This window comes from Adiantum capillus-veneris, chromosome 17 (genome assembly GCF_014529385.1).
Source record: "Adiantum capillus-veneris isolate H3 chromosome 17, ASM1452938v2, whole genome shotgun sequence".
Lineage (NCBI taxonomy): Eukaryota > Viridiplantae > Streptophyta > Polypodiopsida > Polypodiales > Pteridaceae > Adiantum > Adiantum capillus-veneris.
The window spans coordinates 86,027,510-86,099,598 of record NC_140947.1 but is presented as its reverse complement, the minus strand read 5'-3'; the positions used below and the strand labels follow the sequence as shown (position 1 = coordinate 86,099,598).

The window sequence follows — 72,089 nt, the reverse complement described above, 5'->3', positions numbered from 1 at the left end:
GGTAAATCAAATTTCTGCTGAAACTGAAACTTCACATACGATGACTTTCTCTCACAATTTAAAGATTGTTTCATGCATGATCTGCCACTTGGAATTCCACCTTCACGCCCCGAAGATCACAAGATAGATATTATACCGGGCAGTGAACCCCCTTGTAGAGCACCTTATTGTGTAAATCCAACCGCACACAGGGAGATACAAACTCAAATCACTAATTTACTTGACCGAAGCCTAATCAGACCTAGTAGTTCACCATAGGAGCTCCAGTACTTCTTGTCAAGAAGAAAAATGGAACCTTTCGTATGTGTATTGACTACAGGGCTTTAAACAAGATCACCATTAAGAATAGGTTTCCTATTCCTAGAGTGGATGATCTGCTAGACAAATTGAAAGGAGAAAATATCTTTAGCGAAAGACCTTAAATCAGGGTATCATCAAGCCAAAATGTTTGAGCATGATGTCTACAAAACTGTTTACAGAAAACAAACGGGATACTATGAATTTCTTGTCATACCGTTTGGTTTGACAAATGCACCAACCACATTCACACACATGATGAATAGAATTTTCATTGACCATCAAGATTTTGTGATTGTATTGTTTAATGACATTCTGGTATTTAGTAAATCTAAAAAAGAGCATAAAGAGCACTTAACACGTGTGTTTGATCAGCTTGCACAAAATCACTTGTACTTGAATCCTGAAAAGAGTTCATTTTTCCAATCTGAAATTGAATATTTGGGACACATTGTAGCGGGTAAGGGAATACATGTAGACCCCAAGACAATTGAATCCATTCAGTCATGGCCTAGACCCAAAAACTTGCATGAGCTACATTCTTTCATCGGTCTTTGTAGCTATTACAGGAAATTTATTCGTAACTTTGCTTACAAGTCACATTATTTGACTCTCCTATTGAAAAAAAACACACCTTATGAATGGACTGATTTACAAGAAATCTCATTTAATGCACTTAATCATGCTTGGACTAATGCACCTGTATTACAACTGCCTGATTTTGAAAGACTATTCTTTGTCGTAGTCATTGATGCTAGTGGAAAAGGTATCGATGCAGTCCTTATGCAAGATAACCATCCACTTGCTTTTGAAAGTCGTAAATTCAAACCTTTTGAAACAAAGTTCAGTACTTATGGTAAAGAATTGACTGTTGTGGTACATGCATTGAAAATCTGGAAACACTATGTGATGGGTACTGACTTGATCATTAAAATTGATCAACAAAGTAGCAAATACTTACTTTCTCAACACTTAATAAATGATAGACATATTAAGTGGGCCGCTTTTATTCAAAGTTTTCAGCTCAATGTTCAATACCAACCTACTAAAGAAAACGTTCTAGCTGATGCTTTGAGTAGAAGACCCTCACTTAATAATCTATCAACTATTACGGGAACTTCATTTGACACTATGTATGACACTTATGCACATGGTGATGACTTCAAAACAACATGGTTGCATATGCTTGACAATTTTGTGCACATATTTCTCGAATACACTATTCAAGAAAACTTCCTTTATTTCAAACAACCTTTCCATACATTAATTATTGAAGAATTGCACAAACTACCCTATGCTGGACATAGAGGATTTTCTACAACTTTTCAAAATTTATGTCATGATTTCTATTGGCCTACTATGAGAATTGATGTTAAACAATATGTTTCAACTTGTTTGATTTGCCAAAAGATCAAAGCAGCAACAGGTAAGAAATTGGGACTTTTACACCCTCTCCCCATTCCTAAAAGACCATGGGAATACATTTCAATGGATTTTGTTACTGGTTTCCCACTCATAGTGCACAAGCATGATATGTTATGGACTGTTATTGACCGTTTTTCTAAACAGACGTATTTCATTCCTTGTAAGAAAACACTCACAACACATCAAACTGCACTTTTGTTTCTTAAGACTATTTTCCTAGATCATGGTTTGCCTAAAGTCATTATTTTTTATCGGATTCAAAATTTTGTAGTGCCTTTTGGACTATTGTGTTTGAAAATCTTGGCACGACACTTGACTTCACTTCTGCATTTCATCCTGAATCTAACGGTCAAACCGAAGTCACACAATCGCACTATCATTGATTTGTTAAAGGCTTATGTTTCTTCTCAACCTAAGAAATGGGATTATTACCTGCATATTCCACACTTTGCATATAACAAGACCACTCACACTGCCACAGGTAAATCTCCATTTGAAATTGTGTATGGTCATTCTCTGTCTACTCCTGCTTCATGTCTTTCCAATATTGTGCCTACCGCTGATGATTTCATTGATGACTTTCATGATGTTTATGGAAGTGTGCATTCTGCAATTAAACACTCACAAGAGCTTTACACTAAACATGCTAACAAACACCGCAAGGCCCACCAGTTTAAGGAAGATGATTATGTTTTACTTCGCATTGAAAAACGAAGGATCAAAAGTGTTGATACAAATGTCTTTGTTAAGCTTGCTCCTCGTTTTTCTGGACTTTTTAAAATTTCAGCTATCATTAATGATGTTTCTTTCCGTTTGGACCTACCTGCACATTGGCACATTCACAATGCATTTCACATTAGTCTTTTAAGACCATTCAAAGGACCCCTACCTACACATCACATTTATGAAGACCCTTTCTATTGAGCAACTGAGGATAGTTGCTATTCCTGGTGAGAGGGATATTACGAGATTGGGTACCCTCGTGTTGTAGTGGTTAGCTGCAATTGGTGTTAAGAAATATGTCGTAGCTAAGTAGATAATTGAGTAGATTACTTAATGGAGAGAGATAATTTCCACACACAAGAGATTATAGAGTAGAGAGAGAGAGTGAGTACACACGATATACGTGGTTCACCCAATGTAGGCTACGTCCACGGGAAAGCAACCACTCAATGGCTTTAGTACTTCAAAACAAGAAGTAGGTTACAAAGGGATTATACCCTTTTGGAGCTCCCGCCTTGCTTCACTCTCACCACCTCACAACCACCTTGTTGCATCAACTTCACACGAAATGTGTGTAAAAATGGCCTCCTTTTATAGGCCAAAAGGGTTGCCCTCTCTCATGAGAGGCAGCCATGTGTAGACACCCTTGTGTAGATAAGTCCAAATCGGACCCTCCAAATAGGCTCGAGACTGGGCGTGAAAATTTTGGCTTCCAGCGAGTGATTTTATTCTTCGGCGAGTTATTTCTCTTCACGCACGATGGCTTCTCCTCATAATGGGGGCCTTACAAATGTGCATTTTTACCACAGAAAATTACAAGGGTTAAATCAGGCTCCATACTTAACAATCTCCCACTTGGAGACTAATATCCAAACCAAACCTGTGACTGCTTTCCATCCTAGCTTTCTATCCTTGAATGCCAATTGAAGATGAGAAAAAGCTCAACTTCTCCTTGTTGACCACCTGTGTAAACATGTTTGTAGGATTTTCACTTGTATGCACCTTTCCTAGCTTTAGTTGTCCCTCTTCCAAAAGAGTGCGTATGAAGTGATATCTCACCTCAATGTGCTTCGTCCTTGAATGAAAGGTTGAGTTCTTCACAAGATGGATAGCGCTTTGGCTATCACTGTACATGACACAATTGTCTTGTTTGAATCCAAGCTCTTCTAAAAATATGTGAAGCCACAGAATTTTTTTGCTTGCCTCCGTCATTGCTACATACTCTGCTTTCGTGGTAGAAAGTGAGACCACTTTCTGTAGCCTCACAACCCAACTTATTGTTGTGCCTCCAACCGTGAAGACATAGCTAGTAGTGCTCCTTCGAGTATCTTTGTCACTTGCCATATCTGCATCAGCATACCCTTCTAGAAAAATATCAGGTCCTCCAAAATACAAAGCATTTGTTGTTGTCCCTTTTAGATACCTAAGTATCCACTTCACAGCTTGCCAATGCTCTTTACCTGGGTTGTCCATGAACGTACTCACAACTCCCTCTGCATGTGCAATATCTGGCCTTGTCCAGACCATAGCATACATTATAGAACCTATCGCTGCAGCATATGGAACTTTAGACATATAGGCTATCTCCTCTTGTGTCTTTGAACACATCTCCTTGGTTAGTTTAAAGTGACCAGCCAAAGGTGTAGAAATTGTTTTTGCATTTTGCATTGCAAACCTTTCTAGTACCTTCTTGATGTAATCCTCTTGAGATAGCTTTATTGTCTTCTTCGTCCCATCCCTTGATATTTTCATACCAAGTATCCTCTTTGCAGCAACTAAATCTTTCATTGAAAATGATTTAGACAGCTCCGCTTTTAGGTCTTTGATGTCCTGCATGTTAGCACTTGCAATCAGCATGTCATCAACATATAACATTAGGATGATGAACTTACCATCTCCCAAATACTTCATGTAGACGTAGTGATCCAAGTTGCATCTTGTGAATCCATGATCCAACATCCATCGATCAAACTTCAAGTACCATTGTCTTGATGCTTGCTTTAAACCATACAAGCTCTTCTTTAATCTGCAAACCATTTTCTCTTTACCTTTTACTTCATACCCTTTTGGTTGCAGCATGTAAATTTCCTCCTCTAAATCACCGTGAGGGAATGCCATATTTACATCCATTTGCTCAAGATTTAGATCATAAGCAGCCACAAGGCTTAAGACGAGCCTAATTGAGTTCATTTTACAAAAGGAGAAAATATTTCATTGAAGTCAATACCTTTCGTTTGAGAAAACCCTTTTACCACAAGCCTAGACTTGTACCTTTTCTTCCCACCTTCTTCTTCCTTCAGCTTGTACACCCATTTGTTTTGAAGTGCCCGCTTACCTTTAGGCAACTCAACCAACTCCCATGTTTGGTTGCGATGTAGCGAGTCCATCTCCACTTGCATGCTCTTTGTCCATTCTTGTTTGGATTCATGATGTATAGCTTCTTCGTATGATTCTAGCTCTCTAGAATCTGAGATCAAGAGATGGTTGAAGGAAGGAACAAACCTTTATGGAGGTCTACTTGTGTTGGAATTAGGGTTGCAGAGAAACACACACAGCTTGGAGAAGACGAAGGAAACTCAAGGCACATAATAGAGAGTGTGTTACTTAGTGTGCAATAGAAAGATAGATAGCCCTAGAGCGATGGGCGTATATACAATGCTCTTGGGAAAAAAACTCCTAAAGAGGGAAAAAATGCCCCGGTGGTCCTAGTGTGTTCACACACATCACTACCACATGTATATGGTAACAAATCCCCCCTGGAGTGATGCGGTGAACGAGAGTTGGCACATGAGTAAAGGGAAGTGCCATGCCCTAAGGACAGGATCAGTCCACAAAGGGGAGTAAGCCCAAAGCTTTGTGGAAATCTTCAAGCTTCTCACGAGACAATGCCTTTGTGAAAAGATCTGCAAGGTTGTCCTGTGTTGGCACATAAGCCAAGCTGATCTCTCTTGTTGAGAGCCTCTCCCTGACATACTGGTAATGCACCTCAATGTGCTTTGTGCGAGCATGCAAAACTGGGTTCCTCGCAACTGCCAATGCGCTCTGACTGTCAGTGTAGATAGTGTTGGCAGTGTCCTGTCCATCACCCAAATCAGCCATAAGGCGTCTGAGCCATACACACTCAACCGTAGCTGTGAAGACTGCCCTGTACTCAGCCTCACAACTCGAAGTGGCCACAATAGGTTGCTTCTTGCTCAGCCATGATATACATGAACTGCCAAGCATGAAACAAAAACCACTTGTGAACACTCGCGTGTCAAAACAACCAGCCCAATCTGAGTCCGAAAAAGCATGTAAGTCTGGCGGCAATGATCCCCCCTTGGGATAAAACAAGCCAAGATGTAAAGTGCCACTAAGGTAGCGGAAAATCCTCTTGACAGCCTGCCAATGCTTAGACCCTGGACTATGCATAAATCTACTGACTTGTGAGACTGCAAAGTGAATATCCGGCCTCGTGTTGCATACATAAATGAGGCACCCAACAGCAGTTTGATAAAGAGTGACATCAGCAGGATTGCCAGCATCATGTAGACTCAACTTCAAACCTGTTTCCATGGGAGTGGCAATAGGTTTGCAATCCTCAAGTCCAAACTTACATAGCAATGTCTCTATGTAACTTTTCTGACACAAGGCAATACCACCATCACACTGCTTAAACTATATACCCAAGTAATGATGCAACAGCCCCAAATCTTTCATCTGGAAAGTATCATTCAAATCAGCCTTAAATTCAGCAATATGTCTCTCATTTGGTCCAGTGATCAGCAAATCATCAACATAAAGAACCACAATGAGAAGTACATCACCCTCACGCTTTACATACAATGTGCTTTCTGTTGGACTGTTACAAAAGCCTTGTTTGACCAAATGAGTGTCAGCTTTCTCATACCAAGCACGAGGAGATTGCTTCAACCCATACAAAGCCTTGTTACATTTGCACACTTTGTCCTCTTGTCCTTTTATGACAAAACCGTGAGGCTGCGTTACATAAACTTCCTCAAATATGTCACCATTCAAGAAAGCAGTAACAATGTCTGATTGATGTACATCCCAACCAAAATGAGCTGCCAATGCACATAGAAATCGCACAGTAGTCATACGACAAGTGGGAGCAAAAGTCTCTTCATAATCTATGCCTTTTTGCTGTGCATAACCTTTTGCAACAACTCGAGCCTTATGGCGATCGATCTCACCATTCGGCTTGCGTTTCAACTTGTAAACCCACTTCGTACCAATGGCCTTTTTGCCACGAGGCAAATCACATAAATTCCATGTGTCATTTTCTATGAGTGCATCATATTCTGATTGCATGGCAGCCATCCAATTTTCTGAATTCTGTGCTTCATCATAAGACAGAGGCTCCTCAACATCATGTAAGCTAGACACAGCCAAAGCATAACAATCTGATGCATAAGATGCATGGTGAGAGCCTGAACGAGTACGACTAGACAGAGGTGCATCCAATTTCCTGTCACGCAAAGTGTGCACCAACCATTTTGGCATACCTCTAGCCTGCTCATTTTCAGCCCTTTCCTCATCAAGTACATCATGTACATCTGCATCAGTAATAGGCTGATCTAAAACATTTTCAGAAACCCCCATAGGCTGTACATTTGCCTCATTGGAACTTACGTTCGTATTTCCACCACTGAAAAGAGGCAACAAAGTGTCATAAATGTCCTGTGAGCTTACATTATTGTCTCTAGTACATGACAGCAAGGGCTGAACATAATCTTCCACAAACACTACATCCCGAGAAACAAGAATACGTTTTGTTTGCGGATGATACAACCTGTAACCTTTGCTTTCAGCACTATAACCAACAAAAATACATTTGACAGCCTTATCATCCAATTTTCTGCGCTGCACTTGTGGCACCAAAGCATATGCCAAACAGCCAAAAACACGCATGTGCTCAATAGAAGGCTTTCTATCATGCCATGCTTCATATGGAGTAATAGACTGCAAAGCTTTCGTAGGACACCTGTTAAGTACATAAGTGTCACACATAATGGCCTCAAGCCAAAAAGAATGCGGCAAAGCTTGAATTTTGACCATACATCGTGCCATTTCTATCAGTGACCTGTTTTTCCTCTCAGCAACACCATTTTGCTGAGGTGTATAAGGCACTGTACATTGGTGTTTTATCCCACGACTAGCCAGAAATGCATTAAATTCATGAGACATATACTCCCCCCCTCGATCGGAACGGAGGGTGCCCATAGTACATTTCGAGACATTTTCAGCCATAGCCAGAAATTGTTTAAAGCACATAAAAACTTCGGACTTTGCTTTAAGTGGAAATACCCATGCATGCCAGGAGTAATCATCAATGGAAGTCACGAAGTACAGGTAATTGCCCAAGGACGGAGTTTGAATGGGCCCACAAACATCACTATGCACAAGCTGCAACCTGCATGTGGCCCGAACTGAACCATCCTTTGGAAATTTAGAACGCTGCATCTTACCCAAAATACGGCCTTCACTAACATGTTTGAGAGGTGCTTCAAGAGGCGGCAAAGAAGCAACCATATCAGATTTTTGCAAACGCAGCAAACTAGCAAAATTCAGATGACCAAAACGTGCATGCCAAAGTTTTGCATCTGAAATAGCCCTTGAATCTGCAACAGCATTTGCAAAATTTTGTCCACACTTGTCATACAAAGTGAGCTTATACAGCCCACGGCACAAAAGCCCAGATGCAACAATTTCATCACCAAAACTGAGATCATGAACTGTACATCTATCATCCACAAATTTGACTACAAGTCCAAGTCTAGCAAGTGTTGATACAGACAAGAGATTCTTCTTGATCCTAGGTACATAAAGTGCATCAACAAGTGTGAAGGAACTGCCATTAGCAGCAGTGAGCACAATCTTTCCAACTCCCTGAACTGGATAAGAGGCGTTGTTGGCACAAGTGACTGAATTCCCATGAGGGACAGACTCGAGAGAGGTAAACAATTCACGATGTGAGGTAATGTGCTTTGTAGCACCACTGTCAAATACCACACATGTGAATCTGCAGCAATTGACAAGCATGCATCATGGACAACAGGATTGTCAGTGCACTCTGCGCTAAAAGCCCATTCTGTATCAACATCAGCAACACAGTCTCCTTTCACAGAAGACTCAAGAATGGCTGCATTTGTAGTGGAACCAGCATTTGCAATGGAACCACACTCTTTCTTCTTAGCCTCTTTGGCCTTCAACTTAGGACACGACTTGATCAAGTGATCATTGGCTTTACAATAATGGCAATGCATCTTCCTTTTTCCCTTATCACCAGAATTTCCAGACGAATTTCTGCCAGCAAAAGCATTAGGAACATAATTTTTGCCACTCGCAGCAGAACCATAAGAAGTGGCTGCATTGCTGTTACCACCCTTTCTCTGAGAAGCAATAAAAGCCTATTCAACTGCACGCTGTCTAGTCCTGTTTTTTCTGGAAAGTGACTCTTGCAACAGCAATGTGCATAATGCATCAAACTTGACAACTTCTGGATTTCCTTGGGTCATAAGTCTCCAAGTACTAGCAAAAGTCTGGTAAGAATCTGGTAAGGCATCAAGAAAAATCTGCACAAGTGAACTGTCGGAAATGACTTCACCTGCAGAAATAAGCTGCTCATTGATATCCTTGACACTAGCAAGGAAAGTGTCCATATCAGCTTCCTCATGCATAATCTTCGACTCCAGCTCTTTACGCAGCAAAGCAATTTTAGCCTCATTGCGACTTGCATAAAGACCTGCTAGAATATCCCAAGCCTGTTTTGCAGATTTTGCTGAATGGATGTGAGGAACAATGGTGTGCTTCACAGACAACGCAATCAATGCATGAGCCTGCGCATCCTTAACATCCCAACAAGCTTGTTCTGTCGTAGGCAAAACAACTCTAACAGCTGCAATCCTTGTAGCAAGACCTGCAACATCCTCAACATCGCCTACATCCTCAGAACCAGGAGGTACATCAATGCCCTGCATAATGTTCCAGACACCCTTTGACACAAGAACATGTTGCATCATATAAGCCCACATAGGGTAGTTGTCCCCATCCAACCTGTCCTCAACAAACATCTTGAACACATCTGTGTTGTTGTTGTCAGCCATGGTAAATGCTGCACCTGATGTGAAAACTGCCCGAAAATAGGAGAAACGGAGCGGGAACAACCTGTGCTATATAGCACAAACCGTAGAAGACTATAAGGCACCTGTTATGCAGAAAACGGCACTGACAGAAATTCTGCACAAAATGACGAAATAGCCTGTGCAGTACTGCCTGTAGTGGAAACGGAGACTGAAATGAGCCCAAATCAAAATTCTAAGTGGACCTAGCTATATGAGCTATCCCAAATTATTTGTCGACCTGTGAATGCTTACCAAAGCTCACTGAAATTGGAGAAAGTGAGCAGGCGTGTGCTGGAGCAGCTGGCGACTAAGCCCGGGAGGACGTGACCTGCTCTGATACCAATTGTTGGAATTAGGGTTGCAGAGAAACACACACAGCTTGGAGAAGATGAAGGAAGCTCAAGGCACACAATAGAGAGTGTGTTACTTAGTGTGCAATAGAAAGATAGATAGCCCTAGAGTGATGGGCGTATATACAATGCTCGAGGGAAAAAACCTCCTAAAGAGGGAAAAAATGCCCCGGCGGTCCTAGTGTGTTCACACACATCACTACCACATGTATATGGTAACAACTTGCTCTTGTAGATCTTCGGGGAATAGGTTGAGGCTCCTCATTTTGTTGACATTGTTGCACATTGTCACCGTTTGTAGTCCTTGAGTCTTTACCGTCCTCAAGCTCCATGTACTCATCACCTGTTTCTTTTGTTTTTTTTCTTTTTAAATAATCTTTGTACATATTTAGTTCGTTAAAAATTACATCCCTACTCCTAAATATTTTACCATCTTCAGGATTCCATAAGCGATATCCAAAGTCACCTCTCCATAGCCAATGAAGAAACACTTTTTGGACTTTGCATCTAGCTTTGGTCTTAGGCTTCTATGTATGTGCATGAAAGCCTCGCACCCAAACACTTTGAGAAATGAATAGTTCACCGGTTTACCTATCCATGCCTCCTCTGGAACTCCCCCATCCAATGCCGTTGAGGGTGACCGGTTGATTAAGTACACAGACGTACTTATTGCTTCCGTCCAAAGCTCAAGCGGTAGGCCTGCATGTAGCCGCATGCTTCGTGCTTGCTCCATGATTTTCTTGTTCATCCTTTCCGAAATCCCATTTTGTTGAGGTGTTCTTGGGGTTGTCCTTTGCCTCCAAATACCATTGCTAGCACAAAAGCTTTCAAAAGCTTGGCTACAATATTCGCCTCCATTGTCGGATCTGAGGCACTTAACCTTGGTACTTGCTTCATTCTCCACAAAGGCTTTCCACCTTTGAAATATGGAAAACACATCGGACTTACTCTTCATGACATAAACCCATGTTTTTATAGTCGCATCGTCTATGAATGTTACATAGTATAATGAGCCACCAAGTGATGGTGTACTTGCAGGACCCCAAATGTCAGGATGAACCAATTCAAGTTTTTTATTTTTTCTTTCCTTTCTAGATTTTTGAAATTTTACCCTCTTTTGTTTACCATAAACACAATCTTCACAGAACTCTAAGTCCACTTCATTCAAACCTGGTAGAAGCTTCTTTGTTTGAAGGATTTGCATTCCTTTGGCACTCATATGCCCCAGCCGGTAGTGCCACACCGCACTATCGACTTCTGTAGTTGTTGCACAAGCTGAAGGTTGTGTGCTAGCAGTACACAAGTAAAGTGTACCAACCTTTTCTCCCTTGGCAACCACCAAAGATCCCTTTGAGATCTTCCACCGTTTGTCGAATGCAATGTTGTGACCTTCATCGTCCAATTGTCCTGTGGAGATCAAATTTTTGTGAAGACAAGGAACATACCTAACATCTTTAAGCTTCCATTCATTTTCATTAGCAGTTTTGACACAAATTGTACCTTTGCCGACAATTTCATAAGCTTAATCATCTCCCAAGTATACATACCCAAAATTACCTTTGGTGTAATCTTGGAAATGTTGCTTGTGTGGTGTTGCATGGAATGAAGCCCCGGAATCTACTATCCACGAATTAGACACATTGTCTAATGAGAGAATTAGAGCATCTTGCTCTACTTTACCTGCCAAATTGGCCTCCGATGTTGGCTTGTTGTCTTGAGACTCAGTCTCCTTCTTCTTCTTAGACCAGCAATCCTTCTTGACGTGGCCCTTCTTGCCGCAGTTCCAACATTCAAGAAATGACTTTGTGTGTGACCTTCTCCATCTTGAGCGATCATGACCCTTTTGGTTTTTGAACCTCTCCTTAGGCCTTCCTCTTGTTTCCACTGACAGTGCAGCACTTGATGATTCTGCTGTGCTTCTCCTTTGTATTTCCTCGCTTAGGAGAACACCCACAACATCATCAAACTTAAGAGTATTTGTGCTAGAAATAGAATTACTTACGACTATCACAAGGTTGTCCCAACTATCCGGTAGAGATGATAGTATAAGGAGAGCTCGCACTTCATCATCGAAATTGATTTTCACCGATCGAAGTTGACTTATGTTTGTGTTAAAGTCATTTAGGTGTTCTGCAATTGAACCATTCTCTGCCATCTTTAGATTAAACAAGCACTTCATGAGAAATACCTTATTGAATGCCGATGGTTTCTCGTAGAAGTCGTCACGTGACTTCTTCAAGTCCTCCGTGGTCTTCATCTCCGAAACGTTGAAGGTCACCGTTGACGCCAAGCTTAACCGGATTGTTCCCAGTGCCTTTCGATCAAGGAAAATCCATGCTTCATTTGCCATCGTTGCGGGCTTCTTTGCAAGACCGCCTAGTGGCAAATAGAGGTCCTTCTGGTAGAGATAGTTTTCAATCTGTATCTTCCAATGTTGGTAGTTTTTTCCGTTGAACTTCTCAATCTTGAGCTTCCCTTCCTCCGCCATTACTCCCACTCAATTCAAGGAATCCTTTCCTTGAGATAATTTAGCTACGAGCAAACCTTGCTCTGATACCAGTTGTTAGGAAATATGATGTAGCTAAGTAGATAATTGAGTAGATTTCTTAATGGAGAGAGATAATTTTCACACACAAGAGATTATAGAGTAGAGAGAGAGAGAGAGAGTACACACGATATACGTGGTCACCTAATGTGGGCTACGTCCACGGGAAAGCGGCCACTCAATGGCTTTAGTACTTCAAAACAAGAAGGAGGTTACAAAGGGATTATACCCTTCTAGAGATCCCGCCTTGCTTCACTCTCACCACCTCACACCCACCTTGTTGCATCAACTTCACACTATGAAATGTGTATAGAAATGGTCTCCTTTTTTAAGCCAAAAGGGTTGCCCTCTCTCATGAGAGGCAGCCATGTGTAGCCGCCCTTGTGTAGATAAGTCCAAATCGGACCCTCCAATCCGCCCATGTGTGGCCGCCCTTATGTAGAAAAGTCCGCTTTTGAATTCGGCCACCGGCCACCAGCCAACCGGCCAACCGACCGATCGTTTTTCGACCACTTTTCGGTCGCCGTCCGGCCATAATATTCCGACGAAAAGGAATATTGGACGTAAAAATTTTGGTTTTCGACGAGTTATTTTCCTTCATGCACGATGGCTTCTCCTCATAATGGGGGCCTTATAAATGTGCGTTTTTACCACAAAAAATTACAAGGGTTAAATCAGGCTCCATACTTAACAACTGGGATAGCTGACATAATGGTTGATTATGTGTTGTCTATTTTATTTTTCTAGAGTGGAATGCGGGGAGTTGACGAAGAGATGCAGGCAATAACCCTCTCAGCCGTTTTGTACTTACGCAGTATTTTATATTTTCATTTCAATAAGCCACTATGGCTTTATAAATAATTTTAGTGAGAACTTCCCCTTATGGGACATGCAAGAACTAATGAGATTCACTCATTTACAAAAGTGAAGTGGTTGTAAAAGAGGGGCCTCAAACTTTGGCAGCTTGAACTCACAAATAATATATTAAATACCAAACTCCACAAGAATAGGTGTCGTGGAGTTTGGACTATATTTAGACGTTTCTCTTGCAGACTCTCTTCTCTACATTCTTATGCTATGCTTAATTTGTTGTGTACTCTCTAATCAAGTCTCTATCTCTTACAATTCTCTTACACCCTCTTACAATCTTGTCTATGTCAATTCCATGCTATGTGTGTGTGTGTGTGGCTATGTGTGTGTGTGTGTGTGTGCACGCGCGTGCTTGAAAATTGGGAAAAGAGGTTGACAGGTTGATGGTGATGCTTGTGAACATGTGTTGAATTGTTTTAAGCAACCGGTCTCCCCCTTTCTCTCCGACACGGGAGATCTTCAAGGTATCAAGCTGGAGATAATCAAATGGATGGGAGATTTTACCCATGATTGGATGTGTGATATGTTCAACCTTGGACTTCAACATGGTATGCCTTATGATTGGAGTACTAATTGGGTTAAGCCTTTGCATAAAGGAGGGGATGTAAAGAATGTAAACAACTACCGAACTATAATGATTGGGTCTCTTGTGGCAAAGTTGTTTCGGTGCATAATGGAGATGAAATTGAGTGACTGAGCTGAAGAGAATAATAAGCATACAAAAGGACAAACGGGTTTTCGTCGATGCCATAGCACCATTGATCATCTTGTCACTCTTCGTGTTTTCATGGAGGAAAGTCGGTTGAAAGGCAAGCGATTGTATTGTTGTTTTGTGGACTTTAAGAAAGTCTTTGATATGATTCCACATAACAATTTGTGGAGAAGGATGGAAGAACTACAAGTGCCAAGTGAGTTTATACTTGCAGTTTCTCAAATCTATGGGAAGGTGATGTGAATTACGCATGGGAAGAGGAATTTTAGAAATTTTTGTAAGCACTATTGGGGTTAAACAAGGATGTCCGTTGTTACCAACTCTCGTTGGTCTATGCATCGATCAATTGGAACAAATGGTACTTGACTTTATGCAAGAAGAAGGCATTGAAGAGGTCACTATTTGCAATGCGGTAATCATGCTTTTGTTGTATGCAGATGATGTAGTGCTTCTAGCACACACTTTAGAAGATGCACAAAAGCTTATGGTTGTCCTTGAGAACTTTTTCTTGCATAGTGGGCTGATTGTGAATGAATCCAAAACAAAGGTTATGATTGTGAAAACCAACCATAAGGAGAAGCCATGTATTGTGTACAACAATGAGACACTTGAAGTTGTTGAGAGCTTTAAGTACATTGGCCTTGAGGTTCCGTCCAATCACAAGTGGCATGAATGTGCTATGCGTCATTTGGAAGAGGGAAAGAGAGCATATTATGCATTTGAGAACATGTGTAATACAGGAAACATCAAGTGTTGTGTTCTCAAGAAGTACCTTTTTGATGCATTGGTGACACCGGTTCTTCTTTATGGAGTTGAAGTGTGAAGCGGGAGTATCTCAAAGTCTACTTGGAAAGAGTTTGAGAATGTTCAAAAAAGTTTTCTTACAAACTTTCTCCAAGTTAAGACACAAACACCATATATGCTCCTACTTCTTGAGTCGGGATCTCTTCCAAGTGAGGTTATGGGCATGGAAAGGGTTGTGGAGTACATGATAAAGATGCGTCAAAAACCCTCACATCGACTTCCTACAATTGCAAGAAAAGCAAGCAAAAAAGTGCAAAAGACACATAAAAGCAAGATCTTGAGCATGGGATGGATACAAGACATAAAGAAGTGGTTTGGGAGATGGGATGCATTACACTTGCTACATGATGCTTCAATTAACGAGAGAGAGAGAGAGAGAGAGAGAGAGAGAGAGAGAGAGAGAGAGAGAGAGAGAGAGAGAGAGAGATAACCTGATGAGAGAACGCATGAGATAGAGATAGAGATGGGCACTGCAACCAGAAAAGTCAGAGGGGAGAGAGAGAGAGAGAGAGAGAGAGAGAGAGAGAGAGAGAGAGAGAGAGAGAGAGAGATAACCTGATGAGAGAACGCATGAGATAGAGATAGAGATGGGCACTGCGACCAGAAAAGTCAGAGGGGAGAGAGAGAGAGAGAGAGAGAGAGAGAGAGAGAGAGAGAGAGAGAGAGAGAGAGAGAGAGAGAGAGAGAGAGAGAGAGAGAGAGAGAGATAACCTGATGAGAGAACGCATGAGATAGAGATAGAGATGGGCACGGCGACCAGAAAAGTCAGAGGGGAGAGAGAGAGAGAGAGAGAGAGAGAGAGAGAGAGAGAGAGAGAGAGAGAGAGAGAGAGATAACCTGATGAGAGAACGCATGAGATAGAGATAGAGATGGGCACTGCGACCAGAAAAGTCAGAGGGGAGAGAGAGAGAGAGAGAGAGAGAGAGAGAGGAGATAGACCACCCTCTCCCAAATTCAAAAGAGACAGATTGGACCATCTAATCTATTTTTGAGCACATTTAGAGGAGAATATTGACATATTGGTAACTCTCTATATATATTCATATATCTAGCAGATTCCTGTTGCCCATACAGATGAGGAGTCTAACATCTTCCTTGCATGCATGGGCTTGCACCTGCACCTAGTTCGCCTCCTCACCCTTCCATTCATGATTGCTTGGGTGCTAATTCCCAACTTGACTTCTTGTGAACCAGACAAGGTCCATTCCCCTCGTCCTCCCTCCCTCCTCGTACCCTCCAGGAGGCATCTTCAAAGGATTCCTTCTTATATAACAATATAAACAGATGGTACCCCCCTCAAATTTAACCGCCTTATAATCTTGTGCTCTTCATAATTGGTTGCTTATGATATTGTGCTCTAAGGGTTCTCTAGCCCACCATTGTTTTTCCAATAAGGCTCAAAATAAATATTGTTAAAAAAACTAGGTAAACCTTTAAAAGTGAGAAAAGAATGTTCTGCCAAAATTTTGAGTTTTTTTTCACCTTTAAAGTTTATTTTTTTGAAGGTAAATGTCAAATTTTGAAGTTGAGAGTACACTAGACCTAGGTATTTTTTGAGCTCTAGTTGCCAAGCCAAATTGAAAATATCGTTCGCATCACAACAAAGTCAATTTGGGGTCGGTTAATTCTTGCATGCAACAGAGGTCCCCATGAGTGGTTTTTTGAAATCTTCAAATCAATCGATACTTAGTGAGTTAAGACAACCAAAAAAACCCTTGAAAAAACAAAACCCACAGATTTGTTTATGTGGACCTTTTCCAATCTTTGCATTGAACCCTAGATCCACAATTTTTTCTGTTGTAAGCTATAATTGTTGTATGTATGGAGAGCAATAGGTATCAGATTGATGTTTATGAACCTTACAATGTCGAAAGCTTGTGTTAATGTATCTTGGAATAGTATTTAGAATTGTAGGCGGCCTTCTATCTAAGATTTTAGGCTATGGTCACGACTTAATTCCCACTTACATTACCTGACCATCGTGGACAACAGATAGCTTTTCCTAAAAAGGCATAGTTTTCAAACTATGCCAGTCCCTTGCGAATCAACTTTCTTTTTTCTTTCTCCTATTTGTGCCTTGCTCTCCCTCTCACTACTTTCTACTACACGTGATGCTCTGAGCCTCTGTACCTATCATAGTTAGCACTTGTCGAGGCTTACTCATAAACTAAGTTGACCATGCCCTTATCAACTACGTCTTTTTGGGCTTTGCATTGTAAGAGAATTGCTAAGTAGTAAAGTACCTCATCTTTTTGTCTTTGTTGGCTCAGACTATTGCTTGCTCGGAAATATTCCCTCGGGGGTCGGGATTCCTACAATGTTTGGTGGCACAATTGGTATTAAGAGAGAGTTATATGCGTCCTCACAATCCTGCCTAGAATGGATTTTCTAAGAGAATGAATCACACAATTCAAGAGAAAGCTTGTGGTATGCTCTCCAATGCAAACTTGTCAAATTTTTTGTGTTCTAAAGGTCTTAAAGATACAATTTGTACGATCAATAGATCACCTAGAAAGCTAAAAAATGCTCTTCTTTGTTATGAAGAAAGTGGTTAGATGGGATACCATGTGTGGGTTCTTGCATCTCATAATATTATCCATAGCAATGATTTTGTACTCAATGAGAACAAAATCCTCAAACTCCCTCCTAACAAAGTTGAGATGAGCAAGGTGACTTTCCAAGATATTGTACACTAGTTTTAAGAAAATTCAAAAGGTTGTTCATGCACCATATGGTGAAGAAAGTGTGCAAAGTGATGCTCCTTGTAGCTCTAATATGCACAAAGCTACAAGGCAGAAGGTTTTTCATGTGCCACAATGTAAATAAAGTGTGCAAATTAATGTCCTTGTAGGTCTTACATGCATAGTAGTGGTAGTTTACCAAGTAAGTAGTATTGTGATGATAGTGGGTAACTAGTTTAGAATGTAGAACCTGTTGTATTGAGAAGGTCAAATCAAGTTTCTAGGCCACATGATGGCTTGTGCCGAGCTTGGACTACATTAGGTTGAATAATTATGGAGAGTACTTCCATATGATGAGGCTATATTTGACAAATGGCAAGCTAAGTAGGATTGTGCTATGAAATTCAAAATGGATTCTTTGCAAAAGAATCACACTTGGGACTTAGTACCTTGGCCAAAAGAAAATAATGTTCTACGGTGTAGATGGATCTACATGTTGGAGATCACACCTAGTGATGGGAAGCCTAAGTATAAGGATAGATTGGCTGCCAAAGGTTTCAAGCAAAATCAAGGTATAGATTTTGACAAGGTTTGTCGTGGATAGTTCTTACTTTGGTTTCTAGAGAGGACATGCAGGTTGTCCAAATACATTGTACATTGGTGTTCTTAAAAGTGATCTCCATGAGGAAAGTTATAGGCAACAACTAGAAAGTTAAAGAGAGATTTGTGTGTAAGCTTAATAGAGATCCTTATGGTTGGAAGGAGGAATATAAGGGAATGATAATACAAGTATGATGCATTCATGAAGTCAAAAGTTCAACATTTTGGATAGTTTTGTTGATACTTATGAAGAATGCAAACCTTATGTTTCTTGCATCATATTATGCTTTGAGGTCTTCTTGTTCTGGAAAATCCTTGCAACACTATGTTGAAGAACTAATGTATAGAGAGACCAATAAAATTGGCTTAACAACACAAGAACTATCATGAGCTTCTAGATCCAGGATTACGAACTTCATGCATATGCATGAAAATTCCCTTGCACTCACTAAATTTATGGTCAAAATTTGTGCAAAGGTGAATCACACTAAATAACCTTTTGAAACTAACAACTCAGCTAATGTGCATTGCAAGGAGGTTTTTGTCTATACCTATATTTGTCAATTCTTGAGAGGATTATTGATGCACCTTTACCATGCATACTAGGTGCATACCTTAGCTGGTGGAATAGCTCCCTACATCCAAGCACAATAAGCAAATTATACTATAGAAATTATATGAACTAATGAAACGTAGAGAAAGTGTGTACAACTCTAGCTACATGAGGACAAAGTCTTTGAAAGTGTACATAAAGGCAAGCCAAGAAAACCCAACTCACTTGTGCTGCTCATGAAACCCTCTACAATTTAGTGTCAAATTAAAGAGCACCATCACATGCACCTCCTCACTTGACAGATACTAGCATAGTGAGAAACATGCAAGTAGTTATATACCTAAGGGTAGAATGTATACAAAATGCTTGAGCACATTAAAGAAAGCTACAGTCTCAACGGGTCTCATGCTTGCAAGGCATGGATTATAGCAACTTATTGCTACAATTTTGGTTCTTCATCCCATAGAAAAGGTATTTAGAATCAATCCAAATGCCACATGCCAAAAGGTTGCAAAACTAACTTATAAAGGACAATATGGCATATGAGGCACAAATGTAAATGTGTCTCCACATGTGTCAAGGGTGCATAAAACTCTTGCCTAGATTTCTTGACAATCCATCATCTAGCCTAAAGAAAAAATGGAGATGGAACATTGCTACATGAAGAGCACAACTTCACCCATGGAGACCATGATAAAAGTGCATATTTTAATAGACTCAACTATAGAAAGATCTAGCGCAACCAATAATGACCGTCTGATTTCCCATATTTAGTCAGTTCAAACTCAACAAAAGAGTTATCAAAAATTTTCTTTAGTACATGAATCCAAAACCTATATGTGTCAAAGGTGCATACATGCTTGCCTAGGTTCCTTGACAATGTAGCATCTGGCCTAAAGAAAAAAATGATGCTTGAACATTGCTACATAAATGGCACAAGTTCACCCATGTAGACCATGAAAAAAGTATGTACTTTACTAGAGACTCCGCTATAAGAAAGATATAGCACAACCAATAATGACCATTGGTGGCTTTTCCATATTCCATCAGCTTAAATTGAACAAAAGAGTAGTCAACAACTTTCTTTGGTACATGAATCCAAAAGATAATAATTCTTTCAATCAAACTTCCAATATCGTAGTTCTAGACGATAACCCTATCTTATACATATCTCCCTTGCATAACCTTTGCCCAATTTGAACATTGTTCTATTGGATCATCACAAAAGATGGTGGACCATAAATAATACTTGCTTAGCTTTGAGAGTTCAAAAGTATTTACAAGATTCATGTTAAAAATTTCCATTTTGGAGGAAGTTTGCTTCCCAAGACTCTTCTTTGACCATTCTAGAACAAACTATAGCAATCACACAAAGTTATGAGCTTGTCACCAATTTAGAGATTATGAATTTCTTGATGGGCAATCTACATTGAAGTGAAAAACAAACTTCAAGACTATGAAATTGTAATCTTTTGAATGAAGCTATCCTCAACATGGGTTTGCATGAGGAAAGACAAGCTTAATAGAAAGACACTACAAGCAATATATATAACAAAGGATATAAGTAACCAGTAAGTGTTGCACTCAAAGATAGAATATAGGACTATGAATGCCTCTCTACATCTCCCAACTATAAGGAAAACTCAAGAAATGGAACCCCCTAACTTTCTACATCACATTTTTAGCAACAAGAAGAATGTGGGTAGACTTGTCAACATTGCTACAAACTTAACTTTGAAGACATAACAAATAAATCAAATAGTACATCGACGCAAAACCTAATTTGATTAGATCATGCAACCGCAGCAAGATATTATGCCAATCAAGTGTGCACCTTGCATTCCCTGTTATGATAAAATGGTAACATATTGGGAATTTTTTTGATTATTGTTCTTCTTGTGACTACATCCAAAAATTGTGGAGGTAAGCACAGCCATGGACTCTTATAAAAATCCTTGATGATTAGATAATCACCTTTATAGATAACCATCAACAGATCACAAAGAGGTGCCTAAGCATCTGAAGAAAGTGCAAACCAATTAACATCAAAACAAGTTGTAAGAAGTCCATGAAAGTGTCTCTTTGGTTTCCATAAGCATCAATGCTATGTACAATATTGTTGAGACCAGTTTGCAATGATGTGGAGAGTTCCTCAACTCCTATAGCCTTAAAAAAGATAATCAAACTAGCATTGACAACAAGTAATATGAATATTGAGTTTCAACATCTCCATCCAACACTAGTAGAAACAATAAATGTCACATTAGAGCACTACAATTGCAATTTTGATAAACCAAACCCACACCTACAATCTTTTTGCACATAAAAATGCAAGAAACATACCACTCAAAACATGAGGTGGAGTTGAGATCATGTCCACGTTCCTTGTTCAAGGTGCCACGCTTGGTAAGGGGTGCCTGTCATAGGCTAGTGCATTTATGACAAACAATACCCACACGTACAATCTTTTTGCACTAAAAAATGCAAGAAACATACAACTCAGAAGCTGAGGTGAAGTCTAGATCATGGCCACCCTTCTTGTTCAAGGTGCCAAGCTTGCCTACGGATGCTCATCATAGGGCTAGGACCAATTATACTTTGCACTGCAAGAAATAACAAACAAGGGCATGGGTAATGCACACATCCCATTCATCAGCTCGCTACCTTCCTTTTTCAAGGTGCCAAGCTTAGTCAGGGATGCCCATCATAGGCTAGGACCAATAATACTTTGCACTGCAACAAGTAGTAAACAAGGGGATGGGCATCTCATTCACCAACTTGCCATCTTCTATTTTGATCGAATTGTCTACCTGATTACCAAGGTCCACATCCCACTTGGGTGATGTCGTTGTTTTGAGATTGCAATGTCTTTAGCAAGATGGAAATAGGACCATGAAGGACACCCGCATTTAAGAGACCACTTGGCCATTTCCTATTTTTTTGATTGTACTGGCCTTGTTAGCAAGATCCACATCTAACTTGAGAGAGAGAGAGAGAGAGAGAGAGAGAAAGAGATCGCTCCCTTTGACAACATTTAAATAACTTTGTGAGGAACAATCCTCAAAAAGAGGGATTCTCAGGGTTCTTGTTGAGGTACGTTAGGATTCGAACTCAGACGCGCCCCGTGAAGACACGCAACTGCAGAAGCTGCGTATCATGGCTGCATGCAGAATTTTACTCTGTGGAGACGTTCGTGGCCAGTTCGATCAGCTCTTCAAACGCGTGACCTCGGTAAGAGAGAGAGAGAGAGAGAGAGAGAGAGAGAGAGAGAGAGAGAGAGCTCATTATAAGAAAAAAAAAGAGACAGAGAGCTCATTCCACAAGATGCTGCACTGTGGAGGGAGAGAGGTGCTTGTGAACAGCTACAACGCAAGGCTGTTAAAGGCATCCCTAGGGCCTAGAGCTATGTGGCTTCAAGAAATAGACATTTCCAACATTATGAAGAGACTATGCCCCAAGATATAGACATTTCCAACACTATGAAGAGACTTTGCGATTCGAAAGCTGCAGCGGAGAGAAGATTGATGTTATGTTTGGAACTTACAAGGCCCTCCTTGTAGTTAGGGAGACGAATATGGGGCTGGTCCTCGAGAAATGCAACAAGAGAATTAAGCCATATTACAAAGGGGACAACCATTTGGTAGAAGCTTATATTCTAGACCGACCCTTCTTGCTTGGAGAGGGGTTACAGGGCACTTCCTACTCTTGAGGGATGGTAAGGGCTTTTCAATGTCACTGGCACACCTACTAATGGTAGCTTCGGTTGCATGTTGTTTAGAGCAGTTCTTGACAGCACTCATATGCCGACTTGATTCTGCATCCACTCTACCAGAGTGTATGCTTTCATTGGACAGTTGGGACCCTATTTGAGTGGGTGGAAGTTGGGGAGACTGTCATAAAAGTGATAATGTGGCATTCCACTAAAGAGGAGCAGAAGTAACACCCAAAAGCTAATGACATGGCCTGTTGTACGGAATCTTGGATTTCACGCCGCAAATCACAGAATGCTGACGAGGCAAGTCTACTCGCAAGTTCTAGGTGCTTTTCAGCGCCATCCTTTGTATTTGATGCTTTTTAGGGCTTGGGGCTTTTAAATGAATGCCTCGGGGGAGCTCTTTGGCAAATCTAGGGTGTGCAGATTGCAGAGCATGCTCTTCCTGGCAGTTACCTTTGCCAAAGCAATATAAAAGAAATACCGAAAGGGGCATCGGGGTTTTGGGGCAAGCGCATGTTAGAGTGGAACTCTGGCATCCCGTGTCTACCGTGTGGATTTTGTGTGTGTGTGTGTTCTGTTGTGTTTGAAGTGCTAAAGTCTGTTCCAGTTTTATTCTTTACATTTGTCACATGGTGCCCGTCAGTTATAGTGGTATCATAGCTTTAGTCGTTTGTTGTGTTGACAATGAAACGTTCTACCAAAACAGGCAAAGCTGGCGTTTCTTGATTCCACCGAGTACTTGCAATTTTTCCTCTAGAACTTTGCGACATCGTCTTGAAGGATCCTCAACAAAATCTACCTATTCTGTAGAGCTTCCAACAGTTCTTGAACTACATGTTGCCGCCACTGATGCCTCAGGATTTCCCTCCTCTAGCACCAAACAATACAAGAGCTTCGTCTCGATAGCCCACAAAAGCTTCTATTCCTCTTGGGGGAGTTTTCCGACCTTCTGATTTTTCATCACCTGTGCCGCCTGCTTTGCCACCACCTCCCCATCGCCAGGTGTGTTTCACAGTTGGAGCCTATATGCCTACCCCTATTATCCACCTCTAATATCTGCAGTGTCTTAGCATAAAGACTTCAAGGATGATGGATCTACGGTAAAATTTTTCACTTTTTAGGGAGTGAAAGATTGGAAGAAAGCAATGCAGTTCCTTCAATAGTTGGACAATATCTATTTACTGGCGAATTACACAGAAGAATCCAAAATCTCTCGATTAGCTAGTTTTCTCAAGCACAATGCTATGCAGTGGTGGAGTTTTCTATGCACAAAGCCTCATGCTCCAAGAGCTTGGCAAGCTTTCAAGAATATTTTTACTAGAAGCTACATGACCTCCTTATTTGAACTTTGAAGTACACCTTCTGGGAGAATGGGATAACTTGAAAATGCTGACCAAGGAAACCACGGACGATTACAATTGGAAGTTTTTGGACAACTGCCTCCTGGTCTCTTTCTTCAAACTAACCTTGGAGGACCAATGTGAGCGATATACCATCGGATTACCATCACCACTTCAAGAATAGCGTTTGTCCAAGCAAGTCTCTACCATACAAGATCTCATGGACCATGTTGCAGTTGGTTATAAACTGATGAAGGGAATACTTGAATTTACAATCGAGAACTAACCAACACCTACACAAAATCCTCGAGCACGACGGTCAAATTTTTGGGATTCTCTTGACACTTCGACTCTGCTTGCACGACCTTGCGTGACTACTCGCCAACGGGATACTTTTCAATAGGAAGGTAGGTGCTTCGAATGTTTCTAGAAAGGACACACGTCCTACTTCTTACGTCTGTCCTCACAAAGAAGATAAACCTCCCAAGCAACCTCTCGCCAAGAAAGCCAAAACCTCAGTGGGACTTGTTCCAGACATTTACACAATCTCTACACCCGATGTTTCCAAGGAATTGTGTAGAGCTTATGGAAAGATTTGTGGCCACAATGCACTTATCTTCTTTGATCTTCGAACCACAAAAAATTTCATTCATCCAAAATTTCTCAAGCTCATGGACTTTGAGTACGACCAGTTTGTTGGAGGCATTGAGGCAGAGCTGGCTATAGGAGATACCACTAAAGTTGTCGTGCTTATCGGTGCCCTTCTTATCACCATTCAAGCATATCATGGCAAGGTTGACTTTCACATAATGAAGTTGAGGCACTGTGATGCTCTTTTGGGAATGGCTGGACATGATAAAAACGATGCTACATTCAGTTCCGGAGCAAAACTATCACTGTGAAACTAGGACAGGGCAACCGTTTTTCGAGTCCAACTTGCAGAAACCAACCCCGAATGATTTTTGTTTGCTTTGTATTTAGACACTTTTTGAAACACTGTTTGAGAATACTATTTGCAAATTGTTTGGAATAGATTATATTTGTTTTTAACTTGTCTTGGTGCCGATTGAATTTACTTGATTCTGGTTGCAATGCGGTTTTAACGCTATTTGATAACCTCTGAACGACGTAGACTAGAGTTTGGGGAGCGTTTAGCTGTACCTCTGAAGGACGTAGGCTACGTTCTAGAGAGTGTTTAGTTGTATTAGAAACCTTTGCGCGATGCAGGCTGCAGTTTGGCGAGCGTTTAGTTGTTAGAGAAAAAAATGTCCAAACAGTTGCCATCCTCTCAATTAGTGCAAAGGTCTCGTCATAGAGTTTAGAGGTTTGAAGTACAACTAAATGATATCCAGACCGTAGCGTCTCCTGGTTAGAGTACAATTAAACGATCCTCAGACCATAGCATTGTGAGAGTGCGCGTGTGCGGAAGCGTGAGAGGAGAGGAGAGGAGAGAGAGAGACAGTAGATAGAACACCAAAACGTTGATGTAGGGAAGAGGGGGCGATCAACCCCCCATGACTACCATGAGCAGAAGACCCAGTACACAATGACCAGATGATGGAAGTGGGTAACACCTTGCCCCCATAAATAGGTGCCCAGGGGAGGTAGGGCAATGCCTGGAAAAATCCCCCAAGACCCAACAAGAAAAGAAATATCTATGAGGGCCCCAAGACAAGGTGGGCGGCCGGTCCCAAACTCGGGCGGCCGGACCAGGTACAACCTAGACTATGGGTGGCCAGCCCGGAGACATACTAGCCGTACAAGTATGCCCTAGACCTATGTGAAGCAGCAGAGTAGTGTAAGTCTAACACCCCCTCTCAACACCTGATGCTGAACAAACTGCGAGAAGCTGAACATGTGAGGCAAATGATGAAGATGTCTGTTGCCATGTTTGCAGCGGTCTGGGGTGTCCCAACCTCCGAGAGATCTTCACGGTGAGATGTCGTCACGAGCAGTGTAGCAAACTGTTGTACTCCGCTGATGCAGTGTGAAGGTACTGCATGAAGGTCCCGAACCGAGTGTAAAAACAACTCCTTGTCGTAAAAGAAGTGCCAATAGACTTGCAAGTGTCCTGCCCAATAAGATCTGTGGTGTCTGTACTCAAACTGTCTGGAGAAAATGGGGAAGCCCAAGAATCGTCATGAGAATAACCGGAAGCCTGTCAATGCATGAACCTGTAACCCAGTGTGGCCAAGTGGCTAAGCTATGTAAAACTCCAGGAAGGCCAGATGTAGCAATCTGCTCCGTAAACTCCTCCGAATCAAGGAAAGCCAGACTAAACAGTCTGCACTGTAGAAGCTACTGTAAGCTGCAGCAGTCATTGGGAGACCGCACGGACCACCACCGGATGGTGTCGTGTCAGTCGGTAGGGTAATCCAAGATGAGGGGAAAGCCAGACTCAACAATCTGCACTGTGAAGGGCCTCTGAGAAGAGGTGTGGTCAGACCAAGATGTCTTGTCACAAGACGGGCACCACGTGCCAATAGAAAAGAATTGACTGAACAGAGTTTTAGCACTTCAATAACAACTGAACTGAGAGAGAGAGAGACGACACGCGACATGGAGTGGCGGAATTCCACCCCAGAGAGTACTGGCCCCAAACCTTGGCACCCCTTTCGGTATTTTAGCACATATTTAAAGGCCCTTGGCCTATGAAAAGCAGTTTACATGAAAAACCTTCAAACTCAAAAACTTCTGGTCCAAAAGCAATGCCAAAAAGTTGCCAGCGTAAATCACGGAATTTCGTAGAGCAGTCACCGCAAAACTCGGAAACCTGTCACTTTGGGTCCCATCAGACGGGGTCCCCATAAGTTGGTAGGACTTCTTCTTCTGTTACTTGTTCTTCTTAGGGTTTAGGCCCATCAGCCGACATCTGCAAGTTGGCTCCCTTCTTCAGGGCTTTGACACATCAGCAGTTTGTGACATCTCCCCTTCTTGAAAGAGAGTAATCGTCCGCGATTACAACATATCTGCAAAACAACTCAGTTAGCTCAAAAATTTCCGAGGGTCATTCCGAGGGACAATCAGTTTGCTCTTTTTGTTAAGGAGTTAGCTTTTCCTTCCGGCTCTTTTGATAAAGGAGTTAGCTTCTCCTTTCGTCCAGATCGGAACTCTTGATATTCCGGCGTAGTAAAATTAGCCATCACACCCTGACTGTACTGATCTTCCACAGGTGTCTTGATGCACTAAAATTACATACCTAGGCAATCTCATCCAATTAGGAATATTCAGTAGTTGGCACATGACAATGCAACACAAATGCTTACATATGCATGTTACAAGACACAACAAACGCCGCCGCTGAGCACTCCCCCGAGACAAACGGTCTGCGGTATGAAGCTACTCAACGACTACCTCGTCACTCCCCCCGCAAATAACCTAAAAAGGTCCGGGCCAAGAGCTCAGAGGACTGTACAACCAAACGCTCCCCAGACCGCAGTTTGTGTCGCTTTGAGGTTCAAGCATACAACCAAGCGCTCCCCAAGCATCACCCCGCGTCGTTCCGAGGTTTTCTAGCATACAACAGAACGCTCCCAGCTCCTGAGGCATCGGCCTGCGTTGTTCCGAGGTTCAAACAATACCAAAATAGTATTTCTCACGTCTCCACCCGGGAGTAAAATCACCAATCATTGAAAACAATATTAAAACTAGAGTCAAACAATTCAAATCGGCACCAAGACAGGTTCAAAACAGATACCATCCATTTCAAACAGGATCACGAAACAAGTTCTCAAACAGATTCTCAAACAAAATTCAAAAGTATCTAACTAGAAAACAGCTAGAGAGGTCATTTAGGGCTTTGTTCGGACAACCGAACTTTGAGGACAATTGGCTTGCCCTTCTGCATCACAGTGATGGTTCGGTTCCGAACGTGGAGAATTGCATCATTCTTGTCGTGCCAAGGCATGCCCAAGAGAACGTCACAATTGCCCAACTTCATAATGTGAAAATCGGCTTTTTCATGATAATCTTGTATAGTCACTGGAAGTGCACCAATGAGCGGTACCACTTTCTGAGTTTGCCCCGTGGCTAGCTTGGCACGACAAGAATGATGCCCAACTTCATAATGTGAAAATCGGCTTTTTCACGATAATCTTGTATAGTCACTGGAAGTGCACCAATGAGCGGTACCACTTTCTGAGTTTGCCCCGTGGCTAGCTCAGCTTCAATTTCTCCACCCTCTGCATCATAATCAAAGTGCATGTGCTTCAAGAATTCTGGATGGATGAAGTTCTCCATAGCTCCGGGGTCAAAGAAAATAAGGGCTTTCAAGCTGACTTTTCCACAAGCTCTGCATAATTCATTAAAACTCTCGAGATGTATACCATAAATATCGAGTACTAGTCCAATAGCAGGTCTAGCCTTCTTGGCCGGAGGTGGCCCCGGGGGTCTGTCTGACGTGGGAGCAGAAGGTTGCACTGAGGACGTTGAGGCTCGCTCAGGACATGTATTGAACGTATACCCTGTTTGGAAACATTCGAGGCATCGGCCTTCTTGTAACAAGGCGTCTCGTTGACGTGTCAGACAAGGCCGTTGAGGTTGGTTTTCACGGGATTCCCGAGAATCTGTTCGTTGTTGCCGGGAGTTCTGGTTAGTGGCCGGAGGTTCTTTTGTGGTAAACTCCAACTTTCCTTTCATGAGCTTGTAGCCGACCGCGGCATGGTCCATAAGCTCTTACATGGTAGAGACTTGCTTGGAGAGACAATATTCCTGCAATGGTGATGGTAGTCCAATGGTGTACCGCTCGCATTGGTTCTCCAAGGAAATGAACTTAAAAGGACATCGGAAGGTACACGTTGAGAAACCTTTGGTTATAGTCGTCCATGGTTTCGGTGGCAAGCATTTTCAAGTTGCCCCACTCTGCTAAAATCCGGACTTCAAACATCGGGGTCACGTTAACTACGTGCAAAACTGTCTTGAAAGCTTGCCAGGTCCTTGGAGCATGCGGTTGTGTCGCGATTGAACTCCACCATTGTATAGCATTATCTTTAAGAAATCCCGCTACTCGAGAAATCTTGGATTCTTCTGTATAGTTCCCCAAAGCATAGATGTTGTTGAATTGTTGTAGGAACTGCAATGCTTTCTTGCGATCTTTCACCCCGAAAAAAGTGAAAAATTTGACTGTCGTGCCGCCATCTTTGAAATCTTTGGGTTGGTTAGGCGCATATCCCGGGTATGGATAATAAGGGTATCCATATGGGCTCCAACCATTGTAGCTTGGTGGTGGTGGTGGTGGAGGTGGGGGCAATGGCGGTTGCACTCAATCAGGGTCAGATGGTTGCATCATATTCCTGAAGACCCCCCCGATCGGAACAAATGGCTGAGAAGGTTGCCGGTTGGAAGCTCTCGTACTTTTTGGTGCCGGAGGAGGAGGTACCACCTGGGGCATCAGAGGGGGTAACATGTAGTTTAAAAATTGTTGAAAACTTTGCAGCATCGGAAGATTCTGCTGAGGATGCCGCGAAAGAATGTCGTGAAGCTCGTTGAGCAGAAACTGCAAATATTCTGCCGAATCTATGAATTCAATGTCTTGGGTTCTTTATGGCTTATGCCCTGTAAGACAGAGCGATGAAGACGGGAGCCCGATGCGCGATGAAGTAAGGGTGGGGGTGGCTAATAGGACCGGAGTCAGAGCACGAAGCTAAAATTTCCAATGAACTTTTGAAAGTGCAATCTTGCTCTGTCTGTTCCTTGGTAGGACCGGTATGCTTTCAGAAAAGCACACGCCTGATGCTTTGATACCACTGTCACAAGACGGGCACCACATGCCAATAGAAAAGAACAGATTGAGCAGACTTTTAGCACTTCAATAACAACTGAACTGAGAGAGAGAGACGACACGCGACACGGAGTGGCGGAATTCCACCCCAAAGAGTATTGGCCCCAAACCTTGGCGTCCCTTTCGGTATTTCTTTATATTACTTGAACTCAGTACAATGCCGGTACTTGCGCTTTGCACCTTCTCACTGAAGCGTGCCAGAGAATGAGCCCTTAGTACATATTTAAAGGCCCTTGGCCTATGAAAAGCAGTTTACATGAAAAGCCTTCAAACTCAAAAACTTCTGGTCCAAAAGCAATGCCAAAAAGCTGCCAGCGTAATTCACGGAATTCCGTACAGCAGTCACCGCAAAATACGGAAATCCGTACAGGCTGCCACGTCATCATGTCAATGCAATTTTTGGAAATCTGCCACATCATCAGTTTGCTACGCAGGTCCTGCTTTATTTTAATCCTTTATGTCACTTGGGGCCCCATCAGACAGGGTCCCCATAAGTTGGCAGGACTTCTTCTTTTGTTACTTGTTCTTCTTAGGGTTTAGGCCCCTCGGCCGACATCTGCAAGTTGGCTCCCTTCTTTAGGGCTTTGACACGTCAGCAGTTTGTGACATGTCTGCACCGTAGTCATCCTGTATGAAGAAGGGAAGCCAGACTGAGAAGTCTGCGCTGTGAAGATCCTCTGAGAAGAGGAAAGGCCATACTAATGTGTCTGCGCCATCTTGCCTGTACTCTTGCCTCCAATCCTCCGGTGTCAACCAAAACAGAATCCGTGCCAACAACGCAACCAAACCGCAACTCGTGTGGCTCTCAATGTGAATGAGCTGGGAGTGGCCTACTACCCAGGTCGGGGGATAAGTCTACTGTAAGGTTACCGAGAGTGAGTGCAAGCAACTCTGAAGGTAGCAATCGAAATGATCAAGAGTGTAGAAGAGCAACTGCACTACCATCCAAGCCAAGCTCCGGGTGACTTTAGATGTTAGTCGTGTGATGATGCCTGATCTCCCACATCTCACGGGTAAACTCTCCAAGAGAGTCTAAAGCACTGAAGTCCCACTCCAGTCTGTAGATCCAAGCAATGAACCTGTCCAAGAAGAGATCCAAAAGCCTCTCCCTAAGTCCATGTAGATGCTCCTGTGTAAGCAAGTGATTAGACTTGTCGACGTCAAGTGGTAAGTGTCTGTCCACCCAAGATGGTGGTGTCTTCTATGGGAATGTCAGAATCCCATATGCCATGAGCATGGCCATATCTCGTGTGAACTCCTCTGATGAGTGCTTAGGTATGTGTCACAAGACGAGCACCACGTGCCAATAGAAAAGGACAGACTGAACAGACTTTTAGCACTTCAATAAAAACAGGAGTGAGAGAGAGAGAGGCGACACGCGACACGGAGTGGCGGAATTCCACCCCAGAGAGTATGGCCCCAAACCTTGGCGCCCCTTTCGGTATTTCTTTATATTGCATCAACACAGTACAAGCCGGTACTCCAGACTCTGCACCTTCTCCAGGAAGCATGCCAGAGAATGAGCCCTAACCTCATATTTAAAGGCCCTAGGCCCCAAAAGCAGTTTACAGTGAAAAGCCTTCAAACTCAAAAGCTTCTGGTCCAAAAGCAACGCCAAAAAGCTACCTGCGCGTTTTGCGGAATTCCGTACATTTGCCACGTCAGCAGTCAACGCAAAACGTGGAGCGTCCGTACAACTGCCACGTCATCAGTTTTTGCGTGAGTTTGTGTGTGGGTCCTGCTTTATTTTACTTCCTTTGTCACTTCGGGCCCCATCGGAGGGGGTCCCCATAAGTTGGTAGGACTTCTTCTTCTGTTACTTGTCCTTCTTAGGGTTTAGGCCCCTCGGCCGACATCTGCAAGTTGACTCCCTTCTTCAGGGCTTTGACACGTCAGCAGTTTGTGACAGTATAGCAAACCACAAGTCATCAGCCCCTTTGGAGTGTGCGACTGCCGAATGATGGCTGGAATGAATGGATCTCCCAAGGATCATACGCATGTTGATGATCAAGCCAATGTCGAAGATACCGTGTACTGCAACAGTCACCAAGACACCGCACGGATCACCACCGGATGGTGTCCTGGCAGGAGGTAGCCTCATCCTCTGTGAAAAACACAAGCCATGTGTCTGCTGTCCACCCAAAAAATCAACTGCGAGGTGATGAAAATGCTGCTGTCCAGCGATTTTCGACGTGCTCGTACGCTCCCGGCATGGTCCGGAGCGGTGCAGAGGGTGTAGGGAGAGCGGGGAATCAATGTAGCAGCTCCAGGTGGGCTGAAAACAGAGAAAAACAGCAGGTGTATGGCAGAAATCTGTAGCAGATGGAGAGGATTCTTGACGGCAATGCACTGGATGCGAAGCCGTGTGGGATAGCAAGATCTGTAGGGTCCAGAAGCTGAGCACTGCCCCTCCATGCTGAAAACACAGCAGATCCAAAAAACGCAAGTGCTCCCCAAAAACGCAAGAGGCAGCAAAAACGCTGATGGATTGAAGGGGTTTTCCGGCGACGAAATTGCCCAAAAAGTGTAGCGCTGGCAGCCAGAAGCAAAAAAGCTGGCCTGATATGAAAAAACGCAGGTGGAGGGGGGTCCTCCGCGACAGAAAAGCGCCAAAGTCCAATGTGTGCATGGCTTTCGCAAAACTGCTGGCAGATCTGTAGAAAACACAGATGCTTTCCAAAAAACGCTGGCTTATCTGATCTTCTTGGGAGAGAACCTGATGAGGATGGTGAAGCGCCCCTGACCATGAAGAGCCTGAAGCTGCTGATACCAAGTGAGTGTGCGTGTGCGGAAGCGTGAGAGAGAGGAGAGGAGAGAGAGAGACAATAGACACAACACCAAAACGATGATGTCGGAAAGAGGGGGTGATCAGCCCCCCATGACTACCATGAGCAGAAGACACAATACACAATTACCAGATGATGGAAGTGGGTACTCCCCTGCCCCCATAAATAGGTGCCCAGACGCTAAATTGTAGAGCTTTTGGGAGAGCAATTTTTAGGAGTTGACTTTCTAAAGAGCTTTTAAAATATTAAAATCTAGTTGGCTTTTAATGGTGAAAAGTGAGAGCCTATAAAAGAATGTTTTGAAGGAGTCACTCTTAGTTTCAGCAATTGTAGAGCTGGAGAGTGCTCATCCCGGGTATTGTACTCTATGAATATCAATATAAAAAAATACCAAAAGGGACGCCAAGGCTTTGGGGCCATTGCATCTGAGAGTAGAACTTCACAACTCCATGTCTACTGTGTGGATTCTCAATTTCAAGCTGTGTTGAAGTGCTAAAGTCTATTCTAGTTCTCTTCTTTCAGTAGGCGTGTGGTGCTTGCCCTCTATGGTTACAATGGTATCAGAGCGTCAGTTGTTTGTTGTTCTGACAAGCAAACCGGTACTACATCAACCTACAATTGGAAGCTATGGAGTTGGAAGAAGAAGAAAGGACAACAAAAAGAGAAGATGAAGAAACAAGAGTTTAGTTTTGCCTTAAATGGCATATTTTTTAATGCTTTTCTTTGTACAAGAGACCTCTAAAAATCTCTTCACCACATGAGAATTTGGATATGCGGCAAAGATTAGAGTTGATCGTCTCGACAAGCCCTACGCATTGACGAAAACAGATTTTTTAATTTCAACAATTTTGAGAAATTATGTTTTACAGCAACAAATTAGGGTTTTTTTGCAAAAAATTCAACATGTATCAATAATATGTTTTGGCTGCTCTTGTTATTTGTTTGTAGACAACAAGTAGCAGAACGAAGGAAGATGGCTTTATAAGCATTTGGGAGCATAAGAGATGGAGATCCAATCTTATGCAACGAGAACTACTTGTTTGAGATTTTGAATACTGTTTGAGGATACTATGTCGATATTTTGTATCTTGTTTGAACCTATTTGACCTTGTTTTGGTGCCGATTGTACTTGTTTAATATTGGTTGCATGCTAGTTTCAATACTGTTTGATGAACCTATAAACAATGCATGCTTGTTAGACTTACACCACTTTGCTGCTTCACATAGGTCTAGGGCATACTTGTCCGGCTAGTATGTCTCCGGGCTGGCCACCCATAGTCTAGGTTGTATTTGGTCTGGCAACCCGAGTTTGGGACCGGCCGTCCACCTTGTCCGGACGCCCTCATATATATTTCTTTTCTTGTTGGTTCTAACCTCACTCTGCAGACATAGCAAGAACCGCGAACATAATTGTCAATCTATGGGACGAAGTTGATTTGCCTAGTGCATAAAGGCTACAAAAGGGTGTCAATCTCTTGGAAAACAATAGACAACTCGCATTTAACACAAGCTACACTCAAATGACCAAAGTCATCAAAAGCTACTCACTAATAAGCAAACAAAACATGACTGTTACAGCATCAAACAACATCCGAATGTTACAAAACTTCTAGGACAAGTATATAAAACCTAAGCACACTTGCTTATGGTCTCAAATCTCACTTTTGATGAGTTGCAAAAAACGCAATTATTAACAGCAGACAGTGAGTTTTTGATCTAGTCGTTTCTGACCCCGAAATTATTTAAATGCTTAGCAATGATACCCCAATACCCCGCCTATTCTTACTTTGTGATTTTCTAGCTTAAATTCCTACTTATGATGAAATTAGGCGGTGGGTCGACGACGCCAAAAGCTAGATTACCATGATATGTTTACGTTAATGCGTAGAGCTCTTATCTGCGGTTTCGACGCAATAGACATCATTGCAATGTTACAACTGGGAAGGAATTAGGAAGCACGAGAAGGAGAAAAGTGAGCACCATTAGATAGCACTGTGTTTCTATTATCCAAAACTTAACAATAACTTACAAAAAGTATTTTTCCAGGCATTGCCCTACCTCTTGATGGAAACGGGATCGTGCTAGCTAGGGTGGATAAAAGATAAACATCGTGACACAAGTGAGAGTGTGTTGGCTGGATTATCACTCAAGCGAATTAGGTTCCAAGATCAATTAACTTGGACTTATAAACACGATCTTGAGTATTTGCTAAGCCATCACATGCTTACTATAAACAAGAGAGATGTAATGCAAAATAGATTTGTGTTTATTCATTCATAAGTGAGCTTTAAGTAGCTCTACAGCCTTGCACCATTGTATGTGGGATAATTCTACCTTTCCTCTCCTTGACTCATACTCTTGTACTCTAGGACAAAGCTCACACTTTACAATTCTCCCCTTCAGGTTTGGACTAGGAAGAAACTGACATCTCTGGCACACTCCAATCCACATCTCCAATCCAGGAGACCATCCCCAATCCAGGAGCCAAACTATCTCTAATCCAAGAGATACTCAAACACTTGCCCTCAAACAGATGTATAAGACTGAGACCAAGCTAGTCCAAGCTATCTCCAAACAAATACAACTGAAATGGAAAGGCAAAACAAAAAAGCTAGAGATTCTCGTCTTAGACTAGAAGGCTATTGCCGCCTTCTTCTTTATCTTCATCTTTGTCTTCTTCTGCCAAATATACTTTGGGCCTTGGATTTCTGGTGGTGCCAGCTTTGTCCCTTTTGAAACACTTGGAAGGAAGATTACCCTTCTTTCCGCAAATGTTGTAAGTCTTTGATGCTAGACAATCCTTTGCTATGTGCCCTTCTTTGCCACACTTGAAACAAGTTTTGTTACTTGAGCTAACTGCAAAAGCTCCTTCTCCTGAAGCAACATTCCTCGGATCCTTCTCCTCAATGATGGTCATTATCTGGTCAAAGCTAGGTGGTAAGGCTGTTAGAAGAACCTTGATTTTGTCCTCCTCTGGTACTGCACTGTTTACATAAGCTAGTTGTGTGGTCATGCTTTTGAGGCGATTGACCAAGCTTGCAATATCTTCGTTATGTTCCATTTGCAATTTGTATAGATCTTTCTTTAAGCTTACTTTACTCTTCTTTTTCCTAGCTCCAAAGTTTCTTTCTAGTGCTTTCATGCAGCTGATGAGGTATCACAATCATCAATAAAGTGTACATAATTGTCATGTAGTGCAGTGATTATGATTCCTAATGCCTGCTCGTCTTTGGCTTGATTTTGTGCACTCATAGCTCGTGTAAGAACTTGTGCACCAGTAGTAGATGTCGGATCAGTGAGTGTTGGCTTCACTATTCCCCACAACTGTTTTTTCATTAAGTAGCCTTTCAACTTGGTTTGCCAAGTATGAAAGCCCTCCATGTTAAATTTCCCAAGCCCCTTCTCTTCCATTGCGCTAATATAAGGGTCTTAGCTTAGGAGACTCTCCTAGCCACTGTCTACCTCTTTACACAAGCAGAAATATCCCTTTAGGAGATAATTAGAATTTTTTAAAAATATTTGCAAGTTATTGTGCTTGGCTGCAAGATTTTAATGAGAGAGAGAGAGAGAGAGAGAGAGAGAGAGAGAGAGAGAGAGAGAGAAGAAAAATTCCTTAGTGTGAAGCCCCTCTTCACAGTCGGTGAAGCTACTCTTCACACTAGAGGATTAGTGTCTTGAAGACTCTGCTTGAGGCCCTTGGTTGAGGTCACTTTGAAGCTTGGAAAATCACTTCTTCTTTTGAAAAGTCCTCAAAGATCCTCTTTTTTTAAAAATAAAAATAAAATATAACTCGTGGTTCTTTGTTGGATTTGAGCCGAGGATGTCGGATTGTTGGAGGGCATCAGAATGGGCTTGGAGCCGTCTTTGTTCCCCCTTTGTAGCTCTGTAGGTCGTGTGCTCCGAAAGAGCTCCCGATAGTGTGGGAATGAGATCTTAGAAAAGCAAATAAAAAAAAAGGATATCAATTTGTATTTTTATTTTAAGGGGATGTCGACAGGCTGGATAAAGAACAAGTAGTTGCTCTCTGTGGGGGGGCCATGAGCAGTCGGCGTAGCATGACAAGACGATGGTGAGGGCCTGAGGGGTTGCAGTCGTTGACGAGAGCGGTGGCTTGGGGCTGACAGCAGGTTGATTGCAACCATTGACGAGGTAGCGCATGGGTGATGGCCAGCGCATGGGTGATGGCGAGAGTGGTTGGGGCGGGTTTTAGCCGGGATTGAGGCTGTAGGTGCTGAAGGAGGGGGTGGGTGCCAAGCGGCGCAAGGCAGGAGCTTCGGGCGTGGCGATGCCGACCAGCTCAACTGGGCCCTTATGATGATGCTCGATGGTGGTTGCGACTTCGCTTGGTGCAAAGGTGCTTCCCAAATGCGTTGGCGACTAGCGAGCAGATGATGTGCACGTGCACGGCATGCTCGAAATCAGAGTTAGTGCAGCCGGGTTATAGACGGTGATGATAGTGTGTGACCACGATCTTTGGTCTTCCAAACTATCCACAAGGAGGACTTTGCTTAGAGAGCTTGGTAATGCCGGTGACAACTGTAAAGTAATTGTGAGCTACGAATGGGCGAACAATGTAGTGTAATGCAGATATGCTGTAATCGGGGGCGATTACTCTCTTTCAAGAAGGGGTGTGCGCGTATGTCGTATGTGTCAATGCAAGGAACTTGCCAATACACCGTGTGCGAGCCACAAATGGCTCCAAGCACACAACAAGCCTAAACTAGTAAGCTCAAAGAAGGCGATGGTGTGTCACTCACCGCTCTATGCTTGCTTCGTGGAGGATTCCTCGCCGCGACGAAGAAGGAGCCGACGCTTCGCCGCGCTCAACCGCTTCGCCGCCTCCGTGCCGTCGTCGTAATGCTCGATCGCACAATCTCTCTCTCTCTCTCTCTCTCACGGATACACACACACACACAAGGAGATGAAGAAGAAGAAGATGGAGATGGAGCAAGAGCACTCTTCTATTGCACAAATGAGAGAATGAGTGAATTTTAGGTTTAGTTGACTTTTTTATGAGCTCACCCATTCACACTTGGGCGCCCATGCTTAGCCAACTAATCCCTTGAATGTTCCAGTTAGAGTGCGCCTCTCATCGGCGATCACTCTTACCCTTTTCCTATTGGACAGACAAGCCCGGTACCTGACTCTACCAAATAAATAATACAATGTCCGCTGTAGGTTACAACGTCCGTCTCGTAGGTGATAGGGTGTCCGTGAGCCGTAAGGGTTAACATGCCCCCCTTCTTGATGTAGATTCCATCCTCGGAAGCTATTGAGTTGAAGCTCGTTCGTCGAGGTGGAAGAGCATTTGAGATGAATGTCCTTAGTCTTCTTCAGTCACTGCAAAATCAAACAACATTGGCACAGTAATTGCATTCTCATAAGCGATTAAAAAGCATATGCAGTTTTAGGCAGACAAATTGATTGGTAACAGAATTTTAAACAATTTGTCAGCAATAAACATTAAATTGCAATGTAATCAAATGCATAAACAGATGTAAAGGTAAAAATTAAACAAGTCTGGGGTCGCTAATTTAGCGGTCGAAAGGCACTAGAGATCGACTATTAATACCATGGGTAAGCTTCTTAATTTTCTCTGGTCAATTAAGTTGTTTAATCGCGAGAGCCAAGTATTTCATGTTCGAGGGCTGACTAGAGGCTATACCTAGAAGACCTTGTAGTTAAGCTACGATAAAAGGAATTTCTCATGAAATCATTGCCTGACTGATTACCTTTTCTTTGACCCCCCAAAGTCTTTTCACAGTGATTCAATTTTGATGTGTGTGCTTATTTTGTATGTGTCACAAAACGGGAGCGTACACGAGCACTTAGAAATCTGAAAAATAAAGTACTTTGCAAATGTGAGAGAAGGGAGAAGATCGACACAGTATTGGGGACCAGAAGATGGGCTGTCCCCCCCCCCGTCAAGAGTATTCTTTATTCAGGGAGAGTTCATATACAAGCACAAGAATCCGAGGAAACCCCTCCGTTCGGTAATCTTAGACCCAAAGGTCGTTCTTTTCCCGTGAAGGACTTAGGCACGAGGCCGTACTTTCCCGCAAGGGACTTAGGCGCGAAGCCGTACTTCCCGAGAGGGACTTAGACGCAAAGGTCGTACTTCCCGTGAGGGAGGATTCCTACAAAACAACCACACAAAGCAATAGCTCGCAATGCGTATCAACAAATTATACCTGTAGCTCCTTGCTCGAAAAAGCGACCTCCGTACTCAGTCGTCACACGAACACTTGCTGAATTTCCTTCGCAATGACTGCTCCAAATTCTCAGCGCTAACTCCTCCTGCTGCTCCTGGCGTGTGTAAAACTGGAACGCTAACTGCCCTTTTATAGGTCCTTGCACCCGGCGGGAATAGGAGCCAAAAAGCAAAAGCCTGGCGCCCCTAGCGAGAGGAGAGAGAGAGATCGCTGAATTCAGTCAGCCTTGCGTAGGCTTTTTTTTGTAGAGTTTTAACGTAGGATTTTTAGAGCATTGCTTTTTTTATTATAAGAGGGCTGGTCACTTAAAAGTGATCGGCCACTTTATAAAATAAAGTGTGAACTTGTTTAAACTTTAAAAACTCACTCAGTTAGTGAAAACAATGCTACACGAACACATTCTAGGCGTCCCCGGGTGCAGAACACGGGCACAGATGCAATGCAGGCACAAACTCCTCGCGGGAAAGCATCTGCCCTCCCGCGAAAGTTCCTGCTTTTCGTAAAAATCTTCTTTGAACCCATCTTTATTCTTGTGCTTGCGTTCTTACGCGTATTTTCTTACTCAGTTCGGATTTCCTCCTCAGCCTACGGAATGCCCCCTTTCTGATGCACCCGTCACCCATCATGTGACGCATCAGGGGCACTCGTAACCCGGCCCTTTCCACCGAACTTACGGAAACTCCTTCGCGATGTGTACCGTCACCCATCAAATGACACATCAGAGTTGTCCGTTCTTGATGGCGCTCCTGTAGCTACAATCTTTTAACAGTTCTTAGTGTACACAATAAAATATCCTAGAGAAAGAAATTAATCATTAAAAATTAGAAAATAGTCCAATTAGCAACATCCCTCTGGCTTCTAAACAGTTGACCTCAACTGTAGTGCTTGAATATATACCTCCAGTATCTCGGGATAAGTTGCTAATTCCTCCTGTGTCATCCACTGAGCATCTAGATTCGAATAGTTCTTAAACTTAACCAAATACTTCCGTGTTATTTTTCCGGACTTGAGGGGCCGCTCCTGATGACTTACTATCTGTCCCGGTTGGAGTAGTTCTTCTGTTTCCTCAACCTCAGGAGGTTCCTCAGCACTAGGCTGACTCGGAGGCGGTCCCACATACGGCCGGAGTAAACTGACATGGAAAGCATTATGGATCCTCCAATTAGGCGGTAGCTCTAATCGGAAGGTGACATCATTCACTTGCTCAGTGATCTGAAACGGCCCATAATAACGGGTAGAAAGTTTTACCACCTTCCCCTTATGAGACGCTTGTTTCTTAAGTCTTGCCTTCTCAAACTTGAGTAAGACTAACTGTCCGACTGTTAAGTCTAGATTCCTCATGTGCTTGTCTGCAGCTTTCTTATGCTTTCCCTGAGAGCGTAGAATAGCTCTCCTAACTTGCTCGTAGGCTGTGTCCAAATCCCGGACGAATTCATCTGTTGCAAAGATCTTATCCTTAGTTAAAAGGATCGGTGGAAGCAAAGGCTTACCATAGAGAATCTCAAAAGGTGCTTTCCCCGTCGATGAGTGTATGGTATTGTTATACGCATACTCGACAAGAGGCAAATATTTCTCCCAGTCAGATTGCCTGACACATAAGCTTTTAACATATCCAATACTGTGGAATTGGCTATCTCACTTTGCCCGTCCGTTTGAGGATGGTAGGCATATGAAAAATTCAACTTCGTACCAAGATTATCCATCAAGGCACGCCAAAAATTTCCGGTCATGCGAGGATCTCGATCACTCACAATAGACTTAGGCATTTCATGATGCTTAAAGATCTGTGCCATAAAAACCCTAGCCATATGATCTGCTTTGATCGTTTTCTTGACTGGTATAAATTGTGCTTGCTTGCTAAACCTGTCCACAATGGTCCAGATCGCGTCATTTCCAGTCTGAGTTCTAGGGAGGTCCATGATGAAGTCCATGGCAATACTTTCCCAAGGTTCATTAGGCACAGGCAATGGTTGTAGCAACCCAGGCGTCTTATGCCGATCATACTTCACTTTTTTGGCAACCCAAGCATTCCCTGACATACTTATCAATGTCTGCTTTAAGGCTAGGCCAAAAGAAATATCTTTCCATTGCTAAGGTCGTAGGGAGAATACCCCGATGACCCGCATAAGGCGAAGCGTGTGCTTCATCCATGATCTTCTTTCTTAATTGTTCCGCCACACATATGGCCTGATGGTGGTAGAGATAACCGTCCCGAATGGAATAGGGAAACTCATTCTCTCCACGATGTAGCTTTTCCCAAACGGTGGAGAAGTCTTGGTCATTCGGATACAACTCTGGTAGTGCTTCTAATTCTTGGTGATACACCGAAGTGATAGCGTAAAGTTAAGGGACAGGTTGCAAGATGTTATGTGGTGAAGTTCAAGAACTATCCACCTATGGATGGAAAGTGGATGGAAGGGCATGAACTATTAGAGTCACCAAATGTATTGCAGCTTTACCTTGAGGTCTTTGGGTTACAGCCTACTTATGCCCCAACCCAATGTCTGCAAAGGAGGGGTAATGATAGAGCTAGCACATCAAATGTACTCATGGATTCGGTGCAACAGCAGTGTACAGTTTGACAAAAGTTTGAAGGTCTCATTAAGTTATTTGTACATATGTTTTGACAGTCTTTCTTGCAGATACATGCGATGATAAAAGGATACTCACCACACAAGATCATCTATGGCATGTATTTATGGTATGCAATCGAGGACGTTTGCGATTTCAAGAGGGGAGTATGTCACGAGGACGTGGCAACTGCTAACCTTAGTTGTTGGTTTCTTTCCAATGATTTTTGTTTAATTTTTGAGACCCTCGTTTTCAAGTTGCAAATGGTCGGACATTGTATGACCAATGTGAACGGTAGTTTCACCCGCAGACAGGAAGTGGGTTGGCACTGGAATTCGTATAGTAAGAGGATGTCTAGGCTCAGTGCAAGGTCATGTAGGTCCCCCCGTCACACTTAGCAAGTTGGTGGATACTAGGAAGTGAACTCAATAAAGGCATAAATTCAAGGTGGGATCACCAACAGAAAGTATCCGACAGTTGGGGCACATTGCACTTTTGGATGCGGTCCCAATGAGGAAATAGATGGTCAGATGATCAGTGAGAGCCCAATGGAAGCATCTCCTAAAAATTACGAAACTGCTATTTTGGGCCGTGAAATGTGTTCGCGTCATTACCTTCGGTATGACCAAGGGAAGATTTATTACTCTGCTGTAAAGTCAACTGATGCAGAAGTTGAGAGATTTTTAAGCAGGAAGCCCAATGCGGGGAAATTGCATGCATGAGTGCCAAGTGGCACTTTTTGGTCAATTTACCAAGTCTGGGAGAACAGAACTCGTAACTGACTTTTTGGAGCAGTTTTGGAGGTCGATAATTGTGATTTTCAGTCATTTCTCTCCATTTTTGAGCTTCCCATGACTTTACCTAAGACTAAGGAGCTCATTTTCAGCATTGGAAGGCATCAAATGCGTGTTTACAGGGCTGTTTTGCTGCGTTTTCAGCGGTACGCAGGTTTTGGCAGTCATGGAAATCTTCCCCTTTTTGCATCTATTTGTTCATAGATGCATTACAGGTCAAGCGCAGAAGAGGGGGCGCTCGATTTATGCTGGGGGGATGCTTCATTGAGAACCTGTCACAGGTTAAGAGCTATGGAGTGCTTTCTTTCCCTCTCATGTACAGTGTGGTGCTAGGAGTGATGCCTTGCACACTACACACTGCTCTCTCTCTCTCCCCTACGTGCAGTTATGTGATGCCCCACAAGAGGGCTCTTCATTTGACTGACGTACAACTGTGTGGGTTTATGCTTTTGTGCTGAGGCAAGAGGCTCTTTCAGCAGGAACAGGGGTAGCTAACTGCTACTCCAAAGCAGGCACCGGTGAGGGTCATAATCTCACCATACAGGTGCGTTTTCAGCGTTGTGTATGCGCTGTAAATTGACTGTTTTTCAGCCATACGGACGCCAAAACCATTGGGAATAGTGCCCCACTGGCAGAGGACAGTTAGGAGACTGTTTGGGGCTGAAAACAGGGCAAAAACCAGTAAATACAGCGTGCTGAATTTACTGTTTTTGGAGGAATCAGAGGGTTTATGCCAGTGGAAGAGAGTTCTAGCAAGGGAATTGGTTTCTCGCAAGTTTTGGGGCTGTTATGCTACCGAAATTTGGCCAAAACAGGTGGTATCTAGCTCGATACAGATAAAGGATTCCCAAGACTCTTCTTTGTAATTTACCCTCTTAAAGAGTAAAGAAATACCGAAAGGGGTGCCAATTTTGAGGCCTACAGGTTGTCGGCGTCTGCTCAAAGCATTCTAGCTTTCGGTCCCGTTACACATCCCAACCTATGTGTCCGTGGACAAGCTACACCACAGCAGGGTTCAGTCAGTCCAATCAGTTTAGATTAGCAGTGATCTGACACTTTTGTGAGTCTATTCGTAGACCGTGCATGCCCAGTCACTTAGCATAGATGCATATCCTCCGGTTGCACACAGCATGATCATCGAAATTCCCATCAGAATCCATTAGCATCAGTTAGGGGAATTTTCTAGTGCATTTAGCCTATTTTCCTATTTTTGGTTATTTTCACTTATTTTTAAGTGACTTTCCAACAAAAGTAGGTAGGGCAATTTTGCTAAGTTAATATATAAGCAAACCCAAGTTAGCACTTTTTGGCAGAAGAGGCAGCAAGCGCTTCCCGCTCAACAGGCAACTTCTCAGCAGTACCCCTCCCTCAGCATTAGACCATCGCCATCCTCTCCCATCCCTTGGCGTTTTCTCTTCTAGCAGATCCTAGCGTTCCATTCCCAGTAACCATCGCCAGCACCCTCCAGATCTTGGCCTTTTTCCATTAGCACCAAGGCAGCCAGTTCAGCCCATTCAAAAACGCCAGCAAGCCAAATCCATCCAACGTTTTTGTTCAGCATTAGGACCCCTTCCAAACCAGCGTTTTCAGCATTTTGTAGCATGTTTCTCCGCATGGTTACCTCAGCCATTGCAGCGATTTTCAGCATGGAATAGGCCTTCAAAAACAGCGTTTTTCAGCCTTCAACCAAGCAGGAAACGCAGCCAAAACAGGTACAACAGTCAGCGTTTTTGACCTCAGCTTGACCCCCGTCAGACCCATCATTTTCAGCCCTTAAGGACAGCCATAAACAGTCATTTTCAGCCCTAGAATCAGCCACGAAAATCAGCAGTTAGAAGACAACAGATTTCAGCCACCGAGTCGTCGTCATCATCGGCATAGTCCCATTGCATCAGTCCATTGCATTCGCATTGTACACCTTTGTGCAATCAAAGTAGACCACTCGCCGACGAGAGTGGGGCCTTCAGAGGAGGGTTTTACAACCTCTCGTGTGTCGTGTCTCTTTTCTCTCCTTCTCTCAGTCTCATTCACTTGCACGCACAATATCCACTCACTTTGTTTGTGATCACAACACTCTCCATAAGACGGAAGGCTCTCTCCTTCCCTAAGAACTAAAAGGAACCTTGAGCAATAAAGATCACTAATCTTGAGAAAAATACAACATTCATTCCGTTGCACCTTACATTAGTATCATAGCTTTGGAAGTGTTCTGCATTACTCAAGGAAAGAACCACAAGAATTTTTTTGCTTGTTGCGATCGCACGAACCCAAGTTTACTTGGGCGTGGCGATTTCTAATCGTGATTTGTTGAAGAGTGACAGGAATCCCAAGAAAGAAGGGTTTGTCCAGCCTCCCCTTGTGTCTCTTTTTACTCATTGAGAGCGGAACGTGCACTTAGCGGCCGGCCAATCGACGTGAGGTGGGAAAAAGCAACCTTGGTGTGAGCGCAAGGCCGCCAAGGGGTGGGCCCGCAGAAAAGGGTAGAACTCGGGTGAAGAGAAGATCCTTCTCCAACGCGATTTGCAAGCGAAAGAAAACCTCAAGAACCCTAAGAACCCAAGACTCTCAAGACTCTCAAGACTCAAGAACCTCAAGAACCGTAGATTCTCACGAATCAAGGACCTCAAGAACATCAAGACTCTCAAGAACCCATGTTCCTCGCGAGCTTAAGACCCCAAGATCATAGTGCATGGTCGTTACCCGAAGCGGAATGGATACTTCGCATACAAGTGATGAGCATGAGAGAGGCGATGAAGACTCGTCCCCACCCGGAGATGATTTCTTCAATCCTCCCCCTTCGCCATCTACGCCACCAAGTGCACCAGACCCTATGGAGGCAATGGTCAAGCAGATAATGGCCATGATTGATAGACAGGAAGACAAGCGCTTTGCTTTAGAATGCGAGCGCGACGCAAGAAAAGAAAGAAAATAACTAAGGAAGAAGGAAGCGGTAGCAAGAAACGCAGCATTGGAGGCCGATCGTGCCGCTCATAGATTGGCTTTGGAAACCGAGCGTGAAGCTCGATGAGAGCTACGCACTCAAGAATTGCTTGCCCTAGTCCTAGCCTCGAAGACCGAACCACCCAAAGATCGTGGGAGTTCGTCAAGTGGCGCAAGCCACGATGCGGATTCCAACCATCCAGTCACAGAAAAGTTGACTTTGAGTAAGTATGACAGTAAGATGGATGCTACTGTTATTCATTCTTGGTTGCATCAATTTAATGCTTATTTTGCGACAACTAAGAAAACAGGCAATAGCAAAGTTTTGACGGCAGCTATGTACCTTGCCGGTGATGCCATTAATTGGTACCAGGCATGGAAAGAGGCACAGCTAGCCGCGCACCTAGAGGCAGCCGATGATTTCACGCCCCTCTCTTTTAGTTGGGCTGATTTCCAAGACAAGCTCAAGGCGCGGTTTATGCCACCTCAGTACCTTGCACGATTGAAGGACGATTGGCGAGCTCTCAAGCAAAACGGTATGCCGGTTATGTCTTTCTCTAATCGTGTTTTGCAGCTCGGCACTCAATTACGCAAATCGGATGCAAAGCGCAAGGAGGCATTTCTTTACGGATTGGACGAGTATATCAAGTATGATGTTGAGCTACTCGATCCAATCGATCTCAACAAAGCAGGAGCAATTGCTCTCGCCCACGAGATGAAGCACAACAAAGGAAAGCCTAAGGAGAACAAGACTTCCACAAGTATCTCGCAGACTTCTCAGAACCCGCAGAACGGTAAGAACGGTAAGAATGATAACTCTTCTAACCAATCTTCCAATAGTCTCTCATCAAAGAATTCTTCCAATGAATCTAAGGGGAAGGCTAACACAATTGCTAAACCTAAGCTTACTCCAAATGAAAAGGTAGCACAAGGCATTGTAGGAGGATACATCACTTCGGAAGAACAAAGCACTTATTCTAAGGAAGGTCGTTGTTTTCATTGTCATATCAAGGGTCACATAAAAAGAACATGTCCTAAGCTTGAATCGAATGAGTCTAAAGAACCCATAGCACCCACTACATTTATCAATGCAATGAATGATAACACGATTGTGCCCAAAGTTTCTCAGGACCCTCCCATTGATGATTCTCTCATTAAATGTTATGGTCGTACGTCGGGGCACCGTTTTGTCATATTGTTTGACCCAGGTAGTATGCATGATGTGATCAATTCCTCTCTTGTTGAGAGAGCCCGCCTCGAGGTTAGTCCGAGATCTTCTATCGAGGTCTCTGGCTTTCGTCCCGGTATGGACGCTCTCATCATCGAGGAATGCCTTGATGTGTTGTTTGCAATTCAACAGACTGCCTTCACTAGAAGATATGTTGTTTCTCCTCTCTGAGGATGTGATATGATTTTAGGCACTCGATGGTTTCGTGATAATAACGCTCTCATGAAATTTACGGCTAACACTATAACTCTCAATGCCGACAGTGATTCTCCTATTGTCATTCATGGAGAGGACATTGCTCCTTCTCCATCTCTCATTGCTACTATGCAGGACAAGGTTGATAGGATACGGGATAAGGAGATTCTCTCAATCTCTTTTTCTCCACAACATGATACATAGGATTTGCATGATTATGAGAAGCATGAGGATTTGAAGGATAATGATTTGCATGATGATTTGGATGACAATGGCAAGCGTGATGATTTGCATGATCAAGATGTGATTTCTCACAAGCATGATGAGTTGCATGAAGATGATGTGATTGTTCACAAGGATGATGTGTTAGTGGATGCTTTTTCTAGTGAAGCTAACCTCGTTGTAGATTCGAGCAGTCACACAGATCTGATCTTGACTTTCGAGTCGAGGTCCAAAGAACCCCCATAGGACGATTCGATCATTCAAGAAGAACCGATCTTGGCTCTTGAGCCTTGGTCCAAAGAGCCCTTACAGGAAGTATTATGTGTTCGCATGATTGATACGCACGCATTGTTCGAGTGTTTCATTCGTGAAGGTTTCCTGTATTTTAGTCAACATCGTTATGTGATCCCTTTTCCTAGGCATGACATATTGTATGTTGAGCACGTTTCTCTCATGGATGAACACGAATGTATGCGGAATTTTCATAAAAAGTTGAAAAGTCTGTATGTCAAGAAGTCACATTCTATGTCTCTTCCTTGGCATGACACAGTTTCTGAATGAGCACATGATAGTATGAGCACCAAGCATGGGCATTTCCATTATGATTTGCCACAGTTGATTGATTTCGATCAAACAAAAAAGATTCGACCTCATTGTTTGCATGTGTTTGATGAACGGGTTGTCACTCCGTCTATCTGTTCATCTACATTGCATACACAGTCTTTAGAGACGACACGATTTTTTTCCTTCACTTTACATGGAATGGGTATGTTCATGGTTTTGTGTTGGAGATGGTTTTAGGAATTTTCAACCATGGAGATTCTTGAAGACGGAAGAAGCAGATCTCTAGACGAAGTTGACGCAAAAAAGGAGATTCAAACGACTTTGTCGCTTTCGGCACGGCCCAAAGAAGCAAGCGTTGAAGACCTTTATGAAGTTCAAGTACCGTACGGCCCACACATCAGAGTGGGCCGGCGAAGAGTCCCTTCCAGGATTCCGGATGCTGTTGGCGATCTCCCTCGACGCCATACCGTTCGGTACCAGTACCTCACTTTGAAAAGGAGGGGATGTTACGTGACACATCCCAACCCTATGTGTCCGTGGACAAGCTACACCACAGCAGGGTTTAGTCAGTCCAGTCAGTTTAGATTAGCAGTGATCTAGTACTTTTGTGAGTCTATTCGTAGACCGTGTATGCCCAGTCACTTAGCATAGATGCATATCCTCCGGTTGCACACAGCATGATCATCGAAATTCCCATCAGAATCCATTAGCATCAGTTAGGGGAATTTTCCAGTGCATTTAGCCTATTTTCCTATTTTTGGTTATTTTCACTTATTATTTTTAAGTAACTTTCCAACAAAAGTAGGTAGGGCAATTTTGCTAAGTTAATATATAAGCAAACCCAAGTTAGCACTTTCTGGCAGAAGAGGCAGCAGGAGCTTCCCGCTCAACAGGCAACTTCTCAGCAGTACCCCTCCCTCGGCATTAGACCATCGCCATCCTCTCCCATCCCTTGGCGTTTTCTCTTCTAGCAGATCCTTGCGTTCCATTCCCAGTAACCATCGCCAGCACCCTCCAGATCTTGGCGTTTTTCCATTAGCACCAAGGCAGCCAGTTCAGCCCATTCAAAAACGCCAGCAAGCGAGATCCATCCAGCGTTTTTGTTCAGCATTAGGACCCCTTCCAGACCAGCGTTTTCAGCATTTTGTAGCATGTTTCTCCGCATGGTTACCTCAGCCATTGCAGCGATTTTCAGCATGGAATAGGCCTTCAAGAACAGCGTTTTTCAGCCTTCAACCACAGCAGGAAATGCAGCCAAAACAGGTACAACAGTCAGCGTTTTTGACCTCAACTTGACCCCCGTCAGACCCATCATTTTCAGCCCTTAAGGACAGCCATAAACAGTCATTTTCAGCCCTAGAATCAGCCACGAAAATCAGCAGTTAGAAGACAACAGATTTCAGCCACCGAGTCGTCGTCGTCATCGGCATAGTCCCATTGCATCAGTCCATTGCATTCGCATTGTACACCTTTGTGCAATCAAAGTAGACCACTCTCGCCGACGAGAGTGGGGCCTTCAGAGGAGGGTTTTACAACCTCTCGGGTGTTGTATCTCTTTTCTCTCCTTCTCTCAGTCTCATTCACTTGCACGCACAATATCCACTCACTTTGTTCGTGATCACAACACTCTCCAGAAGACGGAAGGCTCTCTCCTTCCCTAAGAACTAAAAGGAACCTTGAGCAATAAAGATCACTAATCTTGAGAAAAATACAACATTCATTCTGCTGCACCTAACACTTTCGAGCCGTGTGTGTGCTCAAGTGTTAATTCCCGTCGCAGGTTTCCTTTGCATGTTCTCTTTGTGTGTGTTTAAAGTAAATAATTTCAGGTGAAAGCAAAAGCCTACCGCCCTACGGGCCGGTTTCACTGGTACTCCACTGTATCTAACAGTCTCGACCCGAAGCTGGTGTGAAGATGTGGGTATCTGGAGAGAGAGAGAGAGAGAGAGAGAGAGAGAGACCCAAAACGCTAGCAAGCTCTAATGGTTGATGCTACAATTGGTGGGCACCCCCTCCCTATACAAGAATGACAAAAAATGCATGACCTCCCCATAAAAATCCCATGACCCTAAAATCTTAAAACAAGCTTGTAGGTGGAAACCAAGGGTACGGGGTGTTTGGGACAAAATGCCCCCGACGTGGGGCCACCAAGAGGCAAACTATATTCTTGGTAAACTATATGACACTACCAGTAATACAGGGCGGGCAAAACAATGGTGGGAACAGGCTGATAATGAGAAAACTACCTCACATAGGCCGGGCACAACCACAAAACAGCCCTCACTGCCTATGATCATCCCCTGGGAGATACTGGGACACTAGCAGCTTTGTCAGGACCGGCCGAAGAGGTGACAAACTCTAACAGAATGGCCATGTCCTCGGAACTGATCCTCTTGCCCATATGAAGTATCTCGTGTCGGAGTTCTTGCATCTTGTTGATACGGTCCCTCATGGAAGCTTGCTTGGCATCCAAGGTCTGCAACTGTGTCACAAAGTGATGACGTGGCGGACAGCAGAAACCCTAATTTCTGCCAGAAACCCTAAAATTCCTGCAAACCCTAAATTTTGCCAAAAACCCTAATTTCCGGAAATCGCGGAGGCGGATTATTATAATTTTTATTTTTTATTTTTGGAAAATGATGAGCGACGCGAATTTTGCTTTTGCTTTTTTTTTATAAAAAAAAGAGAAAAGACTCTCTAAGAGAGAGAGAGAACTGATGCTTTTGATTTTAAAAGCTTTTGGGGCTCTGCTTTTGGGCATCCCTTGTAACCTTTAAATTAGTGGTGAGGGCCTCACTTCTCAGAGCATCTGGACGCAGAGTCTGAGAGTGAAACCCTAACCGCTCTCTTGTACTTTGATGATTGATTAATACAAAAAGAAATACCGAAAGGGGCGCCAGTCTTTGGGGCCAATATCTCTAGGCACGGAACTCCGCCGGGCCAGTGCAAATCTATTGTGATCTGTGAATTGTTTTGAAGTGGTTATTTGGTGCTGTCGCGGTTGATTCTTGACTTGGAGTGTCCAAGTCTGTTACAGTGGTATCAGAGCACGGCCGATTTCTCTTCTACGGGAAATCCGATCCCCGAAATTTTTTTCCGTGGCACCTATGGCTTCAGGCAATGATCAGTCGACTCCCTCTGCATCTGGAGATGCGGGCTGGGATCACAACGAAGATTGTTACAGCCTTTACCCATACCCACCCGCCCCTGGGAAAATATTGAAATGGATTTCATTTTTTTTAATCTCCTGAGAATACAGAATGATCACGATGATTTTCCGATTACATGGCACGCCTGAGACGATTGTCTCCGACAGAGACCCCAGATTTATGAGTTTGTTTTGGAAGGCAATTTGGGAGAACATTGGCACGCGGTTGCAGTTCTCGTCATCGTTCCACTTGCAGACTGACGGGCAATCTGAGATTGCCAATTCAGTGATTTTAGATTTATTGAAGTCTTGTATCTCGCATCAGAAGACTCAATGGGAAAAGAACTTACCTTTGGTGGAATTTGCCTACAATAACACGATACACTCTTCGACGGGGAAGACGCCATGAGAGATTGTTGAAACTGCTGCGAAGGTTCCATCCTTCCTGAGCACGAAAGATTAGAAGTTTGAAGCGGATGAATATTCGCGAGATTTGGATACGGCTTTTGCCAAGGTTCGCGAGACTTTACAGAAGTCTCAAGAACGACAGAAAAAGGCAGCGGATCGCCATAGTCGCGACTGGAAACTGAAGGAGGATGATTGGGTGCTCTTACTTTTGAGAAGGCACACCTAAGAAAGAAAAAGGGAAAGGAGAGGCTTTTTCCAAAGCTTAGTATGTGATACTACGGACCTTTCCAGATTACTGACAAGATAAATGATGTCTCCTTCCGATTGGAACTGCTAGATACTTGGAGGATTCATAATGCATTGCATGTGAGTCTCTTGAACCCTGTTAAGGGTGATGTGCTTGATGATGGGGAGCCTGATGAGCAACCCGAAGTGGAAGAAAACGAGGAGATCCTTGTTCCTGAACAGATTTTGGCACATAATGATACGAAGAAAGGTAAAGTCCGAAGGCGGTTCTTGGTTAAGTTCAAGAACTTTCTTGCATTTGATGCGAAGTGGATGGAGGAGGACCTAGCAGATACTCCTCGGATTGTGAAACTTTACCTCGATGTTTTGGTTTAGCATAGTCTACTCCAAACGGAACCCAGAACTCAGCTTGGCCGAAGATCTGGTGCAGTGGGATGCACAAGAGGGGAGTTACTCCGCTCCCTTGTCAATAGATGCCTCGATTTTGATACTAAAGTCACTGATGTCTCTTTGAGCTTCAGGGATACTGAGAGCTGACAGTATTCTGCTGGATGACTTTATGAAATGGAATTCCTGATTTTGTTCTTGACTTCTTGTGAGTGCAGGAACTGATAGCCGAAATGACTGCAGCATTTTGGTCTGATTGATCTCGAATAGACATGGTTGCAATAGGGGTTAGTCAATCGGACATCGATGAGGTCCCGATTGGACCTAGATGTGATTGCTAGCTACATTGCCGATAAATCATGGTCTAAGATCCGAATGAATGTTGAATGTCATGTGATGTCCTGTGATGTCTGGTGATGTCCTGTGATGTCGTGTGATGTGACTGTCGATTTTGTACATGTGCTAGATGTGTGTTCCTAGTACGTAGGTACTAACAGTCAGTGTCTGCTAAGACGGTTTATGGCTTTTGTCGGTTTCGCAGGCGTAATCGCGGTCGATTATAATGATTTCAAGAGGGGGGTATGTCACAAAGCGATGACGTGGCAGACAGCAAAAACCCTAATTTTTGCCAGAAACCCTAAAATTCCTGCAAACCCTAAATTTTGCCAAAAACCCTAATTTCCGGAAATCGCGGAGGCGGATTATTATATATATATATTTTTTTTGGAAAATGATGAGCGACGCGAATTTTGCTTTTGCTTTTTTTTTTATAAAAAAAAAGAGAAAAGACTCTCTAAGAGAGAGAGAGAACTGATGCTTTTGATTTTAAAAGCTTTTGGGGCTCTGCTTTTGGGCATCCCTTGTAACCTTTAAATTAGTGGTGAGGGCCTCACTTCTCAGAGCATTTGGACGCAGAGTCTGAGAGTGAAACCCTAACCGCTCTCTTGTACTTTGATGATTGATTAATACAAAAAGAAATACCGAAAGGGGCGCCAGTCTTTGGGGCCAATATCTCTAGGCACGGAACTCCGCCGGGCCAGTGCGAATCTATTGTGATTTGTGAATTGTTTTGAAGTGGTTATTTGGTGCTGTCGCGGTTGATTCTTGACTTGGAGTGTCCAAGTCTTTTACAAACTGCACGTCCAAAACAAACCGGGCACAACCACAAAACAGTCCTCAGTCCCTAATCTGTTGGTGGGAGATACTGGAGCCACCACCGGACAGAATATGAAACTCTATCAGTTTCCTCTTATCAGCGGCTCACTCCAGTTTTGCATCTCATTGGGCGCAAGCCGTGGCATTGGTCATTGTCTCATCTGTCCTTAGGTTGTGCCCTTGTGGCAAAATGGGTGCTTTGCCCACAACTTCGTTCCAACATCATACTAGATAGTGTGCACTTTCAGTTTCCTTTTTCTTTTTGAGGTTCAGATGGGCCCATAAGTATCAAAGCCAGAGTTATCCTGACGCACATGCATTATGCCTAGAGCAAATAGAGGTTTGAGGATTTTTAAACGAAGATGGGGAGTTTTGCTTGGTTTCCAAGCTCATTGTCCATGGTTTGTTCCTAACCAACATGTCTTGTAAATCTTCTTGCATCGTGCCATGATGATCATTGCTCCTTGATTTGGAATGAGAGAATTACGAGAGAAAGAGGAATAACCAGTAGTGCATCTCTAGTATGTCAACACAATTAGCCAATTCAGAATCATTGACTAACAAGAATATCTCCGCCAGTGTAGTGAATGCCGTGCTACAAGCATATCAAAGTACTCGATGCTTCATGCCAATGGGAGAGATGAGGCTGACTAGAAAATTGGCCCAAGATACGCATGTCGTAGCAAATATCGAGCCAAGTGTTAACCAAGAACAAGAGAGAACTAATAAGTTGCCTTTACTCTGCAGCATCCACCAAAGGAGTAGTATCATCCTTGGATAACTTGGAATCCGTATCTATAGGACAATAAATGAAACTACAATTGTTTAACATACTTCTTATGAGATAAAAAAAGGCCAGCACAGGACTGAAAATAATGCAACCATCCAAGGTTTGTCATAGCAAAGGTAGATGTAAGTTTTCACCAACCGATAAAAGCCTTTGAACCTGAGACAGTGATATCATCCACATCCAAAATAATGATACAAATAACACCATCACAATCTTTAAGAAGCACATAAATGCTAGCATCTGCATGAGACCGCACAACCCAAATAACTGGGGAAGCTGTCCATATTGGATACCAAGCCCTGGGTGCCTATTTGAGACCAAATACTAAGCCTTCGGTGCCTTCCTTAACTTGAAGACATGATCTTGCCAATCATCAATGACAAAACCAGGGGGTTGTTCCACATAAACTTCCTCCTCTAAATCACGAGACTCGACTTCTAGTGGATAAACAGGCCATCCATAATGTGCAGCAAGTGCAATTGTAACCAGAAGGGCACCCTGTGCCAACATAAAATAAAAACTGGAACCGATTTTAGCACAACTGAAATAAATTTGCAAACACTTCAACCACCAGAAGAGAAAGAGGACTTCACATTTGAGACGAGACACAGAGTAATGGAGTTCCACTCCCAGATGGATTGGCCCCTCAACTAGGCGCCCCTTGCAGTATTTGTTTATTATTGATAATCTCAAATACAATTGCTGTTGCAAGTCTGGCTCCAAGCAGTACCCGTAGTGTGTACTGGACTCAAAGTTCAATAGGTCTGTATATGCTTTGCAAGAGATTCATAACAATGGGGCGTTCTGCATTTTATTGGTTAAGTACTAAAGGCAAGCTATAAGGGACAAAGGGCATGAGCATGAGCAAGGCCAAAGGTGAACGGGATGACCATTGGAGATTGGGCATGCTCAAATGGCAGGGATCAAACTTCAAGTGTTCTATGTACCACAAAAACATAAACATAGTATTATATGAAATATTTGTCGTCATCTGTATTGATCAATGATAAGGAATTTTGTTGTGTCTACAAGTATTCTTTGCAACAAGAAAACTATATGCAGTAAAGCATTTTTTTTCTGAATTCTTAAAGATCACGCGATGTTCATACTAAGGAACTCCTTGCATCTGTTTTGTCATGCCAGGTTAACAAGGCAAACGGGCCATTTGATGCCCTTTTTTGTGTCGGACAATTCTTTCCAGATGACTCAAGTCACATTGATGAAGTCAAGCAGTTTGTGGAGGGTAACCATGAAATTCCGTTACCCACGTATTTTATAGGAGATTATGGTCAAGCTGCGGGGGTGGTATTATCGGCCGCAAAACTGAAAGCAAAAGAGAGTGGTCTTATTGAGGGAATTCCTCTGTGTAAAAATCTTTACTGGCTGAAAGGCAGTGGTATTCTTCATCTCCAAGGTAACCAGATGTTTCCGTTGCTTTAAATTTAGCTGTTGGTTGATTTTAAGCCAAGCAACACAAGGAGGCTTTGCCATGAGTAGCATCACAAAATGAGATCTGCGTGGTCGTTGCTGACACCTGACACCAAGTTTTTAACTTGTGCAGGTCTCCGAGTGGCTTACCTGGCAGGAAAATATGTGGCATCAGTCTATCAAGATGCTCCAGGAGCACAGTCACATGGCACATTTCATGAAGATGATGTGGATGCCCTCCGTGCTTTTGCAGATGAATCAGATATAAATGATTTGTTTTTATCATATCCTTGTTTTGGTTGCTACGTTTGATCTTTCTAGGTTTTTTAAAATCTTTTTAGTTTTTTTACTTGTTATTACTTTTACGCATTTGTGATCGTTTAACTAGCTTTACAAATGAATGGCCACAAGGGATACTCAATGGGGTTTCAGGACCCGCAGAGCTAGAGTCTTCAACTGTGGGTTCATCCATTGTTGGAGAATTAGTTGCAGAGCTTAAACCTCGGTAAGTCCTCTATCCTGATAAATACATGGGCTTTTCACATTGTTCACTGTTTTCCTTGACTACATATTCGCTCATTTCCATTGTATCTCCCTTGGAATGCAACGGGGGCTCTGTATTTTCATCGGTTAGTTTTTTGTCCTTTCTTACACTCACACTTTTGCCTCCATTGCTCCAGCTAGAAACGAAAGTCACTGACTTTTGGTTACCTTCGCGTCTCTTGATCCCTCATAAAACCAGTATGCAACATGCTAGATTTTGCAATGGAATCTGGGATGGAAGTAGGGGGAGGTGGCCTTTTTTATAGAACACTCGCTCTCAAGTCTTTCAAATTTGATATACCTGTCTTTGAAACATGTAATTTGAAACTAGCCTGTTCAATCAACCAAAAGGAGCATTGGCCTTTACTGAGAGATATCTTGTATAATAGGTACCACATTGCTGGAACAGAAGGGTTTTTCTATGCTCGTGATCCCTATTGCAATGAGAATGCCTTGCATGTCACTCGTTTTGTGGGGCTTGCAGCTGTTGGGAATGCGAAGAAGCAGGTTCAACTCTTACTTTCTAGCCTCTTAGAATTTAAACATCATCTGAGCATATTTTAAGTTGTAGGGCTTCAGCCTTTCAACTCTAGTTTTGTTTTGTCATTTCAGAAATTTCTGCATGCTCTCTCTCTTACCCCTTCAGCTTCTATGGCTGTAAACGAGCTTACTCAGCAACCTCTCAACACAACTAAATCTCCTTATGCAGCTCCTCCTAGTAAAAATACTAGTAAGGCTCTCTCAAATTCAAGGCCCCCTGCTCCCCTACCAGATACTGACGGTCAGTATTGGAGATATGCTGCTCCAAACAACAAATCACAGAGAGCAGGTGCTGGTGGTGGCGACAGAGTTTGTTTTGAGTTTTTGATGAAGGGTTCCTGTTCTCGTGGCGATGTTTGCAACTTCCAGCATGAGAGGAGCACCGAGAAGCCTATGGTGAAGGGAGCCTGTTTTGATTTTGTGACCAAAGGCAAATGTTCCAGGGGCTCTGATTGTAAGTTTCGTCATAGCCTGGATGAGGACAAAGCAAACACTGGTGACATGGGAGCTCGCTCCTCAACTCCATGCTGGTTTTGTCTTGCAAGCCCAAATGTGGACACAGATTTAGTGGTTGATGTGGGAGATTACTGCTATTGTGCTATGGCAAAAGGTGGTCTTGTAGATGGCCATGTGCTCTTGCTGCCCGTCGAGCACTCTTCTTCCATGCTCTTTTTGTCTAAACCTGGTGCAGATGAGCTTAGCAAGTACAAAAGAGCGCTACGAAAACTTTACAAAATCCAGGGAAAGACCTTAGCGATCTTTGAACGATGCGTTCAGTTCAAAGGAGGAACTCATGCTCATTTACAGGTGCAATTAATTTGTTTTCTTTCTTTCCATTAACAAGAATAGAAGTGAGCTTTGTCACCTACATACTCAATGATGAGCAGGTTGTTCCAATCCCCTTATCCAAGTCCTCTCAAGTGAGAAGTGGTTTTGTGTTAGCAGCAAAAGAGGCAGACTTCTCCTTCCATGTTATTCCTCCTGGTGAGTGTGTGGCAGTTTAGGTGTTTGATAGTTGCGGTCCACTGAAAAGGTTATTTACTTATGAATAGTCTTTTGACATTCTCTTTATTTTCTAAGCAGAAGAAGATGATCTGGGTACTCAAGAAGCTGTGAAGAGCCATGTAGAAGGAGAGAACTACTTCCTTGTGGAGCTTCCTGAAGGAACTATACTGGTGCATGTGCTTGACTCTGGAGAGAACATACCTATCCAATTTGGTCGTGAGGTACACCCATTGCATTTTGGTGGTTTCCTTGTTTCTGGTGGAGAGTCAGATTCTGCATGACTGTTCTTAGCTGCAGTATAGATAATTGTTGTATGATACATTTGTCACTTGAGAGGCTTCAATGCAGACCGGAAATGCTTTAGAAATCATCCTCAATTCTGGGCTTTATGAATTCCTTTCAGCTAGATTATGCATCAAGGCTCAACTCAGCAGCAGCGACTTATTGAAACTTGAAAAATGAGAAGTCCATTTTAGAGGTGATTGAGGGTAGTGTATGAAGGCGACGTAGTTGGAAAATTATAAGCAGTCAATGTGGGGCAGTTCTTTACATACATGTACTACTGTACATCATTCCTAACCTTTATTCAATATTGCATTCGGTACATTAATAGAGGGTTAGGAACGATACAATGGTAGATGAATGTTTTACTCGTAAGCCTTGAGAGGTGAGCATGGAATTGTTTTGTGTTGCAACCATTAAAGAAATGTTTGTATGTTCGAAGCCAATATGGCTCTTTCAGAGGAATCTTTCAGCTGCTAGGGTCATAATATCATCTGGATAGAAGGTGAATTTCGGATCCTGCGGTTTTCCCCCATCTTGTTGAGGAAGATCAAGCCATAAGATGATAGGACCAACTTTTGAAGGAGTTTTTGGGTTAAGCTGAAGCAGGAAGTGCTCAATCTTTTGCATTTGGCTTGAGGCCCAGTATGCTCGACATTTATGTGTAGTTGATAATGATGTCATGTGACAAGCACTTTTTCAAGCTCTTGAGTGATGGCATGTCTTTTCTTGGCTTTGGTCTGTTGGCTGTGTAGGTTTGTGCAAAAATTCTTGGAGTACCAGAGCGAAGCGATTGGAGAGCTTGCAAGCTGAGCAAAGATGAAGAGAGAGCATTGACCGAGAAGTTTAAGAAAGACTTCAGCACCCATGGAAGTGTTTGAGTCAGCACTAGAGTGAGCAAGCTTATCAGATGGTTTTAACACATCATTTTGATAGCCAACTGCTGTTTTGTTCTCTTGTACCATGGGGATCAAAGAGAGCTTTCTATGTTACGCAGAGGTTAGATGGGTTACTTCTTGAAGTTCATGATGATGGAGATGTCTGTTGATGGCCCATTGCAAGAACAGCTCATTAAGTTGCTCTGGAGGGTAAAGGGAGTCCAACATCGGCAAGATTGATGCTAGGTAGTTCAACGGAAGAATGCTAATGAGTTGGAATGAAACGAGTTGGGCATAGATGATCCTGAGCAAGGCTCACGCATAAACTGCTCCCGGAGGATTTTGATTGTACCCTTGTAATCCACTGGTAAATCACCTCTATATTGAGCAGTAAGCCAAAGCTTGAACATAATGGCAACCGACAATTTCTGAAGGAGGTATTATAGCTTTATAGAAAATGGTATTCTTTGTCTAGAACACTGGAAGCTTATTATTCCTCGTTCCCTAGTCATCAAAATTGCTAGTGCTCTCGGTCCTTGACATCTCGACGAATCATTTCCTCCTTTTTTTGGCACATAATTGATATTTGTATTAGCATCTTCAAGGCATAAGGATAATGAAAAAGGACATCCAAAATGAATACTAGTCAAGCACTATGCAAGTGAAGAGAATGACTTTCAAATGAAGATAAGTTTTTGAGACACATGTAACAGACATTCAGAATGTAGTGTTTTTGGTGGGGTAGAAAGGATAATCATGAAAAGGACGTTAGTTTTTTCTATTAATTGCTAGCTCATACTTCGTAGAACAATTTTAGATATGCATTATATATTCCATGATGCGTATCTATGGGACATTTTTTTTTCCTCGAAGAAAAAGAATAAGCCTCTTTGTTTGCAAAATGTTGGGGACTTTCATTTTTAGCATCCAACACTCTTTACACTCTCGAGTGTGTGAGCGTGTGTGACATTACTAAAAAAAAAGGGGTGTGTGTGTTTACTTATTTACATTTACTAAAGATAACCACATTTGAACAGCTTCAAATGACAACTGAGAGATGATAACAAATTTGTATAAAAAACTCTAGTAGCTTTCAGATTTTGTTCAAGAGTGAATGAAATTTTATCCAAGAGAAATGTGTTTATCCATAAGTTGCATATCTTTAATTTGTTTTGAACAACAACCATCTTGGAGAGAGAGAGAGAGAGAGAGAGAGAGAGAGAGATCCTCACCTGCATCCATACAAAGAAAACAACACCTATTCGTAAGTCTTTTATTCATTTTAGAGGCTCCAACAGACTACTTGTTATAGATGTCACCCAAATTCCTAGATTTGCTATTCAAGCATTTTTAAAGGACAATATTTTTTATTCTTAAGCAACTTAATATTCAAATGTCTACTTCATCAAAACTCTATCAAAACCATGTGAGATTCCTCTAGTATTATCATCCAAGAATTATAATTTCCTTATGCATTTCTTTCACAAAGTTAATAAGATAATATGGAAAAAGGCACATGGATTTAGCTTGTAAAACACAATTGTTGGATCATGGCCAGGAGCATAACTCCTTTATTTTAGAAAACAAAATTGTAATGCTACTCAAGGAAACCAACTAGTACACAATTATAGGACATGTTATCCTTAAACCCAACAACCTTTCGGTGTAAACTTACATACAACTCGCAGGGTTAGTGCAAACTTCTCATTGATAGCCTTGCACTCCAAAAAAAAGCACCATCACATTTTTACCAATAAGATGTTTTTGAAATAGTATCTCGGAAACAATATTTCGGATGAGAAAACATCCTTATAAGAGATGTAAAGTATCAATATTTGGCTATATCTCTCTAGAAACCATAATCTAGAGGTGTAAATTATTGACCAATGCTTAGAAAAACCCATATGTTAAGGCCATGTTTGAAAATCTACATGCTAGTCTATGGCTAAAAAACATCATTATAAAACATCGACCATAGGCTAAAAAACGAGTACATGGCATATTCTGCTTGCAACCAGAAACACCACGCCATTATGTAATGATCAATGGCAAGCCAAAACATTAACATAGGGTCCCTATACAAGGGAGCAACCCCTAAAGCATCATTAGTATACCAATTGATAGAGACGTAAAAAAATCATTCTATAGAGATTCCCATGAATGATTTTACCTATAGAGGTAGTAAAACCAGAGGCAGTATCCCCATAGGGAGAACAACAATTGAGAACCCTGTTTCATAAACCACCACCACCAAGGGCTGCCAAGGGTCAAAGCACTCTCCTCTTTCTTAGTTTTAAGGAAGCAAACACACAATAACCAAGATAATAGATTATCCTACAAAGAGACACTAAAAAAAACCATGCAGTAGCAATCACTTCTTATGGCTAGATCTACTTGAGACATAGTTGGCTCCTCATCAACCTTCTTCTTGTTGGATTTTGTCATTGCGAGCACCAAAGTGCACCAAACAGTAGCAAGAACAACAATAGAAAAAAACATAAAGCTTACCTAGTAGGACTAAGTGAGCACCACTGAAGAGAAGTGAACTCCTTTTATATAAAGGACACCAAGCCAATCTTAAAAATAAGAGCAAGTGCTCAAACAACCAAGAGAGAAACCACTACATTGTTTTTATGAAATCATTCTCAAGGAGTTAACTACCTTTGTACCCTAATCCACAAAGGTGGTTAAAATTTACTATCATAATCCATGACACCCAAACCTCTATGATGTATCATTCTCTACCCCTAACATTTGATCCTAATGCATTAACTATTGCAAAAAGCAAGGGATTGTCCATGCCACTCTTTATATTTATGTAGAAAAGAGCTTAAAGCTTCAAAATTTATATACTAATACACATAAACACTAAAGATATCAAGGCCATTGGTTATCAAATGGCATCATCTACTTTTAGGTAGTGAAAGGAGATAGAGCTATAAAAAATTGTAGATCCCATCTATTTTCAATATAGTATTAGCTCAAAGGCCAAAACTGTATCCTATATTGAGAGTAAGATTACAAGCACTAAAGTTTATCTCATAAAAAATTTGTTTGACACCCAAGCTCTACAAGAGAAGAACAAGGTTTTATGAAAAGCTTCCAAATAGATTATCAATCCTATCTACTACACATGGAACCACTAGAAACAAAAGGAATTCATCTGTAAAAACTGACCGTCAAGCTAACTCCCACATCCCCCTCTGAAGGGAGAACACCAGAGCCATGGATAATTACCATAACTCTCCAATAGTCTCTACCTTTGTAGCTGGATCACCTAAGGTAGGTGAATCCGAAAGAAAATATACTTGTGGAACCTGCAACCAAATTTGGGAGAATCAATAAGAACATCTCCCAACTTTGAAGAATGCATGGCTAGATGTAACTAGCTCCTAGTCTAAGAAGGACCACTATCCACCTATACAAAACTTCATGCCATTCTATTTTGAGCTACATTAAAGTAGCCTATTTAGAATTTCTTCTTTTAAAACTCACTTAATTATTTTTTAGTTAATCTCTATACCGTTCACTGTCTGGGTTAACCTTGTAGTTTATAGAAGGTGGGTGATGCTTAGGTGGCAAAAATGTAGGCGTTTTTTATACTCATTAATGTCGACCAGCAGTTTTATTGATCGATATGTTTAACAGTCAATAATATATCAATCGCAATAAACTTATTGATAGATATGTAAGAACATGGCTGGAGGATTTGTAGCAGACCTCCCTTGCGTTAGTACTCTGAGGGTGAAGAGGTGGATGGCCCTCCTAGTGTAAGTAAGAGCGTGAATACGATGAAATAGGCATGCACTCGAAAGGGGTGCACATTACTTCCTTGTATTAAGAACACTTTCCAAACGACCATCAAGGTTATAAGTTGATCTGGTCATGGATTTAATGAAACCAAGGCTTTCCATTGAATCCTAATTTATGCACACTATGGGGTTTCTTTTCAAGTGAGTTTCCATTGTAGGGGTCATGCCTTAAGGGATTCGTCCCAGGTTTGGATTTTCCAGAGGTGAGATTTCTAGCAAAGTAGAAATAAGAATATTGCACACGTGTGTGTGTGTGTGTGTGCACGCACACGCATGCCCTCCCCTTCCCCAAGCACCCTAACTCAATTGAGGCAGCAACCGCCAAGAGGAGAGGCCTGCTACCTCATCAAAGAGAAGATATTTTCTATATCAAACCCGATTTTTGGCCATCACTTTTTAGAGAGTGCTTTGATGAAAGTTTTTGTGACATCTAGTCTTTGAACGCATTTGAACAAAACTTAGTTTGTAAATTTCTCAAAAGCAATGAATGAAGATGATGAGGAATACACAATGAGGTGAAGTAAGAAAATGCAGGTATTAACAGAGTGAGTGAGTGGTAGTGACAATTTCAAGCGTATCTTTTCCAACATAACCTAACTTCATAGTTACTTACTATCAATGGTTGCTGGAGGGGAATCTCGAGGTTAAGGTAAATGACTTTATTTGACAATGAGAAACAATCTTCTTTTGGGGGGGAGATAGTGAAGGCTCAATTTTGAGGCAATCCGGATAGACTTGATCAAGTTTTTCCCTGATTAAAGGGTTATTTATGCCAAGGAGATTTTCCATAAACCAAAACGTATGCGTGAATGGCGCCACTTTGTGGATTGATCAGGGGAAGATAGATGTTTTTGATACCATCTATACTCAAACAAGGCTAGGTATAAATTACACATTACTGGTGAACATGACAATCCCATTGGGATACTTAGAGGTTGTTTTAAAAAAGTATTCTTTGACTGAACAAAATTATGTTTGAGCAGCCAAGGGAGGATCTTTGTTACGTCACACTGATTGCAATGAATCAGGGAATTATCCTAAAGGTGTTTATCCATTGAGGCTCTCTAACTAGGGAGATTTTGGTATATCCCTCTTTGTTTTAGATTGATATGCAAGGTTAATGAGTTCTTCCAGGACATGCAGGAGCTCAAAGAAGCAATTAGTGGAATGTTTTTATAACATTGTGTTATGCCAGCCAAAAAAAGTGAGTAAATTTTTGAGGGTAGATTAATGAAGACTTTTGAAACATTCTTAATCAGCCAAATATTGTTGACAGGGATATTAAGAAGTTTCTTGATGTTTGCTTGCTTCTTTCCCAGAGAGGCAAGGAATTTTGCTGATCTAAGATTCCACCATGAAATTATGTCGTGACTGATGTTTGTGAAGATGTAATTGGATGCATCTGAAATACACCTAAATATGTTTTTTTAGCTCTTGTAGATAGGACATAAAACATGTAATTTCTTAAATTTGTTGGGATATCCAAGGGATGTGAGTTCAACTTCTACTTGTTCAATCAATAACAAAATTGGGTGATGAAACTTAGGACCATTAAGTCTATCTCTAACAGAGAGCCAAACTAGCCGTTGGCATAGAAAAGAGGCATTGTTGGGAGCTTTGTTGATCCTACAATATAGAATTTCCTAGTTCAATCTTGAATCAATTGTATAGATGCTGGTGTTAACCAACCAGTCTCATGGACCAGTCAAGGGTGCACGATTTTTCTCATTTTGTGTGAGAAGATCTCTCCGACAATGAGAGCTACATAATGCTTGATAGTTTCCTCTAGTTGGAGTATTTTTGCTTTAAACTTATTAAAGCAATTTAGTAAGATGGCCAAGGCCAGGTGAGCAGGTGAGCGTTAAGGGGCTCTAGGGGGACATGGTTAAACCCAAAAGAAATTAGGTTCATGACAAATTTATCCTTAATAAAGTTAAGATCTATGATATAAACATGAGACCCAATGCTACTGAATCTTTACAAAATTCAATATTATCCTTACAAAAACAAGGAGGAAGACTATCAAATTTAAAGTCCTATTCTAGAAAAGATACTCTTGATCGGTTCCAAATACTTCCATTCAATGAAAGTATTTTCAAGGAGGAGATGATTACCAAACTTAATGTTGAATGCTTCCACAAAGAAAATCTTAGGAAGGTTCACAACAAAAAGTTTGTTTGGCAAAAAGGCATTGTACATATAGTAGTTTCTTGGGGCTTTCACTTTGATTAACGTCTTTCTTCTAGAGCTACACACACCAAGACTTGTAAGAGTTTAAATGTCAAGTAAATTCATTAAGTAGTTAGAAGTAAAAGAGGATGTGGTCAAATAAGAAGTGTAAGAACCACTAGGAGAGGTTAATGAGTGTGTTATCCAAAAAGGTCATGGTGAATGGAGTTTTAACAAGCTCACCCTTGTTTAGGAAATGCACACCTTTTAGTACTTTAAGTCTACATTGTTTTGATGAGGAATCCGGACTTGGCTAGCCCCAATAATAGCCAAGTCTCCATTTGGATTGAAGCTAAGAAGCCCTTTTTAGAAAAAGTCCATAGCTTATGATCAAACCTAGGGACTCTACTTCAATTGGAGGAAGGGAAAGACCTTGTACCTAATGACTTTCTTTCACAAAGTTAATAAGAAAGAAGGCCAATGGTTTTAGGAGATGAACAACCCAAATGAAAAGGCCCTCCTATATAGAGCTTATAAAAAATAATTCTCGAATCATGGCCAAAAGCAAAACCTGGGTCTTTCCTTTATTTTAGAAACCAAACTGTAATACTATATAAGGAATCCAATTAGTACGGGATCATTGGACGTGTTATAATCCAACCCAACCTCCTTTCAATGTAAATTTACCTACAACACACAAACAAGGTTAGCCTAAGGACTAAGTAACACATAGCATTAAAGAAAAAGGGGGGGGGGGGGGGGGGGGGGGGGGGGGGGGGGGGGGCGGGGGTTGTTTGTGTGTGTGTGTGTGTTTGTGTTTGGTGGTGGTGGTTAAGGGGATCGAGGGCAGAGAAGTTCGCGCACAAAAATTAGGGAGATCGCAGTCGTAGATATATACTTCAAAACTAAACCCGGCCACACAGAGTAAACCCGGGTAGTGCTTATGTTTTAATAATAAAACCTAATAAAAACAACCCCAAGGTAACAGCATGTGCGTATAGGTGAGATGGTTAGCCCATGCGTCTCAATCTGGACAACGAGGCCTTGGGTTCAAATCGGGTTGACGTCTGGCTCATTTTTTTGCACTGACGTGCCCCCATTTTTCCTCGATTCCCACGCGTCCGGGTTTAATCCGCCTCGGCCTTCTTACGTCCACTTCCGAGCCATCGATCCCCTTACCCCCCTCTTCTTTAATGCTATGTGTTACTTAGTATTGAGGCAAGGTTAGTGACAACTTCTCATTGATAACCTTGTACTTCAAAACCAAGCACCATATTATTTTTACCAATAAGATGTTTTTGAAGTAGTATCTCAGAAAAAATATCTCGACTAAATGAACATCTTTATAAGAGATGTTTGTAACCAAGTAAAGTAAGCGCCGTTATATGGCTTTAGGTGCAAAAACCTACAAAAACTATATATCTCTAGAAACCACAATCTAGAGGTGGAAACTATCCACCAATACTCAGAAGACTCCACTTGTTAAGGCCATATTCAAAAACCTACATGCCTGTCTATGGCTAAAACGCATCACCATAAAACATCAACCAGAGGTGGAAACCCCCTAGGGGGAACAATAAAACTTTGTTTTGAAAACTAGCGTGAAGGGTTACCGAGAGTTTAAGGAAGAAAACGCCCAATAACCAAGGTCATAGATTATCCACCAACAGAGATCCATACCTTTAAAAAACCATAGGTAGCAACCATTTCTTTACCTATATGTCTCAAGGCTCTTCCAATGCATACTGAAAGGAGAATAAATGAGCCAAAAAGCCCAAATTTTTTTTAAAAAATCACCAATAGTGCAACCTAAGAAAATCACCAACATTGAAACCTCTTAATAGACAAAAAGTGTGCTTGCTTTACGGGTGAAAAATGGCGACCAGGGGGGGCATCCAGTTTTGGGGGCACATGCAAAAGAGAGGTGGTTGCCATACGGTTGGACGCAAGCCACAGATGGCGACAACCAATTGTAAGGTGACAGATAGGGATTTCTTCTTTTTAGAGGGACACTAACCAACTCTATTTGATTATAATGCAGCAAATGATGTATGGAGTATGGTGAGGTTGCCAATGGAATAATGCAAAGAATTTTGCATTGTTTCTAATGTCCTCAAGTACAAAGACAGAGTGTTGTGAGCATAATAGTTGAAAGTAACAATAAAAGATGACCAAATCTGCCTTGGCTTTGTACTGGTGCAGAGCTGCAAATGACTTTGGCTCAAAATGCTATGTAGAGGTGGCAAGAACTCCACAAAATTTATGGCATTGGCTTAGTGAGGTTTACCTTCGAGACGAAGTTGCTAGGAATACGATGTAGGAGGACATGGCTGGCTGAGCAATCTCTGGACTATTGTCGCCTCTGGATGCAATAAGAGGGCACCTCTTCCAGTGCAATCACTTTTGCTAGTGTTCCCAATGCTTATAGTCACTAGATGAGGGTCAAATCCTTTTCCATAGCATGAGGGAAATATGACATTACACAAGATGAAGCTCACTACACTTGCAGATGCAAAGCGAAGGTTTGTTTCTCATTTATATGCTAAAAAACGTGCTGGTTAGAACAGGTCATGAGAACCAGGTTTTAGTTTAAACTAATTCAAGGAAAACAACACATGTTACACAATATCTAGCAAAATCAAGTACACAACAAAAGGGAAAATTGGTGACACACAACCTCAAAGAGTGGCAACAATGTCTATAGCCAAGAGGGTTGCTGACAAATTTGGTTGCAGGCTTACTAAAGAGGTTGGTCAAGTGATCACATTTGAGGATTTTGCAAGGCGTGAGATAATTGTCAAGTATATGACCTGGGGATAGCCAGTTCTCATCGTGTTTTGTCATTATGCTTCTTTGAGAAGTATCTTTTGTTGTTACAAACATACCTGCCATCCATCAACATAGCAAAGCAAAAATAAAATCAACATAGCTCAAGGCTGAAAATATACATCACAGATATACAAGTCTTGCATCGGACAAAATTTGATGGAAAAGGACATCCTCTAATACCAAAGATGAGCATATCACAACTCCAACATCGGGGTACAAAAAAGGACAGACGTTGAAAGGCACATCCCTACATATTATATAAATGGGTGAGAACGGTGCCACCTCCCAACCATACTTGTGTATGGTCGTGTTTCCCTTGGATTCATTGGATTTTCATGACTTTTTTCTGCTTTTTTTTTTTCAATTTTGATCTTTGGGCACAAGCATGTGTGCACGTATTGCATCAACTTGTATATCTGTTAAATGATGACTAGAGCAACAAACACCAAATGCACAACATGCAAAAAACACTCATTCATAAGAGCGCTTGTTGAAGAATCATGCTATGCTTTCCAGTGCTTTGCTCAATATGTATGCCAAATGTGGCGCGAATCTCTCAGCCCAACCTGTTTGTTTTGGCACCCAGTTTGATCAGCCCCTGGTCAACCCTTCATTGAGCCTCCCCTAAGTTTGTAGCCCTTTGCATAGCATGCTGATAGGGCAGGCCTACAAAGAGAGACCCTACATAGTTTAGAGATATGGCCTTGAGACCCTGGCGTTGTAAGGAGGCCAACTACTGCAAGAGCCGATTGGCTCTGCCACCACAAGAGCTGGTTGGAGTCACTATCCTCATCCTCTTCGCCACTGTAATCATTCAATCTTGTTGACTTGGGCATGGAGGTAGCAGATGATGTGCTTGTAGTACTACTAGTAATGGCTATAGTGCAAGCAAGCTCTAGGCTGTTTTAAGCAGATGCCAGGTGGGTCTTTCTCTAGATGCCATAGTTCTCTTAGGATGCAGATATAAGCCAAGGCTAAGTATTTGGTAGACAAGAAACTATTCATCAGATTCTTGTGCCATGTGGATGTATATTTTTGAATGTGGTCTAATTCACTACAGTGAGGGTGAGGTAGGAAACGAGAGGATGTGCATGTTGCCGAGAATGAGGCACCCTCGAGGCACCCAAAACAGGACCAACAAATGATAAACAATCGTGTAGTGCGAGCATGTGTCCACATACTTGGGCAAACCATGCTTAGTATTCTACATTGCTTCAGAGATTATCCCTCTGATTGAGAATTCCAAGAGACTAGATTTTGAGAAGGGACCTATAGAGCAATGTCCATTTTGTCCCTCTCTCTCTCTCTCTCTCTCTCTCTCTCTCTCTCTCTCTCTCTCTCTCAGTATTCCAAGCATTAAGAGGCGGCCTGATGGCTCTCCTACTATGAGCAAGAGCAAGAATATGATGAGACATGCATGCACTTGAAAGGGGTGTACTTAACTTTCTTGTATTAAGACCACTTTCCTAGTGACCAACAAGGTCCTTTTTTTTTTTGGTCATGGACATAATGAAACTAAGGCTTTCCATGTAAGCCAAAATTATGCACCACCCTATGGAAGTGGATTCTCGTGGTAGGGTTCGTGCTCTTAGGGACTTTTCCGAGGTTTGGATTTTCCAGATATGAGGTCTCTGGCAAAGTGGGAATAAGAATCTCACGTGTGTGTGTGTGTGTGGGGATAATGAGCCAACTTGCAACAATAATACAAGTTGGTTTGAAACGTGTGAAGGTACTCGATTGAATTTGATGCCCCTAATACATTTTTTCATGACAAAGGACTTAATAAAAATACTTGTGATCCTCATCATTACTTGTTAACCCTCACGGCTCACGGACACCCTATCACCTACGACGGACGTTGTAACCTACGGCGAACATTGTATTATTTATTTGGTAGAGTCAAGTACCGGGCTTGTCGGTCCAATAGGAAAAGGGTAAGAGTGATCGTCGATGAGAGGCGCACTCTAACTGGAACATTCAAGGGATTAGTTGGCTAAGCATGGGCGCCCAAGTGTGAATGGGGTGAGCTCATATAAAAGTCAACTAAACCTAAAATTCACTCATTCTCTCATTTGTGCAATAGTAGAGTGCTCTTGCTCCATCTCCATCTTCTTCTTCTTCATCTCCTTGAGAGAGAGAGAGAGAGAGAGAGAGAGAGAGAGAGAGAGAGTGTGATCGAGCATTACGACGACGGCATGACGGCGGCGAAGCGGTTGAGCGCGGCGAAGCGGCGGCTCCTTCTTCTTCGCGGCAAGGAATCCTCCATGAAGCAAGCGTAGAGCGGTGAGTGACACACCATCGCCGTCTTTGAGCTTACTAGTTTAGGCATGTTGTGTGCTTGGAGCCATTTGTGGCTCGCACACGGTGTATCAGCAAGTTCCTTGCATTGACACGTGCGACATAAGCGCACATTTTTGGCGCCGCTACCGGGGAATGCCGTGCATTAAGCTCGAGTAGCACTCTGTGCTTCTCTGTGGTGCAATTTCAATTATAGGAAAGGTAGGGAAGGAGTGTGTGTGTGTGTGTGTTGAGAAGAGGGATTTGGTGTTATACTGTGTGTTTTTCTTGTTAATGGAGTTTTCAAAGGTACTGTGTTTATTCTCTGTGTATTAAGGTAGTTAGTTTTCTTTGTTAATGAAGATTTCAAACGTACTGTGTTTATTCTCTGTGTATTAAGGTAGTTAGTTTTCTGTGTACAGTAAGTAGGTGTGCGCTCCTTGCCGCACTGTCGAAGCAAGGGACTTGCCCATACACCGTGTGCGAGCCACAAATGGCTCCAAGCACACAACAAGACTAATCTAGCAAGCTCAAAAGAGGGCAATGGTGTGTCACTCACCGCTCTATGCTCCTGCCGTGGAGGATTCCTCGCTGCGATGAAGAAGAAGCTGTAGTCGTGCCGCGCTCAACCGCTTCGCCGCCATCGTGCCTTCGTAATGCTCGATCGCACACACACTCTCCCTCCCTCTCTCTCTCTCTCTCTCTCTCTCTCTCTCTCTCTCTCTCTCACACACACACATACACACACACACGAGGAGGTGAAGAAGAAGAAGAAGATGGAGATGGAGATGGAGCAAGAGCACTCTTCTATTGCACAAATGAGAGAATGGGTGAATTTTAGGTTTAGTTGGCTTTTATATGAGCTCACCCCATTCACACTTGGGCGCCCATGCTTAGCCAACTAATCCCTTGAATGTCCCAGTTAGAGTGCGCCTCTCATCGGCGATCACTCTTACCCTTTTCCTATTGGTCCGACAAGCCCGGTACCTGACTCTACCAAATACATAATACACGTCCGTTGTAGGTGATGGGGTGTCCGTGAGCCGTGAGGGTTAACATGCCCCCCTTCCTGATGTAGATTTCGTCCTCGGAAGCTATTGAGTTGAAGCTAGTCGTCGAGGTGGAAGAGCATTTGAGATGAATGTCCTTAGCCTTCTTCAGTCACTGCAAAATCAAACAACATTGGCACAGTAATTGCATTCTCATAAGTGATTAAAAAGCATATGCAGTTTTAGGTAGACAATTTGATTGGTAAAAGAATTTCAAACAATATGTTAGCAATGAACATTAAATTGCAATGTAATCAAATGCATAAACAGATGTAAAGGTAAAAAATTAAACAAGTCTGGGGTCGCTAATTTGTCGGTCGAAAGGCACTAGAGTTCGAATATTAATACCATGGGTAAGCTTCTTAATTTTCTGTGGTCAATTAAGTTGTTTAATCGCGAGAGCCAAGTATTCATGTTCGAGGGCTGACTAGAGGCTATATCTAGAAGACCTTGTAGTTAAGCTACCATAAAAGGAATTTCTCATGAAATCATCGCCTGACTGATTACTTTTTCTTTGACCCCCCAAAGTCTTTTCATAGTGATTAAATTTTGATGTGTGTGCTTATTTTGTATGCCTTGGGTTTTTTGCTTTTTAAGTAAAAGCGCCCATACTGGGAACCTTTAGGGCTCTAGTACCATAGGCAATACATGTGAGTGAAGTAACAAATCAAGCTGAGATTTCTCTTCCAGCTTAAGATTTTACAGTGTGGCACTTTGATTTTTTGTTTGTTCATTTTTAGCATTTTAATTTTGTAACTTTGGGGGGTCATATAACACTGATACACCTCCCCAGGCTCATCACACTAGTAAACTCCCTTTATAATACTTAAGCTAAAGGTCAATAGGGTCAAGCTCACTAGAAAGCCCTAGTACATTTCACACAATGCTGCCTAAATCGGATTAAGAACCTAAGTAACCATTAATTATTAAGAAGGCATTTTCCATGGTATTAAGAGAAGATTTCTAACACCTAACTTGGTCAAACTAGTTTGTCGGACTGCTTGATTTTAAAACATAGACAAGTGATTATGACAAAAAATTACATTGAATTAAATGTTTGATACTAAGCAAATGCGATGAATATTAGGCTACCAATCAGAATTAAAGCTGGCAATCATAGATGCAAAAAAGATAAGGGGCAATGCTAATGGACAAGAAACACCTGTTTGTGTCGATGGTCGCGCTTGATTTGAAGAGTGAGTCGAGATAAATATTCCATGAAGGTCCAAATCCTATCAATAGCAACACGCTCCTGTACACACTAGGAAACAAAAGGAATACCTCCAGGAGGCACATTAGTGGGAAAAGGTACCAACATTTATTGAACACAACAAAAAACATAAGGAACCCTAACCTAATTATTTGCACTCCCCTAGAGAGTCAAGGGAATAGGATATTGTAGAGGTTCGGGGGAAACCCTAAGGCTAAACCCCTATCCTCGTCGTCGAGATAAACAAAGTCATCATCCATGAGACCATATGTGCCATCCGTGTAGTCCTGTAAATTTTCTTCTTCATCATAGGTGCCCATGTTTACTAAGAAGGTCACTAGACGCCTATAGTCAACTTGGTCAAAAGGGTAGGCTTGTGCAATGGGAGAAACGCTCTCTACTAAGTATGGATCAGACGTGGTCAAGAGACGTATCAGCCATTCTAACTCCTCAAAATTCCTCTCACATGCTAGCGTACCTATCAAATCCCATTCACATGCAAGCACTGGAAAGACCATGTGAAATATTTGTGAAAAGTAACGAGGGTACCTCTCACCCAAGGCAGGAGTGGATGACTCTAGCATACTAGCCATATCTGTACACGCAAATAGATGATGGTTAGAGTGCAAATATTACAAGGGTCGTGTTCTTGTGCATAATTTGTTTTTATGATTTGTGTTATGGCTCTTGCTCTTTTACTTTTTTATCTTGTTTTTGTCAGTATAAGGCTTTATATATACATTCCCTAAGATTGGAGATTAAGAGGTCAGGGAGAAAGGTTGAGAGGGAAGCAAGTGAATGATGGATGTCCACAAACACTTCCCCCTTCCTTGGGTAGATCATACCGTTTGAAATGATGTCGTCACCCTTTGAAACCAATTGTTCCAGTTGGTAATAGGTGAG

General features: G+C 42.4%; 1 protein-coding gene across 2 annotated transcripts; it reads left to right on the top strand.

The window, feature by feature from the left end:
* The first annotated feature begins 21,740 nt into the window (after positions 1–21,740).
* Positions 21,741–58,490, top strand: LOC147437628 (CwfJ-like family protein / zinc finger (CCCH-type) family protein). Of its 2 annotated transcripts, XM_086487136.1 has the most exons (10): positions 21,741–21,915; positions 54,308–54,578; positions 54,726–54,877; positions 54,988–55,097; positions 55,525–55,642; positions 55,748–56,482; positions 56,563–56,659; positions 56,759–56,901; positions 57,718–57,855; positions 57,960–58,490. In XM_086487136.1, the coding sequence occupies exons 1-9, from the start codon at positions 21,841–21,843 to the stop codon at positions 57,841–57,843; spliced, it is 1,827 nt and encodes a 608-aa protein (XP_086343262.1). In that variant the 5' UTR covers positions 21,741–21,840; the 3' UTR covers positions 57,844–57,855; positions 57,960–58,490. The 2 variants fall into 2 exon arrangements, with proteins under 2 accessions (XP_086343262.1, XP_086343261.1); XM_086487135.1 differs by having other exon boundaries at positions 21,742–21,915; positions 57,718–58,490.
* The last annotated feature ends 13,599 nt before the right edge of the window (positions 58,491–72,089 follow it).

Coding starts and splice junctions, on each gene's coding strand:
- LOC147437628 (XM_086487136.1), top strand. CDS start 21,841: ATGGCTGCATGCAGAATTTTACTCTGTGGAGACGTTCGTGGCCAGTTC. Junction 54,878..54,987: donor TAAATGATTTGTTTTTATCA/TATCCTTGTTTT, acceptor ACTAGCTTTACA/AATGAATGGCCACAAGGGAT. Junction 55,643..55,747: donor TTGGGAATGCGAAGAAGCAG/GTTCAACTCTTA, acceptor TTGTCATTTCAG/AAATTTCTGCATGCTCTCTC.